The sequence below is a fragment of the Gopherus flavomarginatus genome, chromosome 14, assembly GCF_025201925.1.
Source record: "Gopherus flavomarginatus isolate rGopFla2 chromosome 14, rGopFla2.mat.asm, whole genome shotgun sequence".
NCBI classification, from domain to species: domain Eukaryota; kingdom Metazoa; phylum Chordata; order Testudines; family Testudinidae; genus Gopherus; species Gopherus flavomarginatus.
In genome coordinates, this window is record NC_066630.1 from 37,921,338 (window position 1) to 37,984,581 (window position 63,244).

Consider the following 63,244-nt stretch of genomic DNA (forward strand, 5'->3'; position numbering starts at 1 on the left):
GGGTTTTGCATGAAGGTAGTGTTTTTCTTAATGTAATTCAAACAGCTCCTACACAGCCCCCTGAACCAATCTGACTAAACTAGCTATTGCTCTTGCTGAACCAACATGGGAGCTTTGGCAGTGTTCCTGAATCTGGACTCTAACAAAGACCCAGATCTTCCAAGGTAGTTAGGGACCAAAATGCCTTTGAGGGTCTTTGTGCTACTGCATCTGCGGTCATGCTGCCTGGGGATGGTTTATTTCCTATAAGTCTCCATGGTAGAGGAACACTGTCCAAATCTGTTTTCATATTCAGAAATGTTTCTTATCCGCGTACTATCAAAAACAGTGCAGAGAATTAAACAACCCTGATTTTTCACACTGCTTGGACAGTGAAAGCAGAGTGATCACTTTCACTTTGCTTCTAATCATTTTCACTTTCAGTTTCCAATGCAACATCCCAGTGCTGCTGGATTTGCATTTCCACCACTGCAGCTTGGGGAACATTTAAAATATTCCTGTGGAAAAAATCGTCATGCACACATTCCTGCTAGATCCCTAATAAATCCCTTCTCACACCCCACTTCACTTTTATAATATGGAAACATCTAATATCCCAGTGCCATAGACAGACACAGCAGTAGAGCTGATTGAAATTCAGAACCTCTGCTTGTGGGAAATGTTGACATTTCACAATTAGTTTTTTTCAGAATTGGAATTCCTGAAAAATAGAAATTCTGGAAAACAAATTCACTTTGACATTTTTCCCACTGGAACTTTGGTCTAAATCAATCCAATTTCACAAAAATGGCAATTTCTGACAGAAGATTCTGTTGATAAAAATTTCCCAAGCAGTTTTATGAGGGAATAATTTTAAGCATGTGTGCAGACCCATTGACTTCAACGGCTCTATTCCTGTGGAAAAGCTAAGCATGGAAGTGTTTGCAGGAGTGAGGTCTAAATTTTGGACCCCAAATCAATTGATAGTGTTCCTGTAATTCACAAATCTTTTATTTTTAATGATGCAGCATGGATGAAATGGGGCGGGGGGAAGAGAACCTCACAGAAAATTTTTTAATGAAAAGGATTAGTTACGGGGTAACTGCTGTGCCAAGTACATATTTTGGCTTGACAGTAGCTAATACCTGACTGCCACTTTCCCGAGGGAAACAGCTGGTCTGTTTTCAATATACTGGGTTATAAATAATTTGCCCAATTTCATTTTATTTTTAAAATCAAAACTTTTTTTGAATTCCACCAGAGAAAAGAGCTCTTTAAAGCGTGATCGTGCTCTGAAAGGTGACTGGAAAAATGGCACTCTCTCACTCAGATCTGCTCTCTTTCTGTAGTAAGAGTCGTGCCTGCTAACTTTGGCCCCCATCATGCAAACATTCACATAAGTAACCTTACTCACCCCAGGAGTCCCGTTCCAATCAATCAGACTACTCACACCAGCAGAAGTGATTGCAGGATTGGAGACTAAAACACATTTTTTGCTGCTTTTTATACCTTTTAACCCTCCAGAGCAATGCAACTAAGACAGCATGAGCTGGATTCAATTCCTCCATGTGCATCAACAACAGAACTGTTTACTAAGTTCCAATCAGTTACATCTGAAGGCAATGGGACCACACAGGTGTCACTGAGGACGTAATTTAGCCTGCCAAACCTTTATTACTGGCGATGATGCATAAGAAAGATCACAGCTTGACTCTCAAAGCCCAGGCTGAGTTTGAGCAGCTGGCAGAAGACACCTTCCCCCATCTAATTACTTATAATTAAGCAGATTTGCTCCAGAATCACTGGAAAAAAAATGCTAAATGAGGAGCCCCAAAATGCCATTTTTACAATAATTTTTCTGAGTAGACCCATATCTGCAGTTATTAGAGTTTGTCTTAAACAATCATGCATCTATTTCACATCTTTTTAAACTGATTTTTTTAAAGCAACCCAGCAAGATCCCTTTGTTGTCAGTTTCAGCTTGGAGTGGCATTTTTAAGCACAAAAAAAATTAAGCTCCCAAAATAATTAAGACAGGTGTCTTTATCAAGACCAACTAGATACCAGGGCAAGATCTAAATGAATTAAGGCCTTGATCCTGCAACAACTTACACACATGCTTAACTTTATACACCTGAGTAGTTCCATTGCCTTCAATAACAATTCACAGGGCCTGATCCAAAACCCATTGAAGTCAATGGGAGTATGTCCATTAGTTTCAATTGCCTTTGGATCTAGCCTGCAGTCCTTAAAGTTAAGCACATACATAAATCTTTGCAGGAGCAGGGCCCTAAGTGGCTATTTCATCCTCAGTCACAGTCTCTTACTGTCACGTCTCTCACAAACCAAACCCGCACCCACCCTCCCCCACAAGCAACTAAAAACACACCAGAAGTAATAACACATTATTTAAAAATTAGAACTATATTTAGTCAATTGGTTAGAGTACAAACACTTTATACAACACAGTTAAATAAATGACTCCATAAATCCAATCTGTTAACACATGAGATGAGGGCAAATATACAGCTGCCATTCCTGAATAGCCCAGCCCCTCATTCATCCACTGTGCAGATGCTGTCCAGACACTCATCTTACTGCTAGCTGTTTTGCACAAGCAATATACATGGAAACATTTTGTGTTTTCAAACCATTTGTCCTAGTTTCTCAGTGAATTCTAAAGAAAAATCAAGGCAATTTCAACTTTTATCCAAGGCATCTCCATTCTCTCTCCTCCTCCCAAGAGACGTGTAATGCAGGAAATGATGCTAAAAACAGGCATAAAAAACACAGTCACCTAACGAAATGCTCATATGTGTCAATATCGAAGGCTGGAATTTGTAAAGAAGCCTAAGGTAGGAAGATAGATCTCCAGCACTCATGGAATTGCAATGGGATTTAGGCACCTAACTCCTTTCAGCGCCTTTGAAAATCCCAGCCCAGTATTGCGCTGGAGAAAAAACTGTTTTAACCTGTGTCCCAGTTTGGCTCCCATCTGAGGAGGAGTAAACCCCTAATCTCCATTTGTATAAACCTGGCCCCTGATCCTGCAGGCTGACCTGGACCCTGTGTCTGTGTGGAGCCCCACTGAAGTCAGTGGGGAGCCCAGATCAGCACGGGCGTCTGCCCAATGGGCAGGATCAGGACCTTGCAGCACTCCCTGTGACCCCTGAAAATGGCAGATGTTTCTGAGTCCATCCGATCACCAGAGAAGCTGTTGGTATATTACACTCTCCATTTGATTTCCAATGTGTGTTTTGGCAACTGTGCACTAGTTTCTACTATGCTTTTTTCATATTAAATACACTAGGAAGAGGCCTCCATCCTGGCAGAATTCTGTGGCTCTGAGATAGTAAATGAAAGTCCATCTCCAAAAATAAATCCTCCTCCAAATAATTTGTTTTTTTTTCTACAGAGTACCCTGGAAATCAGATGACTTTCAAAGTGATGAGACCTTCAGGAACCCTCCAAAATATTGGCATAAGACATGTCAAATCTAGGTGCCCCTCTGAAATCCAACAGTGCTGGACATGTTTATGGAAAGGAATTATACAGATAATAAATCCTTCCTCTCAATAAATTATTCATCTATTGCTTATCCTAATCATACACACACTTCACAGGACCTTGTAAATGTCACGTGAGTGAGGGCATGACCCAAAGCCCATTCAATTCAATGGGAGTATTTCCACTGACTTTGATGGCTGGGGATCAAGCCCTGGCTGTGGAGGTCCACAAGAAGCAATCGTAACAGAGCTTTTTCAGAATAACCCGAGTCCTCTTTTCCCCATAAAGAGACATTACATGCTTATTGTTCAAGGACTAGCAACCCCTATACAAAACATAGCCGTGGGCATTATCTTGACCAGCCCTTATGCCATCTTTGAAGAGCAAGGAAACAATCTGTATTTAACTACAGGCCAGACAAGCTCAACGTCTTGTTGTCAAAAGGGAGCCAGAAGATTTTCCGTTTGCTATTTAATCCTACTCAAGTCGTGTGTTTTGCTATAGTGCCTCACGTGGCTCTTGGCTCACAACTGGGCTTCACGCACGTTTTTACTTCCTGCCCACCTTTTGAGGTGGTATGGACAGGAGACAATATCTTTAATCTTTGTCCTAGGCAACAGAAAAGCTTAATCTACTCACACAGAGCCTCTATTGCCTCTACAGGGAATAGAACATACCCAAGACTAAACTAACCGGAGAACAAATCTTTGTCTAGAAGAGGTACTGGAATCTATGCTGATATAAATGCAGGGATGGCGAAGATAGCAAGATACTTGTTTGCTTGAGCTAAAAATCACCGTGCAACTCACGCAGAGCAGAAATGCCATATGTGGTTTTGAGAGTGGTCATCATCGCTCAATGAAGAGTGGATAGCATGAACCACCATTATTCCTAATGGAGTTATCTGCACAAGCCAACCAAAGCAAGACCAAAGCTTCTCAGCCACTGAGTCTACAAAAGCCTTAGAAAGGGAGAGAGAGAAACAAGCCTGTTTCTAGGCAGCATCGTATTCCCTTTGTTCTCTAGTTCGAACGCCAGCTGGGATGGAAACAGAAGGTGTTAAGTAAGCCTTCTGCTCATGTCTCACCTGAAGTTACAATTACGAGAGGGACAACAGTTATTTGCCCAGCAAATCGCCAGGACGTTATAACTGGTTACGGGTGAAAAAGTAGAAGCAGGAGCAGATTAACTCCAAAATCCTGTTTTCATGCCACCATCCTTAGCAATAATGAAGGGAAAAATATATGCAGGTGGATGAGACTCCATAATATACCAAACCATAATGAGATCATGGATTTAAGGGGCCAAAGCAGCAGAACAAATCTTTGCCTAGAGGATGATGGTACCGGAATCTCACAGCACATTTCTCAGGGGACTTTTTAACAGAGTGTGGCTCAGACTTTTAGGTCTGATGCTTTTAAAGCCAGTAAAACAGCTAGTGTGATAGATGCAGCAGACTTTCATAGTTCAACATTTCAGTGATTTCAACTTGAAAATTAGATTTCTCTTTTTAAAAAAAAAGTATGTTTACATGGTGACAGGAATTATTTTGAAAAAATGTAAACATTCCCCCCTCCCTGCACATAGTTCATATGCTGAGAACTTTCCAAGCTTGTTGGAATTGTATCCCAGTGGCAAGAGATGACAAACCAGCAAGTTACCATTTAAATGATATAGAGCTTTGACTAATTATGAGGTCTTTGGTTTTGCCAGTTTAATGGCCTGGGGATGCTTGCGAGAACTCTTCCTGGGTGAAGGTGACCACTGCAAAATGCTGCGGTGGTCAACAGGATTTTGAGTTCTACACTTTGTGTTAACTTTGGGGAAGGGAACTAAGAAAAAGGAAAACATCGCCGGGCCAGATTTTGACTGCGTCACCTCAGCTGAGTATCACCTGAACTCCATGAATGGTCCCACTGACTTCGGTGAAGTTAAATACTATTCACCGGGAGAAAAGGGACCAGAAGCTAGGCCCAGATCTACAAAGGTCTTTAGGCACCTAACTCCCATTGATTTCACTGGCAGCTCTTTGAAGATAAGGTAGAACCGCATGACCACACAGGAGAAAGAATGGATAAGGGCCCATCCAATGAGCAGGCCAAGAAAAGAACTTTGGCAGAAAGGAACGTCTACAACATGATGGCAGGAGCAGCTGTTGAACAGACGGCTCCTTACAGATGGGAAAGTTGGACACAGAAAGACCAAGGATGGAGGTTCGGAAACTGTCGCAGTTGCTGAATCCTGACTTGCAGACACTCACTAAGCGGAGCCTGGGACAAAGCAGAGGAGGTGCGTCTGTCGCTGGACAAGAGCTCAAGAAGTTAAAGGGGAACTGTCAAGTAGTCCAAGTTCCAAAATTTGACCTACCTTAAAGACCAGTACTGGCCAGAAGGAAGTTCTCTCTTTTTCTGCAGAATTCTTTCCTTTTGAATCCACTTTGTTGCTGAATTATTATTTTTTTTAGGTTACTTCCTAGTTTCACCAAACCCAGGCAAAAAGATAGATCACCACAGTGCTGCTCCTGCAGCAGCAACCTATCAGGACAGGTCTAGCCCTGTGCGGACACTGACAAGGCCAGGAAGTGGGGAGGAGGGAAGTCACATTTGCCTGTGCAGGATTCGAAAAGACGAGTGAGAGGGTGAGGAAAAGGCTCAGCATTTTGACAAATGGCAAACAATGATCAGTAGGCAAAGAGCGGTTTATTTCTGGAGCTTCTCTGAGGATGTTACAAATAAGGGAGTGTAAAAAGAAAATTAAAACGAAAAAAGTAGTCAACAGTGCCCCTTTAAAAACAGGCGATTGAGGATGTATCAAGCAGGGGGCAGGGCGCACATGGTGGAAAGGCCGAGCAGAGGGAGACCGTTGGGAGAAAGGTGAGTGATGAAATGGAGGCTGGGATGCAGAAGGAAGCCACTGTCCTATGCAAATTGGTCTATTGTAACTGAAAATAGACCTCTTTCTATGCGGCTTCTGTAGCACTCTGTATGGATGGCACATCCAGTTCCTTTCCTTGGTGAAACTGTTTCTCAGGGTCAGGCCATTTTAAGAAGGTGATGTTAAGCATAAAGGGAGGCCTAGGTTGGATTTAACCAGGATGGGAGTCAGGTTACCGTAGTGACCAGGCTGTCCCATCTACACTACAAGGACTACAGTGCTGGGGTACCCAGTTACAACACAGCAGGGCCATGGCACGTTTGTGCTGTGCCTGTGCAGATGGGACCCTGTTCTAACAGGTGTGACTGACACGAGCTACAGCCTGATCGGGCCAACGGTTTAGTGCTAGGTACACAGGCAAGTCTGAAGCACAGACTGATTGCCTCTGGGGAAGGCTTACTGAAGACATCCCCAGGGACCCTTCCCCATCAGCTCCTCGGCCCTGAAAAACCAAGCAGGGCTAGCATGTATTCCTGTGAACACAACTAGGAGGCTGGTAAGCGGGGAGTGGCAGAGGCCACAACACATTAAAGGCATAGAGCCCATTTTAAGATTCCACCTGCATATTTTTTCCCCTTAAGCAAATCCCTCAGCTGCACTGCCCAGCACTGCCCTAGATACATAGACCCACACATGGAAACAGAAGATAAATACAGAGTTTATATACACACGCACACATACATAGCACCACTTCTATAAGGCTTAGAAGATACTAAACGTACATTACAGGGAGGTGCTTGTTATAAAGAGGTATTTATAATGAGCTTCCAAAGAGCCAGGAGACACAACATACAGCAGATAGCCTTATATCAGAGGTAGCCTTACAACAGACAGCTTCAGTACCAAGGCGCTGGATAAAAACTATGCAAGGGGAGCTGGAGGCAGAGAGGAGGGCCGGAGAAAAGAAATGACAAAGTCCTGCTGGGATTTTAAAAAGTAGTTTCAAGCGTCTGGGTTTGTTAATTTCAAGCTTGAGCTCATTGGCTCGGAAATGCTGTCTGCCCAGTGCAGAGAGACAGCTGGGATAAACACTTGACGACTGAGCAGGTGACGAGTTGGCTGCCGTGACAGAGATCTCTTCCTTAACCGAGGGTGTTAGGAAACGCAAGTGGCACCACTACTGCTAGCAGGAAGGCGGTTTGATATGAGCGGGGTTAGAGGGATGGACGAAGCAGGGAGAAAGCCCTGGTTTACTCCACCAGCCGGTTCGATTCACTACCCAGATGGAGGTGCAGCTCAAGGCAGTGGCCGAGGAGGAAGTCAGAAGCACTCCAGGGAGCAGTCACTGAAGAGGAAGCATTGTTAGCACTGCTGGTTCTGCCTGGGGGTACTTGCAGAGTGGGGGGGCAGAAATGAGGGCTCAGTGGTCCCCACAGAGAACTGTGAGGGTAAGGAGTCTACTGTGTTTAGGATTAATGAGAATGCCCCAGCCCTCCTGAGCAGGGGAGAGGCTCAGAGGACTGAAGTCACCCATTATGTGTGTCCATGGCAGGGGTGTTGGTGCAGACACAGGGGCTCTCTCATCTTTTTAAATCCAGCTGAGATCTCCAGGCAGCCAGACCCTGAACTAGAGTTGTAAAGGCCTCCCTTGATTAGAACATCTCTTGAGAAACCTCACCCTGTACCATGTCCTTCTCAGCTGGGGTAGGGAAGGAGAAAGTGTTTGTGCCTTTCCTGGCTCTGCCATTCATTCAGAGACAGGGGGAAAGGGGGGGCAAATGGGATACTAGCTAAAAGTGGCAGCCAGTCTCACCCTCTGCTGTGGGGCACACACCACATGGGGGACCAAGCATCTAGTGTTTATCCAGGCCTCCGAAGGAGCTTAACACTGAGGGAAAGATGGCAGGCCCAGGGTGGAGTTTTCCTATCGATTTCCAAGCTCCTGTCCTCCAGTAGCCCGGCTGTTTAAGCCTGCCCAGTAGTTGGAGGCAGCAGGCTCTAGCCTACCATCGTACAACAGATTCACACTCTTCCCCCCACAGAAAACAAGTGAACAGTAGGAGACAGCACCAGGAAGGGCTCCAACCAACCTCAGCCCCCTCCACTGCAGGGGGGCACTCCCCATGGCTCCTTCCATACTGAATACTCTCCATACATTTCTTTTAAAACTTTTATTCAATAATATAGAATTCCTTTAATTATAATATAGAACTGTCCATCATGCCGTATTCCTCCCCCCCCCGCTGCCCCCTCCCTGCCGCATCAAATCTGGAGCCAGCTAGTTAATATGTTATGCTGGGGTTCGGGGGGGGGCAAAGGTCAGCATGGGGGGGGCAACATTAGCCAACAACCGTTTTGCATACCCTTCACATTTTCCATGCTTTCTGGGTCAGGAAGAGGTCAACAGGAAGTCAAAGGCAGAGGAACCTTTTACATTCAGAAGTAAGGTTTGTGTTTATAAACTGGTGAGTGCCATGGAGCCGGTGCGGTCTCTGGTCTCATCCCCTGCCACCGCAACGCCGTCTGGCCGCCAGCTCTGTACACACGCTGATAAGACGTTTGATTTGGTTCTTGTTCTGCTTATGGAAAATTGGGAGGAACAGCATCGGACCTAGGGAGAGATGGGAGGAGGGAAGTGAGCATCAGACGCGAACCGCAGTTGATGCCAATGTGTTGCCAGAATTTTTTCCTTCTTCAGCACCTAGTAGATTGAACGCAGGGCCAAGGAGACAGAAGCAGGTTCTAATCCTTCCCCCACAACTTACTCCCTACATAGGCTTGAGCATATCATGGAACCTATGTCCCTCAGTTTCCCTATCTGTAAAGCAGGATAATACTGACCCAATTCCCAAGGCTGGCATGAGTCTTACGTGGTGCTTTGAAGATGTCAGCATTGTAGGAGAGCTAAGTTACTATTGCGTGGAATAGCAGGTGAATCAAAATCTGTTTTTTCCACCTTGCCTCCCATACTTATGGTTCGCAATGCCCCCCTGGGATAACATTCTTATTGGGGGCCAGTAGGAGTCTCTCTGTGCCCCCAACACGTTATCTCACTCCCACTGAAATGCCTGCATCACCCCAAGCCTCTCCATGCACTAGTTCCAACATGCTCCCAGGCCCTGCCGCTCTTGAGAGATTCTGAACTGCAGCCCATCACAAGGTGCTGTAGCACTGGGCCGGGTTGGTAGGTAGGAAATTTTCACTGTACGTTTGCGAGCTCACCCGTCTCACTACCATATCTGTGCCAGATTCCTGAGCAAAGAAGAAAGGGTGTGGTCAGGGATCTCCCTTGCCCCCTTTCTTTCTGAAGACAAAGCGTTTTTCACCACCATAAGGAAAAGTAGATGTGAAATATTACTAAACAGGGGCAAGTGGCATTTCCGGCTCTGGGCACCTAACATGCAAACAGGCTCACAGAGAGAACGGGATCAAGGTAGAGCTGTGTACACACACGTACTACTCACTGTACAGTACAGCAGCAAGGAATGGTAGATTGCAAGGTTATTCCATAATAACCATTTCAATCAGTTTTCTCATTTCCTTTTGGGCTGAAGCTTCTCACATTTTGTCTCAACACCAGCTTTGGGATGGGGAAGGTGGTGGGACTGGGCTGAATTTTCAGGGTGACTGGAGCAAGCCACTCAACCGTTCTATACCTCACGGTTCCCCTTCTTCCTAATTGACTTTGGGATTGGAAAGCATTGCTGAGACTCCAGAGGAAAGGTCCTGCCAGAGGAGAGGACAAGGTGTGTGCTGCATGTCAGTATGGCTGTGTCAGGGAAGAATGCGTGGAGGTCTCCACACCTATCAATAGGAGGTCTGAAGTAGGGTCTTATGACCCTGGACCTCTCCCCCCAGAGCCTTCCAGCCCTTTTCCCTCTTCAGACTAAAAAAAGGCTCCGGGTGAAGATTCTATATCCATCCCCTATTAGTTACCAATGTAAAACTAAGGAGATGGGCAATGCAGATGCTTCCCACTGCAGTACCAATAGCTTGTCCTCACTGCTACAAGAAATGTAAACCCCTTCCTTTCCCAAACGTGCACATCGACACTCACTTAGCATTGGTTTAACGGGTTGGAATTTAATGCTAAATACAAAAAAACTGGAGTTAATGCAGCACTGAGGCTAAGAAGCCAACCAATCAGAAGTCAGGAAATTTCCAATGTTAAAGTCCTACCCAAACCCTAACTTGACCTCATTGCCATCCATTGTTTTACGGGGATAGATCAGAGGTTCCCCTTTCAGAGATACCTGTCTCATGCGCGCCCCACTCTTTCTAAGCAAGGGGGGAGGGGATGATGGGTACCTAAGGAGGCACTCACCATGTGGCTGTTGAGGAAGCCACTTGCTGCATGCATGGTCTAGCAGCCTTAGCTGCCGGGACACTGCTCCCTGCCAGCCTCGCTCCCCCACTGCGCAGGGAAAGTGAACAGGGTAATGCTAAGGGGCTGGGGGCAGCAGGGAAGCAGAAAGCTGCACCAAGTGAGTACTGGCCCCTGCCAGATAGAGACCCTTGCTGACCCCAGCCCTTCAAGTGCAGCCACGTCTGCTTCCCATGCAGAAGCTCTGTCCAGCGGGGAAGTGGATGGTACTCTACTCTGAGGCCACGCTGAGGGGCCAGTGTCAGCAGGGGGATCAGCCTGGCAGGGGGCCAGTACTCCCAGGGTGCAGCCATCAGCTCCCTGCTCAGAGTCCACATCAACCTCCCCAGAAGAGGAGGGTAACTGCCAGTAGGTGGGTGCTGCAGCTGTGCAATGGGGGAGCGAGACTGGCAGGGAGCTTGTTTCTGGCAGCTGAGATGTCTGCACACAGCCCCATCTGCTTCTCCCCGCCGGACAGAGCCCACTCCCGGCCCTTTAGCCTGGCCCCCCATCAGCTCCTCGTGTGTCCACCCCACCATGATAAACCTCAATGTGCCCCACAATTTGAAAGCTTCTGGTATAGATCATAGATTCTCAGACTTGGGGTTGTGAACACATCAGGCAATTGCAACTGCTCTGCTCATTTCATGTCTAACAAGGGGATGGGTCCCAGACAGGCAGGAGAGGGAGTGGCGAGGCGGTGGGAGGGATACACCAGCCCGGAGTGAACACGGCCGAGAACCACTAGTACAGGTTCAAACAAACAGTCCATTAGAGGGTGATAATTAACAAGGAACCTCCACTTTTGAGATTTTCCAACTTTCAAGGGTTTGAATCCTCAATTTGGCCACCGGACTTTTCAAGGAGTGGGACATATTGGGTTTTCTGGAAGGAGCGCTCTGGAAAACAACCCTGGTTTGACGTTTCAGTGGTGAGGGTATGTCTGTAGTTAAATAAAACCACAGCTGGCAGAGCTCTGGCTCAGGGCTATAAAACTGCAGTGTCAATAATCAGGCTGGAACCTGGGCTCTGAGACCCTCTCCCAGCCTGAACACCGAGTCAGCCGACATGGGCCAGCCGCGAGTGGGTTTTTTTTGTTTTTTGTTTTTTTTACACTGCAGACGTACCCTGAGAGTCTGGCAAGCACAAAAGTTTACTCCCTGGGCATGAGCGACTCCCTTTGAACTCAACAGCAGCTAAAGTGATTTTGTGGAGACTTTCACAGAACTTCACCTTTGGGCTGAGACCAAGCATGAAACGTATCAGGCCAAAAGGAGCTGGTGAGAGGAGGTTAAAGAGCCAGTTCTGATAAAAAGGGAAATTGGAACAGAAATTAGAACTCAACCCTAACTACAGGATGCAAAGCCTTCAGCTGCTCTTCATTTCTGCACAGTCCCATAGACTAGAAGACAACAGAAGTTCATACGTATAGATATTTATTGGTTTCAGTGAATTATACAAATGGATTTGACCTGCTATCAATGTCAATATAACTTTATTGGGATATGGAATGTAAACAGATGTTTCAAATAGAAACATTCTAACCTTATAAAAAAAATTAAATATTTGACAATGCCGGAGAAGGAAATTCTGTGTTTAGGTGCTGGTGGCAAAACACGATCTCCGGTTTCTAGGTTTAGGAGGTTTCTAGAACTGCTGGATGAAATTACACACAGAACAAATAGAGGTGGCAACTGTGAGTTGTGGGGCTATAAAGCTACCAAGGTATCGGATGAAAAGCCACAAGAGAACCACCCTGCCCCCCAACAGAATCTGAGTCCCAGAATTCAGCATTTGGCTGATTGTTAACACACTACATGGACCCAAGCTCTGCCTCAGTAGCTATAGTCACCCCAATAGCGCCACTCCGTCCCTGTTCCAACCACACCTCTTGCTTCCTGATCCTCCACCTTTGCTGTTCTCACTCCTGCATCCCCAAGCTCTCCTACTGCATTTCCTCACATCTTCATTCAATGTTGCTGGCATGAAACACTCCAGATTCACACTCTGGAATTGTACTTCACCTGGCACGAGTTATCATGTGTGAGCCATGAAATAAGTTACATTGTTGTATCTCTCTTATTACAGACAGTCTTGCAGGATCAGCTTTCCTGAGGTCTGTGGGAAAGTATTTTGCCTGCTACAGAAAAAACCTTCTGCCTCTACATTCAGGACTTTCCATAACAGGTCTATCACATTTTCTGAATGCACCTGCAGGGGTGTTCACCTTTCTCTTAGCAACTTAGAAGGTGGCTGTTGGTTTTAAATGATCCAAACCAATCCTGAGACACACTTTTCCTCCACAACAGAATCCAAAATGAATGGGCCAAACTGGGACCTGGAGTGAGCAGGTGGGACCTCCCAGACCTCAGAGCTGCATCTGCTTATTCCCAGTCTGAATTTGGCCCCAAGCGTCCACAGTTCCAAAGGGCTTACTTATACAGATGCATGCTATGATCCACTGGTGGAACGGCAAGTTTGCTCCACCAGTGTGGTAGGAAAAGGCTAGATTGGGAAGGAAGAGCAGGCGCCATGGAAACGTGAACAAGAAGCAGTAGCCGTGAGCCCTGGGTATCTTGCAAACCATTTGTCCAGGGCTTTGGTACCACAGGTTGAGTTACATTATCCACAACCACCAGAGAGGAACAGAGGTGTTAGTCCCCCACAGGTTAGATTTCTGCTGAGTATAAATGGGGGAGGGGTCTTGGTTAGTCCCTTTACTGCGTGACTGAAGGTTTTGTTTTTATTTGTAAACACCTTGAGTTACCCGTTGTTTTCCAGTCTTCATCGTGCTGCTGTCAGGCCACTGGAGAGCACAGCATTTTCTGAGCTGGGCTGGGACTGCTCCTTCACCACTGGGTCTGCAAGAGACACAAGGATCAGCCAGGGATGGGAAGCAGCATTACAACGCGCAATATCAAAGCGTCACTTTCATGAAAGCTTAGGTTCTTCCAAGGAACCCCCCCTCAAGCAGCGCAAGCTTCCATTAGACTTTGGAGAACCTGGAGTTCCAGCCATCAATGTGACAGCATAGGGGGGTACTGAATGGAAGACCCACCTCCCACCTGATCAACAAACCCTTCTTTCCTTTTCCAGCCCAACCACGTGACTCTGACCTCAGGTCTTGCTCCCCCCAGGACTCACAGAAATATGGGTGCTCCATAGCCTCTTTGGCAGTCAGTCTCTGTTGATGGTCATATCGCAGAAGTTTGTCCAGAAGGTCCAGGACTTCAGGACTGACCAGGTGTCTGTTCTCACTATGGATGAAGTTCTCCCAGCGTTTTCGCGAGTGCCTGTAGCAGAGGGATGTCTTTCATTGTACAGACCAATCTCTGAATGGCACAGCAGCTATCATCAGACCCTAGGAGGGTTCACCTACCACACCCAATATGTGAATTTAAAGGGCAGTGTTGGGTTGGAGCTAATTAGAGCTACCTACCAACCCCCTCCACATGCAGAATCCAGCATTTCACTAGTGACACCCAACAAGGGCAGTGCCACTCAAGCTTTTTCCTTCACAACCCAGCGTACTTGGCTTTTGGCAGCGCTGGGCTTCAGGGATAGTTCAGTGGTTTGAGCATTGGCCTGCTAAACCCAGGGTTGAGAGTTCAACCCTTGAGGGGGCCACTTAGGGATATGGGGCAAAAAGTGGTTGGATGATTTAATTGGGGGTTGTTCCTGCTTTGAGCCAGGTGTTGGACTAGATGACCTCCTAAGGTCCCTTCCAACCTTGATATTCTATGATATCCCAATGAGAGGGAGAGAACCGCACAGTAAGGCTAATTTAGACGTGCTCTCTTTATGAGCAGCTTTACAGACGTCCATTGCTGTCAAGGGTTCCATTCAATAAAGAACAGACATGATTTCCAAACATGGGTGATAGCTAGGTTCTGTAGCCTGCAACGTGCAGGAGATCAGACTAGATCACGACAGCCCCTTCTGGCCTTAGTCCATGAGATACAAGGATTTCAAAAGCAGGCTCAGAATGGCGAGAATGTCTCTAGTTTGAAGCCAGCCTTGCAAATTTCTACTTGCCATCACAAGAGGTGGATAATTTTACTTTGACAGACCAGTAACAGATCATCATCAAGACTTTCAAAGCAATGCAGTGAATTTTACTGGAAGAGATGTGATTAAATCCCTTGCTCTGTTTAGAAAATATCAACCCATGTTTCTCATTGTCGTCATGGGAACGGGTGTCCAAGTAGATCCTGGGTCTGGGCTGGCAAATTTGTGTGACAATTTTGCAAACTGAGAGCATGAAGGCAAAGCAAGTTCTGGGATCAAAGGAAAGCACAGATCGCCATATGTGGTGTTAAGAAGGAATTTTCCCCCAGATCAGATTGTGAGTGGCCTGGGGGATTTTTCGCCTTCCTCTGCAGCATGTGTTTGGGGGTCACCTGTCAGGATTTCCCCATCATTGCAGGGGCCTCAGACACTGGTGCACAACAGTCTCATTTTCTGCCTGCTCATCTCCAGCGGGCTGTAATCCTTTGGCCTAATTTTGGTTGTTGGGGTTAGCAACCGGATGCTAGGTGGTGGTGGTGTTGGTCTGTGATATGCAGGAGGTCAGACTAGGATGATCTGATGGTCCTTTCTGGCCTTAAACTCTATGACTGATTCGTAGAGGGGACAATTCCCACCATCTGTGTTAGGTTCCCCCCAACCCATTTCAGGGCTTGTCTACATCACAAAGTTGCAGCGCTGGTGAGGGGGTTACAGCGCTGCAACTTAGGAGGTGTACACATCTGCAGGGCATCACCAGCGCTGCAACTCCCTGTTTGCAGCACTGGCCGTACTCCCGTTTTGTCTCGAGTGTAGAGGATCCAGCGCTGGTAATCAAGTGTAGACACTTACCAGCGCTTTTCTTGACCTCCGTGGAATAAGCAGGTAACCCAGCATACCTGAGGAAGCCTCTCTGGTAATCAAGCAGGTCTCCTTCCCCGCGGTTTGCTCCAGTGTTCTCCGAATCCCCCCCCAAGCGGGTCTCCTTCCCCGCAGTTTGCAGGGGGGTTCGGGGAACGCGAGAGCAAACCGCGGGGAAGCAGGTCTCCTTCCCCGGTTTGCTCTCGCGTTCCCCGAACCCCCGTGCAAGCAGGTCTCCTTCCCCAGTTTGCTCTCGCGTTCCCCGAACCCCCGTGCAAGCAGGTCTCCTTCCCCGGTTTGCTCTCGCGTTCCCCGAACCCCCGTGCAAGCAGGTCTCCTTCCCCGGTTTGCTCTCGCGTTCCCCGAACCCCCAAGCAAGCAGGTCTCCTTCCCCGCGGTTTGCAGGGGGGTTCGGGGAACACTGGAGCAAACCGGGGAAGGAGACCTGCTTCCCCACGGTTTGCTCTCGCTTTCCCCGAACCCCCCTTGAAGCCGCCCAACAGCGCTGCAGTGTGGCCACATCTAACACCACTTGCAGCGCTGGTTGCTGTAAGTGTGGCCACTCTGCAGCGCTGGCCTTATACAGCTGTACTAAATACAGCTGTAACAACCAGCGCTGCAAAATTGTAGATGTAGACATACTCTCAGTCATTTTACTGGCATCACAAGGAATAAGAGATGTACCCCCTAACATGGGGAGAAAAATAAACCTAGACGAGCTCTTGGAACCCAGGAGAGGCAGAGAACCAAATCTACCATGAAAATCCAGTGACTAGTTCAGTGCATAGACAGCCAGAGGATAAAAAGAACCCGTAAGTTACATCAATAGCTAGATAAGAGGCAGACAAATGACACTGCAGTCCAGGAGACCTAAAGCATCACTTGTGCTTTGGAGTCACTCTTGGGATGAATGTTTAAGGAAAAGAAACCAAAAGTCACGTTTTGCTTCTTGCCTCCCCTACTTACTGTCCCAGGATATCATTGAAGTGTGGATCCAGTTCTATGTGGTACTTCTTCAGATACCCATACAGTTCATCTGTGCCCAGAACCTTAGCAATGCGAACCAGCTGCAACAAAAGACAGATTTACAGAAGCAACAAGAGAAGGGCAGGTCACTGACTTAAGAGAATGTCCTGCCATCACTGTACTGGCTGGCTGGATAGAAGGGCTGCTGCATCCATGTTAACCACAAACAAGAGTGGGAAGTTAGTCAGTTAGCACCTGGGCAGCCAGAGATTAGGAGCTCAGCACTGGGGAAATCCTGCGGTCCAAGGAAAGCTCCCTTGCAAACTTGTTTCTCCAGCACCACAACAATTTGTGCCATATATCATCGGGCCTTCCAGAAGGCACATGCTTTCTATTGTGCAAGTCCTGACACCTCAGTTCAACCAAATGCATAACAATGCTTTGCCAATCAGATGGTCCCAGCCCAGGAACCTCACCCCCATCCCAAGGAAAGACGCAAACAAGAATTCCCCCTTTCAGAGTCACAGCATCTTCTCACCTGGTCATAGTTGTCCTGGCCATGGAAGAAGGGTTCCTTTCGGAAGATCATGCTGGCCAGCATGCAGCCTAAACTCCACATATCTAAGCTATAGTCATACATCTGAGGAGAGGAGAAGGAACAATCAAATGGAGAAAGGCCACACTTACCTTAGGCCCAAGCCCCAAAAGACCCCTAGTCAAAGGAGGCTCTCAGCTTTCCAATTTAATGGCAAAGCTGCTCTAACCTGGTAACCCTCAGAGGGCAAATGGACAAACCCAAAGTGGCCTGAGTGCAATGACAAGCAACGCACTAAGTAGCGATTTGGATGCAAACTCTTACTTGGTAGTCCACAAGGAGCTCTGGTCCTTTGAAGTACCTCGAGGCCACGCGGACATTGTATTCCTGAGCTGGATGGTAGAACTCTGCCAAACCCCAGTCTATGAGCCGCAACTAAACGTGCAATAAAAAGAAACACACAGAGTAGGAGCAAACAGGTTTAGTTGCCAAATACAAACAAGTCAGGTGAAGCCAAGTCTGCCAAAGCCTTTTTCAATGGTTTGGTGAAAGCAAAGCCCTTTGTGCAGCGATGCAGTATCGTCTGGACTCTGCTCATGCTGTCACCTCACTCTATTATCTGCAGTGCTCTGTAGCATTACCATGGCTCAGAGAATTCTCTGCCTTGCAACCCTAATCAAATAATCTATTGCTGGGTGACTCATGTGCTACTAACGCCACCAGTCAAATAAAAAGACAGTTAATGGGATGCCAGGGAAAAAGCAGGAACCAGCCGCATTAAACAAAAATCAAAAGCACAGCTGGGCGTGAAGGCAGCATCAATGCTAACAGGTGGGAAGAGCTACGAGAGAGTCACTGGCTACAGCAGAGGGGATGAGCTGTCCTTTCAGGTGAGAAATGCAGACTGCACCATACTTGCATCGACCTGCAGATGGCGTAATAATTGCCAGGGAGACTGTCAACCCCTGAGCTGTCGGCATCAGCTGGGAGATAGCTACTGCTGATTCACAGGGAGGGAACTGTGGCTCAGAAGCTCAGGAGAAATGTGCATGTGGGAGGACCCTAAGGCATCATTTGAACTGGGCAGAGGGAGGGACAGACCCTGAGATACCACTGTCCCTTTAGTATATGCAGCATTAACCCCAAATGGGAAAGGGGAAAATCAGCAGTTCACTGCCACATGCACATGAAGTTAAGATGGCACTCCAGTGCTGAACATCAGGTTTCTGACACAATGGGCAAGTACCCACTAAGGTATTTTATCCCACGGATTGACCAATGTCCATAAAAATGACAGAGGACACATGGAAAAAGAGGCCACAGTATTGCACATGGCAGGCCAGTGCAGATAAGCCACAGGCTTTCACCTAGGAGATCAAGCTAGTCCAGTGACTGCAGGTGAAAGGAGGTTATCCACTAACTTCATCCACTTAGAAAAGTCATCTGAAACCTACAACAGCTTCAGAATTCAGAGGAGGACGCAGCACTCATGCCAGTGGACTGAAGTTACTCGAGGGCTCTGAAAATGCTGTGGTCTCACATAATACCACACACAGACAAGCCAGGGCTGGAGCAACAGCCTCTACTCTGAGCCTCTTGGCTTTTGGGGATTTAACTGCGGGAAGGATCTTATACTTCATAGATTTAAAAACAAACCAAAAGCTAGAGAACTGGTAGATTCCACCCACCAGTATCATCTGTCCCCTAAGAAAGCAAAACTCTGTACTGAGACTATAACTTCACTGGATCCAATGACAGGAGAAGCTTATGTTCCCAATGTATAAAATCCATGTACTCTTCAGACAAGATAGGATGTCACAACCGAACAATCATAACAATCACACTGTCCACCAGAGGAACTTCTGCCCCTCTGTCCTCCCACTTGTGCCCACTGCCCTCCCTCTATTTCTCTTATTCCCCTGCCCCAAGCTTTCCAGGCGGTAGCAGTAACCCTTCTCTTCTAGCAAAGGTTGGAAACCACTTCCCAAATAAGCAGAGGAATTGGAGTAATTAGAAGCAATCCCCTCCCCATCCTGGCCAAGTCAGAGCACTTTGCTTCTGTAGAGCTCAGAGAAAAAGCAGCAGCAGCAAAGTATGCTAGCTCAGATAGACAATCCCCAATACATGTAGAGTACAAGTGATCTCACTCAGGGAAGAGAGAGTCGTTGGGAGTGGGAATAAGAAAGCAGCAGCCTAGACTAAGGACATTGTGGTGGCAAAGTTTCAAGCTGCCCTGAAATCTCGATAACTTTGTGCCCACTGCAGCAGTACCTTTTTCTGTTGGTGGTCTATCATGACGTTGTGGGGTTTGACGTCCCTGTGCATGATCCCCATGCTGTGACAGTAATCCAGGGCCTGGCAGACAGACAATATACATTCATGTTAGACAAACCAGTAAACACAGACAGAAGTCCAAGATGCAGCACATGGTTCTCCAGCCAATACAGTAGGTGTGCCCGAATGAAGAGAGTATAGAACCTGAAGGACTACGAACAACCAGGACCCTTGTTTCGCTCACTATCCTGGTTGTGGCAGAAGTGGCATGTTGCTAGTAGAGAACAAGAGGACTATGCAGCTGCCATTCTACACTTGGTTCACTTGTCGTACAAGGCTCCGACTCCTGGATCTGTGCTCCCAGCATGTACTTTAGAGCTCAAGAGCCAGTGAGATAGATGTCCCATCAGTAGATGGGTCCACAACCACAAGTGACTGTCCGTCATTTCCGCTGTCGCTGATGGCAGGAGAGGAACTCCCCAGGAATGCAATGATTTCTACCATTTGCTCAATCTTTTAGGGCCTCTGAGGATGGCTTTTCTTCTGAGGCTCCAGAATTTGCTTGGATTTACCAATAATTTCTAAACAAAGATCTCACGTGTGCAAGGCGCATAATGACTTGAACACTATGGGAGGAATGACGATGTGGTTCAAAACACAAGGCATAAAAAACAAGCAGAGAGTGCACAGACCTGAGTTCTATTCTCAGCTTAAGGACCTTGGACTAGCTTTGTCTCTGTGCAGTTGTTCTCCGTGTATTAAGTGAGGAGTATGCAGCTTCTCTACCTCTAAGGGAAGGCGGAGCTAAACCTATCAAGGTTTGTCAAGTGTTTGGAGATCCTCACATGGAAGACACTAAAAGAGGACGATGCATTCTCTACCTTTACTGTGTTTGTGAAGCTGAATTCCTTATGCAGTTTGTCTAACCTGCCTTGTTCCTCTCCCTCATTTCTATAAAAACAGAAGCAGTCTGGAGCTTCATAGCATGCCTTGAATTCAGTCAGAAGAGGACTTCCCTCCCAGACAGACACAATCATTCCCTGAAAGGACTGGGAACATGGATGGGTAACCACAGCTTGGGTTGGCTAGGAGATCTATCCCAAGTGGTCCTCTTAAGTCACTGACTCCTGGAGTGGACACTCCAGGGCTCAGACAGCCTTCTCTGACACTTCCAGACCTGAAGCCAGCCCAGAAGACCTGGAAATGGCAGTTTTAATAATCCATTTGCCCTGCTGGGAGCCAAGACAGACAACAGCCGTTGCCTTGGCAGAGATTCAACAGGATAGTGCCCAGAGCACGGCTTTGAGAACTGAAGTGTTCCGCTAGCTCCTTCAGACTGAAGCTTGAGATCCCATAGAGACAGTTCAGCAGATCTCAAAACCTGCCACATGATGGTACACAAGCCTCTCGAGAGAAGGGGTGGGGCAGTTTAATGAAACCAGAGAGCGTAAGGGCACATACTGCTCACTTGAAGATGTCATTCGTCTCTTTTCTTCCCTCTCTGTCATTTGGAAGAAGACTCAGCCAAACAAGTGCCTTACTGTAAGTTTCTAGGTCTGGTCTCAAAGAGCCTTAGTCACCCTAACAGAGGCAAGTCAAATACCAGCAGAACCATGAGGGTCTAAAGCCTCAGTCCCACTGACAGAAAAAAAACTTCCGGGGCTTTGAAAGATTTCAAAGCATTTAACCAGCCAGCTTGTTTCTGACCCACAGGCTCATTCAAGGGAAGGAAGATTTGAAGCCACCTACCTCCCACTCAACTCCCTAATTGCCCTGGTGACTCTGGACAGTTGGGGCTACCAAATCGAGTTCTGTAAAAGCTCAGGAAAATGCCCTCTTGGGCATGCACTCAGGTTCTGTGATATCTAGACAATACAGGGTTGGTGATCCACCCCCTCTGGCTTTGCAAAATGCCAGCCATGCCTACCTCACCTTGGCTACTCCCTTCACCCCACCCACTTCCAGTGCTGGTCCCTGGTGCGTTACTCCCCACTTACCTACACAGTCACTACAGACAGGGAACTCCTTTCTGGAAAAAGACCAGATACCGACAGTATAAGAGACAACTAAAGAATGTGGGAAGTTCAGAACTGAACTGGGGCTCGTCTCTTCTCCACGGGGGCTGGTTAGTTTGATCTTCTCATGCCAACCCTCTCAAATGGGCTCTGTTATGTGACAACAATTCTGCATCAACTACCAGAGAGGAAACAAGCCGAAGGGTCAATTTGCCAGCGGGCTGCTCCAGGAATTCTGCCATTGCCTCAGAGACATTCATTCCCCCAGCCCAGACTCTTTATGACCATCACTCACCTTGAGCAGCTCATACATATAAAACCGAATATCAAAGTCTGTCAGGATCTGGTACAGTTGCTGAAACAGATTGTGGAGAGAAAGAGAAGGGAAAATAAATATTCAGCTCTTGATTGTTTTCGTCTAAAACTGCACCTCTTAGTTCCTAACCTCCACTTCCTCAAGTACTGAAGCCACTCTGCATCCTTTTCTACCGCCAGAAGCCAAGGCCTGAACTGAAAGGGAATGCCAGGGATCCGTGTAGGGTTACTTTGGCTAACAGGATATGGACATGGAGACGTGGGCACAGATTCCGCAGTGGGGAATGTTGGCGTCCTAAAGACCCATCATTGCCCCTTTGCTTCCCCTAGACTGGATGATTGCCTACAACATCGGAAAGCAGACAGATACGCTTAGGAAAATATTAGCTTTCCCATTTCGGCTGCATCTCAAGACTATCTACCCTAATCAAGAAGGCCAGAGTGACAGCTGCTGCAAAGGGACAGAGAGGGTAACATGGAAGGGAAAGCAGTCCAGAGACTCCATCACAAGGTGGGAAAGAGATCACAGTATTGAGTTCCTTACTGGCAGTGTAAGTGATCTACGCAATCTCACTCTCTCCTATTGGGATTACTAATCACTGCCACTGTAAAGCAGCAGGGGAAGCATTTAAGACCCAGGGTGCACTTTAAGGCACAACTCATCGGTAATACCATTAATATCTTTGTCACCCAGTCACACCCAGCGTGAGCCACCCCTTGGGTCATGATTGGCACAGATTTAGCATTTCACTTTATATCCATCATTGGCATCTCCTCATCCCGACCCTGTTCCACTGCTCCTACCCCATGGGGAGAGTTCTTCCCAAGAGGCCCAGCATGGTGCTAGGAAGCAGCAGCTATGCTAAGCATGACATGCACATTGAGTTTTATAGAAAACAGCAGGATTTAACCTTTTTCTCTTTTTAACAAACAAGCATCTCCTCAAAGCCCAGTCAAATTGTTTGATTTCATTAACTTCAAAGCTAGCTGCTGGCTCAGGGCACTGCCTGGTAGTTTCAAGAAAACCCCACAGTGGCGATTTGAAATTCACATTCCAAGAAACTAGAGCTGATCCTGAATTCTCTTCAACTCTGGAGCTGTGTCCGGTTAAAGGCTGAAGAGGGATGTAAACAAGTCACCGCCTATGCCCAAGGCACCCTCAGCAACACACCTGAGCAGCCCAGCCTTCACCATCCCTGCTCCAATAAGCTGCCTATTCATCCAGCAGCGTACAAAGAACATTTACAAGCACAGGAACTGTTCAGTGCCTCTTGGGGTGCAAACTCACTTCTGTTTTCATGAGCAAGGGTGATCCTAACATCCAAATGCAACTCACTGAAGCAGGCACAAGTCAGCAAGGAGGAGACAAAAAGATACAGCAATAAGCTACAACAGGCTGTCTGTTGGCTACTGGGACTCACCGGAGAACCTTCTGCTCTCCTCCAGCACACCAGCAGCCTCCTTATGCGTGCCCTGGAGCAGATTATTGCTAGTGGAGCACAGCTCTTTCATCTGAAAATTTCTTTAGTTTTCAAACAAGCCATTTTGAAAAGTTTGGGGGTTTATGAAATTAGTCTTTCCATGAAAGGCAGACCATAATCATCTTCACGAACATAGAACCTTTCCTCTGTAGATTTGAGACAGCTGGGACAGATTATTCTTCCCATTTTACAGATGGAAAATTAGAGACTAAGGCCCAGATCCTCAAAAATATTTTGGCAACTAACTCCCATTGGTTTTGATGGGAGCGAGGTACCTAAAAGACCTTTGGGGCTAAGCGACTTGTCAAAGTAGCACAGAGAAACGATGTCAGATCAGGGGATAGAATAGAGATGGGCAAACTTTTTGGCCTGAGGGCCACATCGGGGTTCCAAAACTGTGCGGAGGGCCAAGTAGGAAGGCTGTGCCTCCCCAAAGAGCCCGTCCCCACCCACTATCTTCCCCCCTCAGAATTCCCAACCCATCCAATCCATCCTGTTCCTTGTCCCCTGATCCCCCCTTCCCCAGGATCCCCCACCCCTAAGCACCCCCCCAGGACCCCATCCTCTATCCAACACCCCCGCTCCCTGTCCCCTGACTGCCCCAACCCCTAATCACACCCCTGACAGGCTCCCCGGGACGCTCTGCCCCTTATCCAACTCCCCAGCTTCCCACCCCCTTACCATGCCGCTCAGAGCGCCAGGACTGGTGGCTGCACCGCCCGGCCGGAGCCAGCTGCACCTTCCGGCCAGCTGCACCGCCGCGCTGCTCAGCAGGAGCTCACAGCCCCGCTGCTAGCACAGCAAGCTGAGCCTGGAGGGGACAGCAGGGGAGGGGCCAGGGGCTAGCCTCCCAAGCCAGGAGCTCAAGCGCCGGGCAGGACAGTCCAGTGGGCCAGATGTGGCCTATGGGCCGTAGTTTGCCCACCTCTGGGATAAACCAAAGTGCTCTCATTCCTTAGTCCCATGTCAGGCTGCCTTCCCGCAAGAGCCTGACAAAGACATTCTAACTATTATCCCCTCCCAGACCTCTTCCCATACCACTCCCCTGAAGCTAGGCTGCCTTTTCACCTGAAGTTGGTTGCCCAACAGCCTCTTTAGACACACTTCCTCGTATAAATGGAAAATGAAATACAGAACAGCTCCCTATGTTTTTACAAGAGAAAGTCAGAGAAGTTGCTGGAGGTGCTCACGCTACTGCTGAATGGATGGCTTGGCACAAGGGTGGAATGGGGCATTTTAACACTCTTCCTGAGCATTCCTCTCTGTAGCTGCCTTGTACCATTTTACGCCCACTGATTGTTTCTACCACCCTTTTAACCTGCTACGCCAGAGCCAAGGTCTCCACAGCAAGGTGCACCAACAAGAACATAGCTTCGGGAATCTCAGCCCATGGAGAGAGAAATAAAATGAACATCCTCCCAGCAGGGTTCCAAGCCTTCTTTCTTTAAGCTATTTATAGAGCACTGGTAGCTCCCTTCATCACCAAGCTCTCTCCAGAGTTCCGTTCTCACGCTCCGTTCTCAGTGTGGTTTTAGTTTGGAGGGTGACAAACATCACTGTGTATCTTGATGATTTCAGTTAACATCTGCTCGGTTAACTGCCAGCCCATCAAACTGAACCTGGGCTCTGCTCTGCCAGTCAAACTGGTCCCTTTTCTCCTCGTGCACTAGCACCAGCAACAAAGGCTCCACAGGCCAATCAGGCCTTCAGAGGCACCTGTAAAGCGCTCAAGGGCTTGCAGTGGGTTTGTACAGATGGAACTGATTGTCATTGAACAATTCTATTGATGCCCAAGAAGGAACCAGCAGGGCTGAGAGGAGTTAACCAGTAAACACCTTTTCTCACTACAGTAAGCTAGTCTCCCTGCCTACGCAGGGGGCAGAGATTTCTGGAATAAGGCACTGTTCTTTTTATGACTTTTCAACATAGGACTGCATTTAAGGGGTGCTGCTTGGAGGTGTAAAGCATTCAAATGAGATCACTTGAAAACAATTTACCTGTTGGCTGCTGGTGTTTATAGCTAAGCTAAGAAACAGTTTTATTTCATGCCTTTATATCCCATGTACGTGTTGCAAGTGTAGTGGGAGTCTATATTTATTCTCAATATGCAGAAGTTTGGGTGGGAAGGTGCAGGGAAGCTGTCACTCAAGAGGTGAAAAATAAAACTAAAGGGAATCCCAGGACATAGGACTCCTAGCAGCCTGTCTGCATCACCCAATACACAGAGAAAGAGGAGGGACCAGCTATCCCATCCTCATAGTCTATGATCATCTCCATCCTGGGTAGAGATGTAATCCCTGCTGCTCCAAAAGGGATCTGGCTAAAGCTCCTTCACTTTCTTCTACTCTGCCCCATACAGCCTGGCTCTCCCTTCCTGATCTGCTGTGCACCTCTGCCATTTCTTCCTCTCAAACATCTCTTCTAAACAGCCTGTCAACTCTACTCCTGCCTTTCAAAGTGGGATCTACTAAAAATAAGATAGCACAACTTGCGCAGTGCTGCTCTTCGAGGCAAGAGCCATTATCTTGCAGACCTATGAAGTACCACACATTACTGGGACTATGCAAATATGCATCATTTGAAGGTTGTTGGGGGAGAACGGAGGAGTTTGGGAGCATGGAGGCATGTCAGCTGTTTTATCTTCCAGTTGGAAAAAAAGACAATGGGCACTTTGTGCCTCTACCTAATGACCATTTGCCTGACTTTCATTTTGTTTGAAGTCACAATTTAAGGCAATCATTTGCGGGTAGCTTGTATCTCAAAGATAACCATAAGTATGAACAAAATTTAAGAGAAATGTTGGTCACTCATTAAGACGCAAGTAGAGACATTCTGTTTCACATGAGAAAATAATTTAAGTATGATTTTTCAAACTCCGGCTCATCAAGCCCATAGGGATACAATGAAGCAGTTTAAGATTATAATTTGACCAATGTAGAAGATAAGGTTTTCATCTACTTAAGATATTTCTAGGGCCGCCTATCACCACAGAATCCAAATATTATCATTTTAAAATGTTTAAATTCCTTTGATTCTAAAGTTTGAGACTCTCTAAATCTGTGAACTCCAGCAGCTTTTCTTTAGGTAGAACCTATAATGTTTTAGGCTCCACTTGCAAAGACAGACCATAAGGCAGCTGAGGGAGTCCAAGCAGTACTATTCGCAGGGTTATGCAAATACCACTGGCAATGCTTGTGCTCCAAAGAAAGTGACAATAACCAAGTAGCGTAACAAGCAATTAACATTAAGCAAAAATGTCATTTCATTGAAAGCACAAGGGAAAGCATTTGCCAGAAAAGAAGCTCAATAAGGACATTTTCTGGCTTCAAAGAGGATATTACAAAAGAGAGAGAGAGAGAAAGATAAAAATGTAATACTGTAAGGTATTTGGCAGTGGCCCATCATAGTCAAAACAGTCACTTGGAACCAGCTTGAGAACCCTCCACTCATGCTCTGACAATTTTTTCCTGACACACACACACACACACACACACACAAGGTTGCCACACTGCCATTAGGTGTACAAGTAATTACAGCGATCACAAGTTCAAGCATTTAGCATATGGACCAACAGCACCAAAATGAGTATGAGGACAATTCCCCATCACTCCAATTAGAAACATGGAGCATTGAAAGGAAGAAGGAAAAAACTGAAACAAGTTGGAAAGCTTCCAGTTTAAGTCTCCAAACATCTTATTAACAGGGTTCAAGGAGAGACAGCGAGAACTGGCATGAGGATTCTTGGACCGGTTGTCACTCAGCCCTCCAAGCACTTCACTCCTGTCTTAGTAGAGAGAAAGAGAATTTGGGGCTTTATTTTAAAAGGAGAAATCCTCTTGTGTGTTTCCGCACATGCATTGGCTACATAGGCACTCAGTCATCTGTGCATGTAAATACATGAACTTGCAAACTCAAAAAATGCAGGTCCTAAACAAGGACACTGAGGTTTAGGCTACAAATCTACTACTCTCTCTTTGCCAGGCTGAATGTCTCATGATGTAGACAAGATTTTCATATTTTCAGTTTGAAGCCAAGTTTTCCAGGTCTCTCTCATAACAATCAGAAGTCAGACAGTAAAATAAAGAATCTTTAAAATTTGAACTCATATTTGTATCTTGATGTTCCTCAAGATTCAGGCTTTTATATTTACTTTTTAATTATTCATTTTAAAACAATTTAATTTCTTCTGATGCAATGGCCACAACTCAGCAATGGAACTTCTGACGTCCTGTTCAGATACAAATGACATGGGTAACAATGCACAACTTAGCTTGCAATCACTGGGGAAAATAAAGCAAGCAACTATTCCTGTTCTTGGTGGGAATGACAGTTCGCTAGGAATGTGGCACACGATCCATACCAAACCATCAGGAGAGACCATTTAACTTCCCTGCTACTGTATCCACTGACCATAATACCCAGATATCTTTATGTTTGGAACAGTATTTAGGAGACAGCATTATCTGGTAAGAACTGGGTAGGTTTTCATAGAATATAGAATTGGAAGGGACCTCAAGAGGTCATCCAGTCCAGTGCCCTGCACTCAAGGCAGGACAAAATATTATCTAGACCATCCCTGATGGGTGTTTGTCTTGTGTTGTTAAATGTAATATCTCCCCCTCACCATGCTATACCAGCTAGGGAAGCGAGAATCAAATCACCGACTTGGAAATATGCCCTGCTTTGGATTTTTATGTAGAGACATTATTAGGCACATGTGGCTTTTCGGGATAGCAAGAAGGGATCTTTGTTAGAAACAATTTGATTTGCTACTCCAGGGCTTGGCTTTATCTCATGCTGTTTGTTAAAAAGTGTAAATGAAGTGTAACAAGTACTGTAAAAGATTTTCAGCCATCAACCAAAATGGCTATGTCCTGGGGGCCAAATGCCTTGAGGCAGCATGCTTGCTGTGTACAGAAGTCCATAGTTCAGAACAGTACACACTGTTTGCACAATCCAGCTGATTCAAATTCAAGTAATTTTAATTAGCCCAGAAAGGCTGCTGCATAACACTGCCCTTGTTGCCATTGACTCTAATGGGGCAATGCTCACTCCCCCTCAAACACTCGCAGGAAAGATTCTCTTGCATGTTACTATATTCTGGTCTCCCTGCTAAATCCCTACACGGCGTAAACAACGTCCAAAACGCTGCAGCCATATTAACTACCTGCACTGGTTGTGGTCGGCACATTACAGTAGCACTTGACTCACTACACCGACTCCCATGTGATGGAAGCCATGCATGCAATCTTGAACCGCAAGGCTTAGAGGACTTGCAGGTCTTTCACATGGCCAGCATACTGCTTCCTTATTCCTTCCAGCATGTTTTCAGTGACTGCGGCCAAAGTTGCTAGTAGCCCCATCTTGAGGGAAAGGGTTCCCAAGGCTGGGTCTGAACCTTCTTGGGAAGCCATAGCTTTGCAATGCTATGGGTGGAACACAGGGAACTCTTATTCTCTAGGCTCCGAACTGAGGGGGTTTCTTCTTTTTACCTCCTCTCCTTTTCCCCATATTCTAGCAACTCTACCTCTGAGAAGCCTCGAATTTGAGCTCTTTTGGGACCATCCTGGAGTGCAGAGAAATTCATCAGAGAGCAAAGGGATGCAATGTAATAATCTTGGGACCAAAGGTGTCGAAGCACCTAAAGATACATAGAGGTGCCTAGGTGCTTAATTCCCATTAATTTAAATGAGAGCTCATTAGGTGCCTATCTGTATCTTTAGGCACCTACATACCTTTAAAAATCTGTCCCTTGCTGATCGGGGAGTGAAGGATCACGTTCTGCACCTCTCCGTAATAGCAAGTTGTACTGGCAACAGCCCAGTGACATTCCTTGTACATTTCTGGAGTACTTTGAGGCCTAAATCCTAAGAAGCGAGCATCTCCTAACAGTTCGCACATTCAGTCAAGTTATTCGACATCACAGGACAGTATTTTCCTACATATGGAGTAAGAAAACGGCTCGGAGACACTGGGGTGCTACCTAACGGCTGTTAGAATTAATTATGAATGACTCATTAGAAGGCCATCTCGCAGAGTTAATAACTTATGATACAAACGTACCTGGAGCAAGGAGGGATCACCACACCCACTTCAGAAAGTTACTAACTACACAACTCTTTTGCAGATTAGCTCATTTCCCCCAGCCAGAAACTGTCACAGTAGCAAATATGCTCACTGATGGACCAACTTAGAGAGGTTCACCAGAGGAAAAAGAAATATTCCACTCAGCTCCCCAACTAACACAAAGGCAGAGAATATAGAGCAGTCTGTAAAAAAGCTTTACGTCTCCTCCAACACAGGTCATGTCAGACCTTGGCTATGATCTTTCCAAGTGAGAACACTCACTCTCAGACTTTAAGCCACGACTCTATACACCAGCTCCGCGGGATTTCTATGCAAATCAATGCCACCATCTCCATCAACAGCCCTGCCATAAATAGAGTATGACAGCAGAGGGATTAACTTGGATTTAAAATACAGCACAGCAGCAGTTGCTATGTTGAGAGAGGGTAACTAGGAAATGCAATAAACTCTCCCATTTTCCTGTATCCTTGGAACTCACACCTTAAAGTCACAAGGAGGGACAGCTGGGCAGCTTACAGTTTTATTTCTCAGAGCCGTACTCAATCTGTGTTGGCTGAAGTTACAAAGGAAGGTGGTGCATAGACAAAATCCATTATTTCCCCCACTGTTGTCAACAGCAACTTGGCTTTTCAAAGGGCCTCCAGTCAACCTGGTGTATGGCAATTTTAGAGGATCTTGAGTCCTCCCACCTCCCCCACTTTGGTACAAAGACAAAGACAGACTCACCTTAAAATCTGTATTATTGATGTACTCAAACACCAAAGCTGGGGTCTTTGACTGCAAGAGAGAAAGGTGAATGGTTTAGCCATCTTCCTGCAAGAGCAGTAACTTCTGCCCTTTCTGAGCCCCGTAATTCTGACTGACAAAAAACACACTTGCATTCACTTTCCTGCCCCAAGCTTTTGCCCACTATTGTGCCCCACACAAGAGGGTAGGAACACAATCCCCGCTCTGCTACCAAAGCATGCTGGAACAAATCATGCTTATTACCTACACAGCAAGCATCAGCTAGGCATTTCCCACCATGTTTTTCCCCCCTCCAGCTGGTTGATCACAGATAGCATAAGATGTTAGTGCACAGCAAGGTGAAATTTACCAGCTCAGCTGTGAGGCGATAAATGAAATTGTATCATTCTCTTGCTAATACTTAGAACTTGTTAATCATTTTCTCTTGTAGTTGTCAATAAACTAAAAGGTCATGTGACCCAGCCCAACAACCCCTTCCCTTATCATCCCCCAACCAACAAATAAATCGTTCTGAGCAAACGTAGCACCTAAATACCAAACCAGACCAAACAAGAGAAATATTATCTAGGAAGGAAGGAAGAGGAAATAAGCAATAAGCTGTTAGGTACGAAGACAACAAGATGTAACCAAGTGGGAGGATGAGCACCTGCTATCAACTCACCTGGACAAATCTTACCATTGTTTAAGGCACAAGTGGCCATGATGTAGAGATGGGTGTGTGGGTGGGTGGTCAGAAAGCTTTCCCCCCCACCAATCAATTCAAGAGGCATCATTAGATACAGAAAGGGAATCGAGGATTTTGGGGTACAGGGAAGACTACCGAGTCATCCAAACCAAAGTATTCTCAAAAGAACCTAAAAACCCAAAACTACATCCTCCTTCACGGAATAGCAAACAGCAAGATGAAAACTAAGGTGACAAGATAACCAGCAACAAATAGGAGTTTTGCACTTGAAACACGTATTCCCATCAATTACCCTACAGACTACAGCTCAAGACAAGCCCAGCACACAAGATACCTCAGGACATACTGATACCTACCACTGGATCCTTGACAGTGTCAATCAGCTTAATGATGTTGGTGCCACCTCGCAGATTCTCCAGAATCTTAACCTCTCGTTTTATTTTCTTTTTCTTCACTGGCTTAAATACACAAAAGTGATTAGAAGTGAGACCCGTTCATAAGATACCACCAGTTATCCAGTGATTTACACTCAACTACTTCCTGCCTCTTGGGGGAGGGCGAATGAGAACACCCCTAGTGGCAGTTTTCAGAAAAGGTCGACACAGGCAGACCTGCGCCTCAAACAGTGAATTTGCTCTTGTCAGGATGGGTGACTTTCCGTTACATGCAATGGCAGAGCACTTTACAGACAAAACCAGCCACCTGTACTGTGGTGGTTATCAAGTTTAAAAGCACTTGAAAACGACACAACACAGAAAAGGTTACAGTTAGTTGTTATGCATTATTGCATTTATTATCATATGACAAATATGGCAGATGTTAAAGTAAACGCAGGCTGTGGTACAACACACGATTTTTCGTTCCATTGATGTGCAGTTCTTATCTTGAGTCATTCTTCAGTTACTTAATTTGCTGAAATTCCAGTTATCAACCTTTATGAAGCCGGTTAGACATAAGCGTATAATTACACACCATTTAGTCCTTCAACTACCCCAAAGAGTGTGAACACTCAGTAAAACTGCACCTGTTGACAAGTTATTGCTTTCATACACACTTCAAAATATCCTTACAATTTTTTTTTCAGAACTGTTGTAAACTTGTCTTCAAAACATACACACTCCAAAAAAAACTTTTTTTGGGAGCAAACTTTACAAAGGAGGGTTCTTATCAAATAAAAAGGTTTTTTTTTCCCACCCAGACTGATCGACTGCCCATTTCAATAACTCAGCATAAGAGGAGTTACAGTTGTTGACTCTATTCCTGCCCCCTGCTTGGAGAAAAAAGCAGCACAGCAAGTAAAATTTTAAGACAATGGCTATAAACAATGGTTCATGGGCCAGGAGTGATCTGCAGATGGAGCCATGGAGAACCACAGCAAGGTACTAAGAAGAGATTTCAGTTCATGAAAAGCACTCTCTCCTATTCACATATTGCTCCCTCCCAAAAAAAATGGCTTGTAGAATGAGAAACTTTAGAGATCCACCACTGTAACATCGAGTTGAAAAACTTTCCTTTTTCATTTTGGCTGCCTCCTGAAGCACTGAAAGTTAAAGATCCCTGGGAGGCTTTTAAAGTCTAAGCGCTTTCAATTTGAAAACAAAAAAGACACTAAAACCCCTTACTCACAGGTATGAGCACTAACCCCTGTGTCAGATCCTGCCTATAATAGAAAACATATCAAACACAAACCAATGAATTCTCAGTAAACAGACTGCTCAAAAAGCAAGAAAGCCAAAGGAAAAAACTGAAGTTTCAGTTAACAGACTCTCATTAAACATGTTATATTTAAAATCTAAATCAAGAAAACATTAAAGTAGGACTGTTAAGCACCCAAAAATCAGGAAAAAAGTTAAGTTGCACATACCACCTTAACTCTACCCCCTTGTGAATACACACTACTATACAGTTAATCACGATCTCAAATTCTCTCTCAAATTAAGTCATTCTAGGCTTTTGGAAAGATAAAATTCCATACAGTAACTAGCCAAATAATGTTCTCATTGCGTGACTGTGTTCTGAACACCTTAGGAGGATCTGGCCAGGTTTGCAAGATGCATATTGAACGAGGCAAGGGCTTCTATGTAGCCCTTTCATAGATTCAAGGACTGGAAGGGACCTCGAGAGGTCATCAAGTCCAGTCCCCTGCTCTCATGGCAGGACCAAATAAATACTGTCTAGACCATCTGACAGACATTTATCTAACCTACTCTTAACTATCTCCAGAGATGGAGATTCCACAACCTCCCTAGGCAATTTATTCCAACGTTTAACCACCCTGACAGTTCGGAACTTTTCCCTAATGTCCAACCTAAATCTCCCTTGCTGCAGTTTAAGCCCATTGCTTCTTGTTCTATCATTGGAGGCTAAGGTGAACAAGTTTTCTCCCTCCTCCTGATGACACCCTTTTAGATACCTGAAAACTGCTGTCATGTCCCCTCTCAGTCTTCTCTTTTCCAAACTAAACAAACCCAATTCTTTCAGTCTTCCTTCATAGGTCATGTTCTCAAGACCTTTAATCATTCCTGTTGCTCTTCTCTGGACTCTCTCCAATTTCTCCACATCTTTCTTGAAATGCAGTGCCCAGAACTGGACACAATACTCCAGTTGAGGCCTAACCAGCACAGAGTAGAGCGGAAGAATTACTTCTCATGTCTTGCTCACAACACACCTGTTATTGCGTCCTAGAATCACATTTGCTTCTTTTGCAACAGCATCACACTGTTGACTCATATTTAGCTTGTGATCCACTATAACCCCTAGATCCCTTTCTGCCGTACTCCTTCCTAGACAGTCTCTTCCCATTCTGTATGTGTGAAACTGATTGTTCCTTCCTAAGTGGAGCACTTTGCATTTGTCTTTGTTAAACTTCATCCTGTTTACTTCAGACCATTTCTCCAATTTGTCCAGATCATTTTGAATTATGACCCCATCCTCCAAAGCAGCTGCAATCCCTCCCAGTTTGGTATCACCTGCAAACTTAATAAGCGTACTTTCTATGCCAATATCTAAGTCATTGATGAAGATATTGAACAGAGCCAGTCCCAAAACAGACCCCTGCGGAACCCCACTTGTTATATCCTTCCAGCAGGATTGGGAACCATTAATAACTACTAAGTACGGTTATCCAGCCAGTTATGCACTCACCTTATCGCATCCCCATCTAAATTGTATTTGCTTAGTTTATCGATGAGAATATCATGCAAAACTGTATCAAATGCCTTACTAAAGTCTAGGCAGACCACATCCACCGCTTCTCCCTTTCATTCAGTGTGAACCCGCAGCAAATTTTGCAGTATGTAATTAAATTTTAGATACAGATGTGCTGCACAGCCTACCTTCTAAGCATTAAAATATCATCCCATCTTTACTGCATGTACACAAAGAAAGAGAGTCGGATCTCAAGTCAGTCAAATCAAAACAAACCCCATTTTCACCAGAATTCTCCAAAGCCACTACCCCTCAATAAGGGCTATTTCTCTGCCAGATTATGTTTTGTTTTTGCTCTCCAACCATTTTAGCTTTAGAGCTGTTCTGAAAGCATTACAACTGTATTTATTTATATAATGGAGCAAGTATCTCCTCTCTCATATGCTGTCAAACACGGCTGAACCATTTTGACTCAAACTTTCCAAAACAGGTCATCTTCCAACAGACACCACGGTTAGAAATTTTCAGTTCAAAAAGGTGAAAGCTGCAGAAAGTTAAGAACTACTGAAAACATGAGTTTACTATGGAAACAATTAAGCAAACCCTCACAGAAAACAGTTACTGAGGCTCCCATAACACATGAATTGCAGCACAAAATATAATGCAACCGTATAAAATTGCACCGTGCCCATCAGTTACAAGAGTCAATCAGTGCCGTGGACTGTCAACACTCTCCAGTGTCCAATGGAGAGATGACAATGGAAGGTAAGAGTCACACAGGTAACAATGACAGAACTGGAACATCTGCAGCAGCAGGGGAAGGGAGCAGTCGCCTGTGTGTGTCATGGACCCAGCACTGTAATCAGTGAGAGAGGGTTGTTTGTTTTTTAAGCCACCAGGAAGCGGTTTCATTACGGGACTGTAATTCTGTCCATAACAGAATGGCTACGTAAACCTTCTAGCTTTGTTCCTGTGGTTTGATCATCATCTGAAGGCCAAGATGGAATTAAAGGGACATAAAACCAGTTACTGTATTTGTCCATCTGTACTCAGGTACATGCACACCCTGTGCTGCTAGTAATTGAAAGAACTAACTAGGTTGCCACTCCATCCTCATCACAAGCCCATTAAGCCTGGCCACGAACAAAGTCTCAGAACTATGCACGAGCTGCTCCATTACATACACTTCAATATCTAGGCCCAGCCAGGAAGCTGAAGAGGCATCCTTAACTTGTCAAAAGGATAAAAATGATCTCATTTGCAGTGCGTTTGCAGTTGTGTTGGTCCCACGGTATGAGAGACACAATGTGGGTGAGGTAATAGCTTTGATTGGACCAACTTCTGCTGATGAGAGAGGGGAGCTTTCGAGCTACCCAGAGCTCTCCTTCAGCTCAAAAGCTTGTGTCTCACACTAACAGAAGTTGGGCCAAAAAAAGATATTATTTCACCCCCCCGTCTCACTCTCAAAGTGACGTCAGACAGTTAACGTCTGTATTTCACTTCCTAGTCTAACAGAGTGGAGGTGTAAAACCCACTTTCCCCTTACACTGTATTAACTCCGAGATCCTTAGCACCAGTGTAGGCAGAGGTACTGTGGTTCTTCCATCCTGAACCTTTTAAGATTCTTCATTATAGCAGCAATGACCACTCTAGTTAATGATGAAGAAAGGTTTCTATTCTAACCCACTTCTCAATCACTCATACACGTCCCAACATTTTGCCTTTTGTCACGAAAATCTCCGGGCTTGGTCTCTGGCTGAAAGGGGTTTTTCTTCTTTTCAAAATGTGAGCAAACACTGTTCAGCCACTTTTCAGGTCAGAGAGAGTGACTAAAACCCTGTAGCTGAAGTGCCAGCAGGTAGATGTTGAAATCTGACAGGGTTATCGTTGTCATTAAAAATAAATCGTTTGGAGAGCTCTAGCGATAACTGGTTTCAACTTGATTGAGTTAGGACCCTTTCAAAACTACATGCAATGCGTATACAGTGCATTTGTACTGCTAAGCTCATTAAGCGTGTAGCTAAGGCCAGACAGTAGACACAGCTAACTCAGCCCTGCACTTTACAAGGTGTGCATGGACAGAGGCAAGGGCTCCACAAAGCCCTGCAAACCTTAGCACAGTGGCTCGCAAACTTTTGTACTGATGACCCCTTTCACACAGCAAGCCTCTGAGTGCAACCCCCTCATATAAATTTAAAACACTTTTTTATATATTTAACACTATTATAAATGCTGGAGGCAAAGCGGAGTTTGGGGTGGAGGTTGACAACTCGTGATCCCCCATGTAATAACCTCACAACCCCGAGGGGTCCCGACCCCCAGTTTGAGAACCCTCGCCTTAGCAGGTCTCTCCTCCACACAGACAGGAGCTTCTACAGCTGCTGACCTGTTAAGAAGCACAGGAGGGAAACCCTGCTCTTGTGCTCCTTGGCAATGCCATAGCTGGGGTATAAGCCTGCCCCACTTAGCAGTATTTAAGGTTAGACGGGAGAAGGCTCTCTGCTTGATACCTTATCAAATGATTGGCACAGGGCATTCTGGCAGTATTTAGCTAAACTGTCAGGATTATGGCATTTGTGTCTATCATTTCTTCTTCAAAAAAAAGTCCTGGGAAGTTCCACTAAGTACTACATTAGGGGAATCAAAGGGTTGCACAGTTAATGTCCAAAGGTCAGGAGCTGCCAGCCTGAAGGTCACATGTAACTTTCCTTCAACCCCCTTGTACATATGCATTATGCTCACGCTCTCATATACATCATACAGGTTTCTCCTACAACCTTAAATATCTGTATACTCTCTTTTACTACTATGGTACTAGCCTCATAATGCCAAACAAAGCTCATTTCAGCCCGTTGGCTGAAGAGTACACAAACCGCACAAAATATTGGATGTTCCCTTGTATATGCAGAAGGGCAACTCACTTTACAGCTAAGGCTGGGCTACACTTCCAAGTTTAATAGTATATCTGTTCTAGGTAGAGATGTGATTTTCCACCCCCCCCCCCCCCATTCTCTTTCTTTCTAACTGAAATAGCTATACTGATAAAGGCCCTAGTTATACCAGTATTAAGGTGCCTAAGGGTACGTCTATACTACCCACTGAATCAGCAGGTAGTAATTGATCTATCGAGGATCAATTTATCGCATCTGGACGCGAAAAATCGATCCGCAAATCGACGCCCGTACTCCACCTCGGCAAGAGGAGTAAGCTGTGTCAACAGGGGTGCCGCGGCAGTCGACTCGCTGCCATGAGGACGCCCAGGTAAGTCGAACTAAGACACTTCGCGTAGTTGAAGTCGCGTATCTTAGATCGATTCCCCACCCCACCCCCCCAAGCGTAGACCAGCCCTTAGACTGTGATGTTATTCTTCCTCTTGTACAGGAATACCTATTACCAGTATAAAGCATCTTTATACCAATGTAAGCATGTCCATGCCGGATGTTGTGTTTGTACTACTTTAATGACATCAGTATAGTTAATGCAGCATAACCTTCTAATGTAAATAGGGCCTCACTTTTGTAGATAACTGCCTCCTCTCCCAAACTGCATCTACACAGAGAGGCATTAAGGACTGAAAACAAAATGTGCAGTGTATGTCTGCTGATCACATTTTATATACCTTAGAGCAGGGGTAGGCAACCTATGGCACACGTGCCAAAGGCAGCACGTGAGCTGATTTTCAGTGGCACACTGCCTGGGTCCTGGCCACTGGTCCGGGGGCCTCTGCAATTTAATTTTAAATGAAGCTTCTTAAACATTTTAAAAACCTTGTTTACTTCACATACAACAATAGTTCAGTTATATATCACAGACTTATAGAAAGAGACCTAAAAACGTTAAAATGTGTGACTGGCACGCAAAACCTTAAATTAGAGTGAATAAATGAAGACTCGGCACAGCACTTCTGAAAGGTTGCCGACCCCTGCCTTAGAGACAAGAACAACGAGGAGTCCTTGTGGCACCTTAGAGACATTTTTTTTTTAGTCTCTAAGGTGCCACAAGGACTCCTTGTTGTTTTTGCCAATGCAGACTAACACGACTACCACTCTGAAACCTTAGAGACAACCTTAGGAAGCTAGAATATGACAAAGACAGTGTAAATACATGAGAATGAAAAATACATATGCTGCAGCCTGTGTAACTAGAGTTGTAGAGAATACTGTTTAGGAGAAATATCCTGGGCATGCAATTCAAACCTCATTCTAATACAGATTTGCGACTGCACGCAACTTTAATCACTCAAGGCAGGAAGTGACAATGTTAATCAGGCAAACTAATATTTCCAACCTTTAAAAAAAAAAAAAAAAGGAATATTCTTTGTTCACCAAATCCTATCGGCAGATGCTGTAATGATTCCAAAGAATCAGTATGCAAATCTTGGTGTGCTGAGTCCAATCTCAGAAGAACTTGCCTAGCACCCATATGACAATGTTTAATAGGTAGATTATACTAAAGGCCTGTTTATAGCTAGCAATTGTTACCAAGGGGGTTATTATAACCAACCTACTAAGCACAACATTGATTGCTCAACAGGGAAACTGGCTTCAGAACAGTTGAATTTATTTTGTCATTAGCAAATGTTAGCTGGAAAACCAGGTAATACAGATTAAAAGCAGTTGTGAAAATGACTATTTGTTTTAACAATAACTTATGCCTTCACTGTCTTGCAAAATATCCTTTAAAAGGAAACTTTAACTTCTTTGTAAAGTCCCAAGAGCAGCACGGGGGGGAGAAAAAGCATTTGAAAATCCTAAATTGTTTTTGCCTTTATAATTCTCCTCTCCCACCCTCCAAAGTTCCATACCAGTAGCATTCATCCTTTCCGCTGGAGGATGGATGGACAGGGCTCCAGCCAGGATACTTCAAGACTGCAGCACTTGAGATATTCAGGACCCAAACCTGGATCCTCCTTGCTGGACCAGCCTAACAGAACTTATTTACCAAGGTTCTGCCCACTGCGAGTGTGAACAGACTGATTACACACCCACTTTGCAAATGCCCAGCTATGAAGACTCTCCTAGTTCTGAACTAACCAATTGATCATGTTGTGTGATAAACCAGCAGCTGCTTGGTGCAACTGAGTGACATCTTTGTTTTATCACTTTAAATCGAGTACACAATTTTAATCAACCACAACACCATTCAAAAAAAACAGAATAAGCTTTAAACCGCACAAGGCTAACAGCCTAGATTGCTCCCCCCACCTGGGTATCTCGTAGTTTCTCTGGGTATTTTAGCTACACATCAGTGATCTGTTTAAACGAATGTTGTGGAATATGCAATAGGCAGATGACTTGGGCCAAGAGAAAGGAGGCGCATCTTCACAGCACAACTGAAAGAGTCGAGGGGAAGGCACTGAACTTTGGTGTGAGCTCAGTTTTTAGGATGGAGATGGTGACTGAGTTAAAAGCTGCAGCCATGAGGAACCAATGACATATCTGATCCTACTCCAGGCTCTCTTCTTCACACCAATATGAAAGTCATTTAAGTATCTTAAAGTTAGTTTCTTCAAAAAGGCTTATAAAGACTCTAGCCTTCAAATAAAATCATATAGTGGTTCTCAGAGAATCTAATAAAACAAGATGGAAAAGGAGGTTTTCACCCTACTGAGAGGATATTACAACCCATAAAGATGATAAAATATATGACTGTACAGTAGTCTGTAGTGCCCACTCATCAAAACCGCTGCTTAGAAGTAGCTTTGGATAAGCCCCTCCCCCCAGGAACTCTGATGAGGGGGCCAGGGGGGAGGAAATGGACCAAACTGTTACACTGCAATTAGGTGTACGAGCTAATGCAGCAGCTCCAGGGCTGAAAGCACCAAAATGAGCGAGAGAACAATTCCATTCTCGCTAGAAACACAAGCCCTTACACTTCACCACTCGATCCCTCTGCTTTTTATTACAGCCCTTCCCAATCCTTAATGTGGATGCTGCCTATTCAGACTGTAAATGCCTCAGGGGAGGAACCTTTTCCCTTGTGTGCCTGTAAACACGTAGCAAACTGAACAAAATACACAAATCTAGAGAGAACAGAAGTGGGGAAAAATCCTACATAGAGCTGGATATAGAGATGCCTTGGGTAGACACCAGTATTGGAGATAACGGGCACAAGAGAGAACTCAAACTCATAGGCTGTGAACATCAGCAAGGAAGCGGCACTATAGGTGTGCACTGACAACTATAATGGTCCCAAGTATTCCCATCTTCTTTCACTCATTTGTAACTTTCTCAAGGTTTTATCTTTGGGGCTGCAATTTGCAATGCTTATTCTTACCTTCAGAAAAGGGTGCGGGGGGGAGGGGGAAGGTCTCCCTGCGATTTTAGCCAAAACAGATGAGCCATTTTCAGGCACAGAGGAATTTGGGGGGGGGGGGGGGGAAGGTGTCATTTTCTCCCCCCTTAAGAAAACATGATTGCAGCCAAGTTGTGTTGTTTTTTAAAATAGCTTTAACACCTCAGCAGAAGGTGATGGAAAACTGAAACTTGGTATGTGTACAGCACCTAAACTGTAGATGGGCCTTTCCCTGGTCCAGTGAAAATCCAGTTTGACTGGGCTTGAGTTTTTGTTTTAAACAACATAAGATTTGGACATCTGCACTCGATTATCTTAGATAACTGATAGTCCACTGATAACGTGTATGCACATTACATAAAACTTAATGGGGCCTGTCACTGAATAGATGATGCCCTGATATTCCTTTGGCTGTGCAGCAGAATTTCAAGGCTCAATCCTTGGTCCAGCTGCGCAGTTCTTGGGCTAGGATCTGAGTGGGAGGCAACAGTGGAAACATGCCATCTTTGCACGTCTCTTGATCCTCAGACTGGTTTGGCCCTTTGCATAAAATTAGAGCATCCTGAGGCTGTTCTAACTTCAATTGCTAATGCCCCCCACCAAGAGGCAGTTACACCAGATGGGGATCACTGGAGCACAGTGGCACCCTGACCATACTCCCCTAAGCTGAAGGACATGCCTTACACACACCCTAAGATGGCAGAGAGCTAGGTACCTCACCCAAAGAATACTCCATACTAGGAAAATCCTCAGTAGCCTGGTTCATAGGTGGTGCCTGCTTAGGGCGGCCTTACAGATTCTTTGCACCACTGAAGAGTGCAAAGGCCAAGCAAATGAACCTCACTTTTAACAGCCGATTGCTGTGGAATGTGATCTCTGAAAGTGCATGAGAGACAAGGTAAGGGTTCCTGCCTCACTGACTCTACTTATGTGCACCACCGAGCCTTTAATTGTTGTCTAGCTACAGTGGGATGTGGAGGAACTCACTTTCACCGTTTGCTTAAAAAAAAAACCCAGCCACACACTTAGGACGTTTCATACAAAAACATTACATTAAAAAGAGCATTAAGGTTGGCAAGTGAAGCATTCAAAAGTCAGGAAGTGACAAAGTTAAGGTTACCTGCACAGATGCATTATGACATGCTCCAGGTGAATGAGGCAAGGTTTTGTAGTGAAATGGTATATGGTCCAGAGGATCTTGCCTTATTCACGACACAGTTGTATGGTGTGTCTTGAAGTAAAGCTGGAGCTCACAGCATCCTGCCCTCATTCACCAGAAAAGTTGTTTGGCATGTAGCAAATGAGGCAACAGGCTATGGGAGAAGAATAGTTAAGGCACAGGACTGGGACTTAGGAAATCTAGGCTGTATTCTTGCCTCTTTCACAGACTTTCTGTGCGACTTCTGACAAGTCTCTCCCTCCACACCCTATCCCCTCTGTGGCTCAGTTTTGCATTTGAGAAACCATGATAAACTTCCTGATATCACAGGGGTGAGGTCAGGAACTCAGACATTATGGTGATGAGAGCCACAGAAAAGCCTGTAAAACACATCCTTTATTCAGTGCAGTGTACAGCAGATAAGACATGGGTTATATTCAACAGTGAGGGTAAAAATATTGAACACCTGTCTAGTTCACTAAGTACTGTATCAACTTGCACACTGAATGAGGCATGGGTCCTGCAGAAAAACACTAGGTGATTATGTCATTAGCGAGTACAGCAGTACATACAAACAGCTCTGCACTTCAGGAAATGTTACAAAAAATTAAGATGTTAAATAGGTTTATCCATCAGCAAGTGATTTTTTTTTAGGCCACACGCGCAACTTGTTAAATTCTGGTTTAATTTTTCCTTTCACAGACTAGAGGCTGAATTCAGAGGGCCAGAAAGATGCATCCTATTTACTAAAACTCAAGAATACACCAATAGGCTTAATTAGTACAGATGTAGTGACAGGAATCTAAGTAATCCATGCAGATCAGATAGTGACATTATCTACACGAGCTATGATTTCGCATCACACACAAGGTGGCAATGTGAAAGTTGCCTTTTACTGATCCAGTTTCCACTCTGAAGAAAGCTCATCTTTATCTTCCTGTACTTTCTGCTTTCACGATGTGACTCCAGGAATGCAGTTTACACACTGAAGTGAACAATGTCAGCCTGAGGCCTAAGGGCAGCACAACACACTGACAGTTCAATCTCACTGCCAGGCCCAGTAGACATTAGGTGCGTTGCGGCAGCAGCACACTCAGACCCTGGGGAGAGGGAACGCCTTGCCCTGCTCAAATGACCTCTCCAACTCACTCACAAGTGATGCTGACAGGCTCCCAAAATGGACATGGATCCAGTCTACAACAGGAAGAAGATATCATCCCACTGCAGGTCCTTTGGGCAGGAAGGGGGAGGGAGAGAGACAGGAAGGTTTCAGAAGACCCTTTCCTGGCAACAGTGGCTCACTGGCACCTATTTGCATACGGTGATACGTGGGTTCTCCTGGCACTGGATCAGCCATCTGAGATCCACCACCAAAGCTATAGGGTGGATTTGCCAGATTGGTGATGAATAGAAGCCTATGGTTTCCTGTGCTTAGTTAAGTATTTCTTCTTATTTCTAAGAGATACCTCTCCATATAACAATTATACACTGGCTACCTTTTAACGCTCTCTCTTTAAATGCTGACTTTTCTGCCCCCAGAGTGACAAACAAATTCTTAGACCATGGCAGCAGCACCCAAAAGAGGGACAGGTCTGAACACTAAACCAAAAAAATTCAGTTACAACATGCAAGCCTCATTTCTATATATGAATATGTCCAACCAGCAAAGTGTTTTGTGTGGGGACTCTCACTGAAGATTCATATCACTTTGATACCTTAATTCTGAACCCTAGTTAAGCTATTGAGATAGTTTACTTCTCAGAAGCAGCTGGGAAGTCACACCCTACCCAGCAACTGTTGCCAGGCAGAACATAATCCATGGCAGAACAAGTTGAGCACGGAGAAGAGGCAGAGGAATCAGAGGCCCTGGATGAGCAGACCACCTGGTCCTGAAGGAGAAAGGAATGGAGCAGAGCCAATGCTAGCTGGCCTGGGCTACCAAGGGGATTTTGTCAGAGCAAACTTTGTCAGACCTAGTAGCCAGTTCACAGGCTGATAGATACATGCTGCTCTGCTGAAAAGGGCCAGTTAGCTACCAGCCACAGCGGTTGAGGGGCCACTTCCTAAGTACAGCCAGCCTACCCCAACTGTAAAACTGAGGACTGATGCATGTCTGAGCTCTCAGCATTTCTAGCACTGGAAGCAGGCTTCTGTACACTAGGGGGAAAAAGCAAGAAGACGATGGTGGACAAGGACCACAGCTGACAACCACTGTGAAGCCAAAGCATTCTCTTAATTCACCAATCTCTTATTTCTCTCCCCTTTAAATATCCTTCCTTAATCAGCTGAATGGTCTGCTGCTAAATAATGCAGTTATCACTCCTTTCATAGGCTGAGCAGGCTGCTTCCAGTGCTCGCAGGCAGCAGTGATACCAGAAACTGAGCTCCCACATGCCAGTATGGGGCACTTGGCTGTCCCAAACCATTAGGATTTTAATAGCTACTTCTGTAGTTGTGTCTTTAACATGAAACTATCATGGGGATGTTACCATATCAGAACATACCATGCCGTGAGCGACAGTAAACAAGTTTCCTCCTTTGCCTTGATTTTCAATTATGTTTATTCCTAACATTAAATATCCAGGAATTTGCCATCCAAGATACTTTCTAGAGTACCAAGTCCAAGATTTAGTTTGCTTTCCCAAAATCTAGACAGCCTGGCTCTCTCACAGTTAAATGCTAATCATTTAAAGGTTAATGGAAGGATTCCCCCTGAAGGCTTCACATTACTGTTGACAGGACAGTTTGCAAGCCATTTTAGACAAACATTGCCAGATATTATTTACCAAGTTCAGACAGCACATCCAGTCCCATTCAAACATCAGGACATACAGCATTCCTGTCACAGTTGCAATCTGACAAGCAACCCATGACTCCTACTACCCAGGGTTGGAGAGGAGAAAGAGATCAAAACATCACTACAGGACAAGTTGAAAATGTGTTTCCAGAGATGTAATCCAGCACCCCAACATCAGAGAGGGCAGGGCTGAAACCCAGATTTATCAGACACTGAATAAGACCTAAGGCCTCCCCATGCCCCCAATAAACCCAGCAAGATGTCCCCTTCCCTACACGTTTCCAGCTTGAAAAAGACTAAAAATCATTAACTGGACACTCACCTTGAGGATTTTCACAACCACTCTCTCGTTGTTGGTAATATTTATGGCCTCAAAGACTTCACTGTATTTTCCCCTGCCGAGTTTCCGAACCAGTTGGTAATCGTCCTGATTACTGTGGACAGCAAAAAGGAAAATAACTGACAGGCTACTGGGCTGGAATTCTCCTTCCTCCCTGCCCGATTAGCCCTTCACATCCAAAGCACTTGGAAACAGCTTTGTGCATTAGTGATCTGCTTTCTGATGAGGGGGCAGGCTTGAAACAGCTACATTCTCTCTAGTTTGAGAGAGAAACTAGTCTCTCTAGGTTGAGAAAAGCTTTTAATCAAATAGCTGAGTTTGCAGCACAGGTGCACACAACCATCACCTCTCTGTGCCACAACCCCACAGAGAAGAGGGGAGGGGAGGGGGCACTGTGACACTCCCTCCACAGCCTTTAATATCCTTCTCAGGGAGGAAGACACACACTGGCAGCTCTGAGATCTCCACCCACCCCTGGACATCTGCTCTCACGGGGAGTCTACTACAAGGTTGTTTCTGGGGTGGGCTTCGCTGGCAGGTTCACAGAGCCATTATGAGGGGCAGTGCCAACTTCCCTAATGCATTTCCTTGGGGCTCACTCGGTACCACACTCCACCACCCCACGGCGAGATCTGAGCCATTTCCCACCTGACGAGCTAGTCATGGAGGAGGGAGCAACTCCCATCCATCCACCCCTGGCCCTGCATCTGGCAGAGGGGTGAAAGCTCAACATACTGGGCTCCCCTTTGCCCCAGCTCTGCAGTGTGGGTGGCAGCAGCGGGTTCTCCCTGAGATAGGATTTGGGGAGCGAGCCCTGAATCATGAGAAGGATCTCCAGCCTGCCCCCCTCAGTCACCAGATCCCCAGAGCCCCCGCCCGCCATCTCACCCCGGGCCCCCACCCAGCGTCTCAGCCCAACCCCCTCACTCCAGTCCCCTGCGCCTCAGTCCCCCTGCGCCTCAGCCGGCTCCAACCCGCCCCAGCCCAGCCCCTCTCCCGGCTCCAACCCGCCCCAGCCCCCATCAGCCCGGCCCAGCCCCTCCCCCGGCTCCAACCCGCCCCAGCCCCCCTCGGCCCGGCCCAGCCCCTCCCCCGGCTCCAACCCGCCCCAGCCCCCCTCGGCCCGGCCCAGCCCCTCCCCCGGCTCCAACCCGCCCCAGCCCCCCTCGGCCCGGCCCAGCTCCAACCCGCCCGCTGCCCGGCTCGGGGCGGGGGCCGCTTTACCCCCAGCTCGGGACGTGCGCCTCGTAGTCCCAGTACTCGCGGCTCCTCAGGCTGTTCACCTCGGCGTAGACCCGGGCCCTGCTGCCGGCGGCCGGGCCGGGCATGGCGGGGGCGAGCGGCGGGGGCGGCTGCAGGAGGCGGCGGCGGAGGGGGCCGGCGGGGCTGCCGAGGCGGGGCACGGAGCGCAGGAGGGCGGCGGCGGGGGGCAGCAGAGCCAGGCCGGCCCAGGGGGGAGCGGGGCGGGGGGGGCCGGTCCCGGCCCGGCGGGGGGAGGGGAGGGGGCGGGGCTGGCGGGCCGGGCTCCGGGGGCCGCGCGGTCTCTGCCCGAGGCCCGATCCCCAGCGGCGGCGGCAGCCTGAGCCGGCCCCGAGCGCAGCGCAGCGAACCCGGAAAAGGGGCTGATCCGGCGGCCGCGGCCCAGCCAGCAAGAGAGTCCGCGGCGGAGACCGGCTGGGCGGGCGCGCGGGGACAGCGACCCCTGCGGCTGGGGGGACTCACCGCAGCCGCTCGCGTTCTATTACTCCCATGCGCCCCACCTACCCCTAGAGCCCTCTAACCCCGCCCACCCCAGAGCCCTCTAACCCCGCCCCATGAGCCCCCACACACCCTTAGAGCCCCACCCCAGAGGCCTCTAACCCCACCCACCCCTAGATAGATATAACCATGCCCCTAAATCCTAAATGAAGCCCCTAAATCCCCATGAACCCCAGTCTCCCCAGCTATCCCTAAAGCCCTATAATCCCTTTTACCCCCAACCTCCTCTCCTACTCATAGGGACCTGTAACCCTTCTCCAAACCCAAATGGTATAATCCCTTTTATCCCCAGACCCTATAAATCTCTCACATCCCTGCTACCCATAGAGCCCTACAATCCACAATCTTCACTGTCCTGCGATTCCCCAAAGACCTACCAACCCCAGTTTCCACCACTAGCTTTCAAACACTAAAGCCTTATAACCCCTCACCTCCCTTCCTAATCCCCCTAGTCCTACAGTCCCCTATGCTATTGCCCCAGACTCTGAGCCTTACTGAGCCTCCACTCCGTTCCAGCTCCATAACCCTGAAATACATATCCCTAGAACCCCCTACAAGCCAAAGGTCCCAGAGCCCTGCAACTCCCCATCCAACCAGGCCCCACCCCACATCTCAGAGCCTAAAAACTCCTTCCCAGTTCTTCAGTCCCCCCAAAGTCTCCATCACACATCCTCCATCACCTACTCCTCCATCTCCATTGAACCTTACTGCTGCTTCTACATCATCACCTCCTGCATATCTCACCACCATTTCAAGCTAAACACCGTGGCACCTCTCACACCATCCCCAACATGCAGTGATGGCTAAAAGACACAATGGAGCTCAAAATAAAGGGAACCATTTTACACCTAGCCTGACCTGGTCTCCTTTGAATCCTTTCTAAAGTAGTTTAGAAGGGCACCCACCCACTCTTTTCTCTTAGATTACTGCAGTTATTACAGGAAATCCAGGTAATAAATAGGGTTCAGTTGGTATTGTAAGCCAAAAAATTATGATCCCCTGATTCCCCTATGATGTCTCTCAAAGAAGAGGAAATTAAGTTGGCTAATTAATACGTAGTAGTAAATGTTCTCTCTCTGGAACATACACAACACGAAAGCTTATGCTCAAATAAATTTGTTAGTCTCTAAGGTGCCACAAGTACTCCTGCTGTTTTTGAAACACAATATCAGTAACTACTACCTAACTCGTGGCTACTGCCCCCAAATCCCTCTTTGCAGTAAATCAAACACAGAGTTAAGATTGACCGGCAGCGTCATATCCTTCCAGAACATCTAATGCACCTACACTTAAACCTCTGAAAACTAGGAAATGCAGCACTGAGGTTTGCTATCTGAGATCAATCCCAAGTGAGTGATACAGACTTTAAAGTCAGAAGGGACCATTATGATGATCTTGTCCAACCTCCTGCACAACTCAGGCCACAGAATCTCACCCACCCACTCCTATAACAAACCCCTAACCTACGTCTGAGCCACTGAAGTCCTCAAATCATGATTTAAAGGCTTCAAGATGCAGAGAATCGTCCAGCAAGTGACCCATGCACCATGCTGCAGAGGAAGGCGAAAACACACAGGCTTTCCAATAACCCTGGGTCCGATTGAGAACCTTTTACTCCCACTGGTGAGTAATTACTCACACAGTCCCAAGGACTTCACTGGGACTGTTTGAAAGAGTAAGTGCTCACCAAAGTCAACAAGGGCTCCACAATCTGACATCCTACACCCACATCTCTAATTCTGGCTGTTCTGCAGGCTCTTCTTGGTAAGGTCTAATTTTTGCCTAAGTATCTTGTGAAAGTAGGAGGCCTTGCCCTTAACTGATGTAGTTTTCTCAAAGTCATGGGTTTCTATTCTATGACTTGTTTTCCTTAGTCTCCAGTGCAACACATTCCACTTCTCCCTGGAACTTATACGTAAAATGTTGCTTTATGCTTAATCCAATTTCTTAGACCTTTAAATGAGTCACTGAACTCTGCGTGAAAGAAGCATTTGTTTTATGTAAGACCTTGAGTCATTCACTCCAGGGAGCCTATACCATGCACTCTTGGTTTCAGAATGGGTAGACCCATTATTCTAGTGCCTAGAGCAAATCGGCTTTGAATTCTCTCTCTTTTTTTATTCTCCTTATCTTGACCCAAGAGTTATAAGTTGCCACCATTACTGGGCTATTTCTAGAGCTGCTCAGAAAATGGTGTTTTCTGTGAATAGTTTTGAAAGACATTTTTTAATGGTTTTCCATTTGTGAGGAAAAAATTTAAATTTTTGAATTTTTTTTTTTAAGTTTTCAGTTTTACATTGAACACCAGGAACTTTCTAACACAACAATCTTGTTTTTTCCTGTGAAAATTTTCATTTAGAAAAAAAGGCAATTAAAAAGAAAAAAGATTTCAATGGAAAATTTTCATTCAACTCTAGTTATTTCTCATTTGACCTGGGAGCTCTTGTTTACTCATATATACGACATCAGATAACATATTGATTAACGCCATCTCAGTCTGTAGGGTGACCAGATGTCTTGATTTAATAGGGATAGTCCTGATATTTGGGGCTTTTTCTTATATAGACTCCTATTACCCCCAACCCCCTGCCCCAATTTTTCACATTTGCTCTCTGGTCAGCCTGGCCAGTGAAATGTCTAGCTAAATACACCTGTCTCTTATATTGGCTAGTACCAGCTGCTCTTGGGGAAGGAGCAAGAACCACATAGTGGACAACTATGGAACAATTTGCTCATAAGGGAAAATTCTCCCTAACTCTCCTCAGTTAATGTTTGGCTTTTGCCCTGCAGCATAACAGTTTATACTTCTTTTAAAAATTATCCTAACATATCTATACATGTTCTCATTATCCATATAAATGGTTCTTTTTTAAATCTTAAACTCTTGAGTTCTATGATGTCCTGTGGTGATGAGTTCTGCTGGTTAAATAAGGGTACATCTATACTACCCGCCGAATCAGTGGGTAGTGTTCGATGTATCGGGGATTGATTTATGGTATCTCGTCTGGATGCGATAAACTGATTTCTGAATCGACACCCGTACTCCACCTCAGCAGGAGGAGTAAGCAGAGTTGACGGGGGAGCCACGGTAGTCGACTCACCGCTGTGAGGATGGCCAGGTAAGTCAAACTAAGATACTTTGACAGTTGCATACCTTAGTTCGAACCCCTCCGCTGGTGTATCTCAGGCCTAAGGTAAAAAATATTTCTTTGTCTAGACCCACCATTCATTGGTTTGTCTACTTTATCTTGTCCCCTTACCATTCTTCTTCTCTCTGAACTAAGACTGACTGTGGATGTTCCCCTTGATTTTTATTTCTTTGACAAATTTGAGTTGCCTTCTCCTCCTTTCCCATCCATAGCCCTTTGCTCTCCAAGGGCTTCACTTCCATAGCTGCTCCATCTGGTGTTTCTGGCTTCTCTGTTTCCCTTTGATCTCCAAGTGCCCCCTCTGTTGCAGGGAGGGGGAAGCTGGTGCAGGAGTGGCTTTATGCTGAGAGCTCCCCCACCCTAGAAGAGAATTCTCTGCTGGTCAGTTAGATCTTTAGTAGGGCATAGGAGGTGGATCAGAAATAAAAATCTGGCCTGTTCTTTGAAGGTTTGCAGATGACTAGCACTAATCATTGTGTGACAAAGCCCTTGCCCTCACTTAGGCAATGCTCCCACTGAAGTCAGTGAGAGCGAAAAGTGCTAAGTGTCCCATTCCCCATCATCAGGAGTTTTGCCTGAGCCAGGCTGTCAGCACTTGGCTCTGTGACTTTCATGTGCCTGTTTGTTTCCCCCATTCTTGGTGACTCATGCCAGGGCGCTGTTAAATCCAGCCTTCCTCCCTCCCCTCATTCTTGGAACGAACATGCGAACGATGTCAAGAGCTTCTGAAAGGTTAAACTGTTGGTTATTTGGCAGCTTTTCCAGCCTCCAGCAGCTGGGTGTGGAGAGAGGCTGACTGAGCTGAAGTTTTATCCATTGATGAGGCTAATTTGCAGACACTGAAAACCAGCCCTTCTAAATACAGCCACTGTTTGCTGGAAGCTTCCCTGCTAAGACATCATGATTCTCATCTCAGCCCTCATGAGGAAGCCCTTTCCTAGAATTCCTCTGATGGAAGGAAGCGGTAGGGTGACCAGATGTCCCAATCTTAGAGGGACAGTCCCGATTTTTGGGTCTTTTTCTTACATAGGCTCCTATTACCCCCCCACTCCAACTTTTCACATTTGCTGTCTGGTCCCCCTAGAAGTGATGTTGGGGCTGGGAGCTGGCTTTCAGTGACAGGCCTCTGTCATCTGGGTTTAGGCCCTGGAGCCCCTCTCAACTGCTAGACACAGAGGAGAGACAGTAAAAATCAAAGGAAAGGTGCAGAAATGCCGCAGAAGCAGTGGATAGAAGGAGTGGGGAGTACAGGCAGTGCTGCTTGTTCCCTCCTTCCCAGGAAGGTCCCTCAGGGTGTGTCTACACTGCAGCTGGGAACCAGCCTCCCAACCTCAGGAGAGGGACTCCCTCTAGCAGAGCTTGAGCGAATGCACTAAAGATAGCAGTGTGGATGTGGCAGCTCCGGATCGCAAGCCCTGGGGGTTGAGTGGAGCTGCAGCCTGACATGCAATGTCCACACAGCTATTTTGAGCACTCTACTTGAGCCCAGCTAGCAGGGGTCTAGCTCCCTGGGCTGGGATGCTGCGTCCCTGCTGCAGTGTAGACATACTTTAGGCCAACAGGGCTCTGAGGAGGGGTATGTTGGAGGGTGAAGATGTGGAGCACTGCAGACAGTTTATGTGGCGGGCTTCCTAGATTAACCCAGATGAGTGAAAGCAGCAGGGGTTGTGGCCACGAGGAGCAGCATTAGCTCCAGCTCTGTGCTGTCCTTTCCCAGGGAAGGGCGAATACACTGCATGTGTGGCCAATGGCAGCACTGCTTCTCTGGGAGCTGTGAGGGACCAGGTTCTTGAATCCAGAACAGAGGGGCAAGCAGCCCATCAGTGGGACTGGAGCAAACCCATCTTTCTTTCCCCTGGAAGGGGCATGTCCATCAGGATCTCCGTCTAGTAGGCTTGCGAACTTGCTTGGATGGATTTAGGGTGACCAGACAGCAAGTGTGAAAAATCGGGATGGGGATGGGGGGTAATAGGAGCTTATATAAGAAAAAGGCCCCAAAACGGGGACATCTGGTCACCCTAGATGTATTCCTGGAGGTTTCATCACATGACATAATCTTTAATTGAAGCTAGATCTTTAGTTCCTGGAGACTCCAGGACAATCCTGGAGGGTCAGTAACCCTTCTAGGGAATCTCCTGCAGTGTCCTGGGATCTATGTCCAATCCTACCTTTGGGCTTCGTCACAAGAGGGGACAATATGGACTGGACAAAGGGAAATGGAAAGAAATGGAACAGAAAATAAAAGGGATATGGGGAGGAGGAGCTGGCAAATGGGGAAAGAAGACATACGGGGAGAGAATCAGCTTGTTTGGGCATTTCTGTGCTTCCCTAGTGCATCTGTTTTTCAGCATTCGCAAATGCTAATTGGTACAAACTCCACCACGCTGATGCTTTCCATGGGAACTTCTGTCCTCTTTGCCTTTGGCTGGGCCTGGAGATTATGTTTAGGAGTTTTACAAGTACCAAAGGATGGCGCCCTTCATTCTCTACTCAGAAACTATGGCTCTATTTTCATCTGAAGAAGAAAACAGAACTCACTTGTGCTTTGCTTCAACCAGCCCCCAATGGCCAACCAAACCAGTGAAACAATGGTCAAGCCAGTGTAGGTGCCATTTGGGACCTGTTACCTAAGGGCTTGGAGAGAGAACCTCTGGCTGTGTAAGGCTGTTATCATTTAGAGAGTCAAACTCACTGCTGATACAACTCCATTGATGCCAGTCATAGAATCATAGGGTTGGAAGGGACCTCAGGAGGTCATCTAGTCTAACCCCCTGCTCAAAGCAGGACCAATCCCCAGATTTTTACCCCAGTTCCCCAAATGGCCTTCTCAAGGATTGAACTCATAATTCTGGGTTTAGCAGGCCAATGCTCAAACCACTGAGCCATCCCTCCCCCAGTGAAATTGAGCCTGCTTGTGCCAGGAACTGCCAATAGTGTAGGGTCTGCTGAGAAAGGAGAGTCAGCCAGAGAACAGATGAAAGAGTAAGTGTCCATCTCTAGCTTCAGAGAGGAGCTGGGGAAAGGAATCAGTATCAGTCACAGCACAGCAATGGCTTTTCTTTAACCCACCAGCCTCTGGTTCCCAATTAACAGGGCTTTAGGAAGTGTGGGACCCAATTTGAACATTTTCGGCGGGGCCCCGGCAGAGATGACTAAAAAAAAAAACATGTAAAAAAAATCCTCTCATTCATTAGGAACCAGTTCCCTATAAAAAGTTCTGATTTAAGGGATGTGCCACAGTATGTATTTTTTGTACAAATAAGGTTCCCATATGTCCGTATTTTTAAAAATTCCTCCCGGATGGTGATTTAAGAACCAAAAAGCCTGACATGTCTGGGAAAATACAGATGTATGTTAACCCTACCTAAAGTTATTTTTTAAAAAGATGGGCCTGAACTAGAAATGAGCTCCACTTCACGTGTGGGTCCCTGCCACTCTCTGGGGGCGTGCTAGGGTGACCAGATGTCCTGATTTTATAGGGACAGTCCCGATTTTTGGGTCTTTTTCTTATATAGGATCCTATTACGCCCCACCCCCGTTCCAATTTTTCACATTTGCTGTCTGGTCACCGTAGGGTGTGCACATGTGTGGGTCCCAGCTGCTCCCTGCCCCCCTCATTGAAGCAGGTGTGCAGGGTTACTGCCCTGGGAACTGCAGGGCACCAGTGGACATGAGGCCGGCTGGAGGCAGGGCAGGGACTGACTAGAGGTAGGGTCTGGGTGCAGGCAGGGCAAGGGGTGCAGGGCTGACTGGAGACAGGGGGTGTGGGGTGGGCTGGTTGGCTTCAGGCAGGGCCACAGGGAGGTGCGGCAGGGGTTTGCAGGGCTGGAGACAGAGAAGTGCGGGACTGGCTGGAGACAGGGCAGGGGGTGCAGGGCTGGTGCGGACAGGACAGGGGGTTCAGAGCTGGTGTGGGAAGGGCAGGGGATGCGGCAGGGGCTGGCTGCGGGCAGGGGGTGCGGGGCTGGTGCAGGTAGGGCAGAAGTTGCGGGTCTAGCTGGAGACAGGGGCTGGCTGTGGGGCTGGTGTGAGCAGGAGGTGCAGCAGGTGCTGGCTGCGCGCAGGGGGGTGCAGGGCAGGGGGTACAGCCCACCCTGTAGGGTAAGTGCTCCCTCCTCCTCCCTTGCCCAATGGGGTAGCATCAGCAGCACGGAGCTCGGGGGCTATTTATAGGGCCCGGGGCTCCCCTGCCTCTACCGTCCCGGCCCTTGAAATAGCCAGGGGAGCCCTGGGAAGTGGTGGAGCTCCAGCAGCTATTTAAAGGGCCGGGGCAGTAGAAGCAAGGGGAGTCCCGGACTTTTTAATTAGCCCCCAGAGCCCCACAGCCCTACCCCAGAGCTCCAACAGTGGGGCTCTGGTGGCAATTTAAATAGCCTGGGGCTCCAGTCCCCTGCTGGGAGCCCCAGGCCCTTTAAATTGCCCCCTGGGGAAGCCAGGCCACCCCAGTACAGCGCACCGGTGGGGCGTGGGCATGGGTCCCTCTTAGACGCGAGGCCCGATTCTGGAGAATTGGTTGAATTGGCCTAAAGCCGGCCCTGCCAACTAACACACTGTTCTTTTACTGGTAGGTATTTTGGAGCAATGATACGGTATTGTTAGTTACCTGGTATTACAGTGCTTTTGTTCCTGAATAGCCCTGACGCAAACTTAGACTCACCTGCTTACTATTACTGCTACTCTGTCACTGAACACCTGGGACGCATTCAGCCCTGCATAAAGGGACACAACTCTATTGACCTCGAAAGAGCTGTGCCTGTTTATACCAGCATTGCATTTGACCCATGCTGATGCAGAGGAATCAATTCTATTTCTCTTCAGTTTGGTGTTTTACACCATGCCCATCAATGAGTCACACTGGTCAGATTTAAAGCTTTGTGCACCTCAAGAAGGAAAGGTGCAATAGTGGCTTTAAGTCAACTTTACTGCCTGCCAATCCTGGGTCTGTCCAAGCACCAATTCAGACCCTACTGGAAATTAGAGCAGCCACGGGGCTGCTCTATTTAATGCTGGCTACCCATAACACCCATAGGGCCTTTCCGGCAATCAGCTCATAGGGGCTCTCTGGCCCAACCCTATTTCCCTGGAGACATCCCATATAATGGGAGCCACAAGGAGGGTGGTGTAGGAGCCTTTACAGTGGCTTTATGCTACCCAAGAATTTAGAGCTGCTTTGCACTGCTGGAGGGCCAAAAAGCAGCCACAATGAAGCCGAGGATCTGGCCCATACAGTACATCAAGTCCTGGAGTGCATTCCCTTACAGAGAAAATAGCATGGAAAAGCATGCAGTGGGCCTGATTCTCTTCTCACACTGTTGTAAGTCCGGAAGAACTCTAGTGAAGTCAGATGAGCTGGATAGCGTGAACCTGATGTGAGATCAGAATCAGGCCCATGGAGACTTCTGGGATGAGAGCCGAGGCAACGTCGGAAATATTTCAAAAAAATAAAAGAGGCAAACAGATGGAATCTACCGTGCACCAGATGGCAAAATCCTGTAAAGTTTCCGCTTCTTGAAATTGCCTAGAGAACCAAATGAAACTTTATAACAACAGACATCAGGGCCTACTTCGCCCTGATGTGGGACACAGCACTGAAGGGAAATGTCAGAGCTATGTACCACTTAAAGAGGCCTTCACAAAGGAAATGAAAAGTTGTCCAAGCCCTTGGAAATTCAGGATGAGACAATCAGGTGCTGTGTACCGTGGAATAAGAATCTGAGGGATACAGAAATGCATTATCTTTGCTTTTGATTAGAGAAAGGGATTCAGTGATTCCTACCAGGGTCAATTAGATTTCATGACAGTGTATGAAAAGGGTTGATTCATACCACCATATGGTGTAAAATAGCTCTGTGATATTGGCATTCTGAAGTCTTGTTCTTAGTATAGTACAGTAATAAGGCTAAAGCAACAATACCATATAGTTGAACAGTGCATATGACACAGGCAATTCTAGCTAGTGATGAACCCAAATCAAAATCCAGATCCAAACACCCTCAGTCCTTGAGAAGGTTTGGATCCAGGTCCAGACCCAACTTCCCCAAATTCAGTTACATTCCTGCTTCTGACCAACACCAGAGCACGCCGATAATATTCCAAACAGTCATATTAGCAGACTGACACAGACTTGTATGTTGCAGCACCATCAAGTTAACATTAGAGAACTCACAATACCCCATGAACGTAAACAAATTATGCAGGTAAGTGTGTCTAGCTGCTATGGCTGCATGTGCAGATCAGGCAATTGTACATACAAATGACTAATTATGGTAACTTGCGTGAACAACCACCTTACCCGTATGTGCAGAGTAACCAAGCAAACATGTTAGGCATGAAATTACAAACCTTATTTAAAAATGAGGCTAAAACTGTCCAGCTTTTGGCTACTCTGCTATTTGGAAGTATGTACTTGTACCTATTAGTACAATACCAAGGGATTTTGAGGGACTCACAGAAATATAGGGCCAGCTCCTCAGCTGGTGTAAATCATCTAGGGTAACCAGATGTCCCGATTTTATAGGGACAGTTCCAATTGTTGGGTCTTTTTCTTATATAGGCTCCTATGACCCCCCCCCCACCCTCTGTCCCGATTTTTCACATTTGCTGTCTGGTCACTCTAAAATCAGCATAGCTCCGTTGCATACACTAACGTAAATTCCTGGGGCTGGATAAGACTCCTTGCCAAATCTTCCTTCAATACCAGTCTGACTTTCTCCTTTGAACATGCTCTGTTACTTTTTACTGAGTACCAAACTGGACCTTTTGCTTAGCTTGATGTTTGATCATCACCTCTCCATACCCCCAGTTTGTTCCCCCTGAAAGGTGGATACTTTAACGTCTAAGAATTGACTTACTGTATGTTCTAGTTCTTGATCATTTGGAGGCCCATATTGCACATGGTAACCTCAAGAAGGATCCTGAAGTAATTTTTAGTTAGCTAATGGTACAGGTCAATGTATATATTAGTTATTAAGGTTGCCTGACACTTCTCATTATAAGACCCTGTTTTGAGCTGTTTATAACTTTGCCAAACTTTAACCTTTTGGGCTAAAATTTTTCATACTGGGTTCTGTCTCAGGCTGATTGTTTTTGGTAAGTTCCAGCCAAAATGGTTCAGCCCCTTCTGAGAACAAGGCTAGGGAAAAAATAATTTTTTTGCCATTTAAAAAGTTTGGATTAACTTTTATTTTAAACATGCTAGCATCCCCTTCAGAACATTAAGGTTGCAAAGCACCCAAAGGTTAGGAAATGCCAACCTTGTTTCAGCCCCCTGGACATACATGATCACATACTATTTTTCCACAGGACCTCTGCCTGATGCAATGCACAGGATGGACTTGCCTTGGGGATGAATCAGGGTTGTGTAGTGAAGGAGGCTGTTGTCTGTAGGACCGCTGCCTCATTTGGTACAGAAGTTGGAAGGTGTGTAGTAAATGAGGCAGGGGATTGCAGGAAGAGAAAGGATGGTATCAGGTTAAGGCAGTTGAACGCTGCCCTGGATTCTGTCCCTGCCTCTGCCACAGAGTTCCTATGTGGTGCTGGGCAAGTCACTTAAACCAGACTTTTCACTAGTGGTCGCTAATTGGGTGTTCCATATTTACTGGATATCCAGCTCGAGACTCTGAGGTCTGATTTGGCAAAGTACTGAGCATTCACAGTTATGACTGAAAATCAATGGGAGCTGCACTTTGAATGTGGAAGTGCTATATAATGCTAAGTAATCTGCAAAATCAAGTCCTAGGTGGCTCAAACTGGGCACTCAAAATCAATGGATACTTCTGACCTTAATCTCTGTGTGTGTCAGTTCATCATCTGTACAATGGGATTAACACCACCCTCTCACCTCACAGGGGTTCTGTGAAGATCAATTCATTAATATTTCTGGAATACTCAGATGCTATAGCAATGCACATGATAGAAAAGACCATGAAGAAATGAATAATTCTGTCTGCATAGTTTGAATGGTGTGCAGGCAATAAGCCATAGGGCCACACATTGAACAATGAGGATAAAACAAAATATAGAATAGCTGCTCAATAATTAAGCACTGTCCATCTTGTGCACTGAACGAGGTTGGGTTCCTATTGAAAAAATAGTATGTGATCATTAATTAAAGACAGGAGGGACAAATTAAGGTTGCGCAGGCATCTTAATTGTGGCATTTCCTAATTTCTGAGAGGTTGATTTTTGCAACCTTAATGTACTTTTAAATTAATTGTTCTGTATGTCCACACACACACACACACACACACACACACACACACACACACACACACACACACACACACACACAAAACCTTTTTATAAAAAGCATATCTTAGAAAGCTTTGTTACGTTCATAGCCGGTCTCTAAGTGATATAGGACCACAAGTAGGTGGCCATCTTGCTGGAATGGTAATGAGGCCACAGAGCTTGTTTCTTTGCTGAAGGATCAGATCCAATTATTCCCAAGAACTGTTTCGTACATGGGTTTTGACATACTCTGGCCATTCTGTGAATATGCAGTATCCTTGCTCGGCTCCTCTGCAAACATGATGTGATCATAATTGTGACACAATAAATCAAGTTTTAGAACAGACCAGAAATAGGAAGAATGTTGCCACTGTCCTGATCCCACAGTAGTTATATAAATAGGTTAACACCACGTATCCCAGCTCCGGTAGGGCTGGATGAATTTGTCACTGTGCTACATGCGAAGGACAGAGATGTCTATTTACACTGACTTTGCAAACACATTGTTGGTGCTGCCACTGCCCTCCTACTCAACATAACTGCGCAAAAGGGCCTTGCACCTGCTTACCCCAAGTTTGAATTTGATTCAGTGATATCACAGTGGTGAGACACAGGCCCAGATCTTCAAAGGTAGCTAGGCGCCTAAATCATTGGGAGCTAGGCACCTAAATGCCTTTGAGGATCTGGGCCTTAGAGCCTACTTCTGCACACAGTTATTCTTATGCACAAACCCATTGCTCCTGGCAGTAGACATACACACAGGAGGAACTGTTTGCAGAACTGGGCCTTGACAATTTACCTTAATTTTACTACTGGATGCAACGGTATCATAATAAACATCAGCTCCATAGTCTGAAACAAAGACATCCAAGGTCCACACGTCAGTACACCTGCAGTTGTGTGCCAACAGACTGCAATTGCCCTCACAAAGTGGAATTCAGGTATAAAGTGTGTCTTTGTCCCCTTCTAGTGGGTGGGCCACAGAAAGAGGTTTATGAGGTTGATGTAGTAAGATGAGGCCCTGAAACATAAACCCTTATCAGAGGCCCAGTATAAGGCCTGAGGCCTGAACTAAAGTAATGGTCAAGACTTTGCTAACATAAAGCAAAGTGAAGCTGTGAGCCAGAGGCAGGCCCTGCTCACAGGAGCTGGCAAGGAAAGGGCTGATGCTGCAAAGAGAGACATACCTAAAAGGTACTGGACACCAGATAGCAGAACATTTGCATACTTGTACACTCCACACAGATAACAAGGAACAAGCTGACCCATCCCAGTGACAGGGCCAAAAAGGTAATATGATGGATGGAGTTGTTTTGTTCGAACCAACATGTACAAGGTGAGAGGTGGCACCTTACTATGTAGAGGGGTTATACCTTGCTACATAGAAGGGTTGCACCTCAATATGTCAGGAGTGATGTGTAACTTGTTTGTACCTCTGTATAAGAATGCACCCCTGAATGGATGTCTTTCTCCGGCCTAGGGGGAAGTGGAAAGTCCCGCCACTGACTGAGCTGGTCCATTGTCAGGGAGCACATAAGTACTAGCTAGTAGCACCTTAGCAGCACCTTGGACTTCTGTGCCGGGGAGCTGGACACTGTGTTTCTCTTCGACAATAAACCTGGCCGCTGTGCCTTCGTACCTTACTAGAGTCTGTGGTCATTGTGAGTTCTCTCGGGGTCTGCTGGGTCAGCTATCTGCACAGAGCTGGGGCAGCACACAGAGGGAACACACGTGCATCCGATTGATATGAACATTGACTAGAACAGAGCACCACACCAGGAGCATCTGACGACAATTGCTATTGCCTCCAAGTTAATGAACCTGACCCCTCAGCTCAGGCAGCTACATCAGATCTGCAGCTATCCCACCTGCAGTGTTACAAAGGCACTGATCAAATCAGAGGTTTTGGACGATGCTGATAAGTTAAAGGAAAACATTTAATATGGGAACTTCTGGAAGTATCAAACGCATGAGCAAATGTGACCCTAAAGGAAATAGTACCCCAAGATCTGCATTAAACTTCACTTACAAGATGATTAAACACAGTGTTCATTCTAAGAAGCCACAGCTGGGTATTTGCAAGTGAACTTGGAGTCTCTGTTCACTGAAAATCTGGCCTTCAAAGTTGCCTCTACCCCTGTTGAACACTGCACTGTGAATCTGGCTGCTGCTTTCCACTGCAAGGGTGGGATCATCTCCCCAACCTATGTGCAATAGGGGCCTTTCATATCCAAATCCCCCCATTCCAATGTGGAGGAGACAGAAGGTGTGTTCCAGCACCATCCCCCATCTTACAGAAGATACTTTGTTGGAGAAGGGGCTGGAGATTCATTGGGGCAGGGCTGAGATATTGCCATCTTCCCAGCTCTAGCCACAAACAGGTTCCCAAAAAATGGCCACACTATCTGGGACCTTATTGTCTCTTCCACAGAGCCTTCTTAGTGGTGGGACCCACAGTCCAGGGAATCTCTGGTAGTGGGACTCCAATGGAACCATACTGCCAGGGGGCAGAATGTGTTTGGGAGGGGAGGGGCAATGGAGGCTGGAACAGCAGGGGAGGCTCAGAGCTTCTGCATTGATGGATCTGCAAAGATTCGGGGAGGTGACAGGTCCCACATTTCAGCACTTGGGAGTGGGATGAAAACAGAGAGCAATGGAAAGATCAGGGAGGGGCTCTGCAAGGGGGGAGATTTCCTCCCTCAGAGACTTGTGGGGGTGGAGCCAGGTGGGACATGATGTGATGGTCCCAGTGGTACAGGGCTCATTTAGTGCTTTGGGATCTTTCAGAAGGAAAGACACTTAGGAAATGTAACATTGTCAATTTAAATTTGGCTCCACATGCTGTAAAACCAAGCTCTGCTCCAATCTACACCCAGCAAAGACGTTTCCACTTATTCGTTTTTTAAAATGCCCATGAAAATGGTCGCTTTAAACACATCAACATTCCCTTGCTGTGTCTGAAACCCAAAGACTAAGAATCTGAGTGAAAGCGACTGAAATGAAAAGTGAAACTGTCTTCACCGGTTTTCCTTATTCAAGCATTTGCAAAAACAAACGAAGCATTAGTAGTGACAAATACACTGGACTTTTCAAATCTTCACTTTTTAATGTTTTCTTAGGAACAAAGATACACCTAGATATCCTGGCTCCCAGCCCAGTACCCTATCCCCTAGATGACACTGCCTTTCAAATGCTCATTGCTGCCTGAGAAGATTTTGGCGGCCTTGAGCAAATCCTATGGGACTGAGATTTCTCACTCCCCAAACCCTACTGTGATTTTATCTGTATTACAATACTGGATGATGTTGTCACAGTTCCAGGCAACTACACCTGTCTTTCTCCTCAGTGGCTCAGCAAGGGCACCACTCTTGGCTTTCAACTCCTCAGCTGTTGCCTCTCTTGAGTTGAGACCTCATCTCTCTCCCTTCTGACAGGGTAGGACAGTTCCTCGCCTTCCCAGCACGGATAACTGCCCTGGCACACCTTCATGCTTTCCTTTCAGAGATGGATAAGACATAAGTTAATACAGATCCATGTACACAAGCTGACTTTGTTCTTAAAGTATGAAGCATTACAAAGAACACAGATTACAAACAACAAAGGAATCCACATGCATGCTTCTAGGCACACCAGAGTTCATCCTCTCCCATGGACTTTAGCAAATGCAGTCTTTTCACCCCTCACGTGGTGGGTCAGCTCAAAACAAGCACTCTGGTAACATGCTCCGTTCCCTTTGGATATAGATCTGGGGTCTTTGAACTGGAGTTTCCAGAAGGGGGTTAACATACAAAGGGTCTCTCTCCCCAGGGCATGTAAAGGTGGGTTTTGGAGGGAGAGATTTTACATTCCCCTGCACACCTAGTGTTCCAAAAAGACCTTTCAGCTTCCTCAGACCCTCCAGAGATGCACTAATTAGCCTGTTGGGGAGAGCTAGGGGCAGCAGGGCTCTGGGGGGCACAGGGAGAAGCAGGGCTCTGGGGTCAGGGGGCAGCAGGGCTCGGGGGGGCACAGGGAGAAGCAGGGCTTGGGAGTCGGGGGCAGCAGGGCTCGGGGGGGCACAGGGAGAAGCAGGGCTCTGGGGTCAGGGGGCAGCAGGGCTCGGGGGGCACAGGGAGAAGCAGGGGTAGGGGTTGGGGGCAGCAGGGCTCGGGGGGGCACAGGGAGAAGCAGGGGTAGGGGTTGAGGCAGCAGGACTCGGGGGGCACAGGGAGAAGTAGGGGTTGGGGGCAGCAGGGCTCGGGGGGGCAACAGGGAGAAGCAGGACTCTGGGGTCAGGGGGCAGCAGGGCTCGGGGGGGCACAGGGAGAAGCAGGGGTAGGGGTTGGGGGCAGCAGGGCTCGGGGGACACAGGGAGAAGCAGGGGTAGGGGTTGGGGGCAGCAGGGCTCGGGGGGGCACAAGGAGAAGCAGGGGTAGGGGTTGGGGGCAGCAGGGCTCAGGGGGGCACAGGGAGAAGCAGGGGTAGGGGTTGGGGGCAGCAGGGCTCGGGGGGGCACAGGGAGAAGCAGGGGTAGGGGTTGGGGGCAGCAGGACTCGGGGGGCACAGGGAGAAGTAGGGGTTGGGGGCAGCAGGGCTCGGGGGGGCACAAGGAGAAGCAGGACTCTGGGGTCAGGGGGCAGCAGGGCTCGGGGGGGCACAGGGAGAAGCAGGACTCTGGGGTCAGGGGGCAGCAGGGCTCGGGGGACACAGGGAGAAGCAGGGGTTGGGGGCAGCAGGGCTCAGGGGGGCACAAGGAGAAGCAGGGGTAGGGGTCGGGGGCAGCAGGGCTCGGGGGGGCACAGGGAGAAGCAGGACTCTGGGGTCAGGGGGCAGCAGGGCTCGGGGGGCACAGGGAGAAGCAGGGGTAGGGGTCAGGGGGCAGCAGGGCTCAGGGGGGCATAGGGAGAAGCAGGGGTAGGGGTCAGGGGGCAGCAGGGCTCGGGGGGCACAGGGAGAAGCAGGGGTAGGGGTCAGGGGGCAGCAGGGCTCGGGGGGCATAGGGAGAAGCAGGGGTAGGGGTCAGGGGGCAGCAGGGCTCGGGGGGCACAGGGAGAAGCAGGACTCTGGGGTCAGGGGGCAGCAGGGCTCGGGGGGCACAGGGAGAAGCAGGGGTAGGGGTCGGGGGCAGCAGGGCTCGGGGGGCACAGGGAGAAGCAGGGGTAGGGGTCAGGGGGCAGCAGGGCTCGGGGGGCATAGGGAGAAGCAGGGGTAGGGGTCAGGGGGCAGCAGGGCTCGGGGGGACACAGGGAGAAGCAGGGTTCTGGGGTCAGGGGGCAGCAGGGCTCGGGGGGCACAGGGAGAAGCAGGGTTCTGGGGTCAGGGGGCAGCAGGGCTCGGGGGGGCACAGGGAGAAGCAGGGGTAGGGGTCAGGGGGCAGCAGGGCTCGGGGGGAATAGGGAGAAGCAGGACTCTGGGGTCAGGGGGCAGCAGGGCTCAGGGGGGGCACAGGGAGAAGCAGGGTTCTGGGGTCAGGGGGCAGCAGGGCTCGGGGGGCACAGGGAGAAGCAGGACTCTGGGGTCAGGGGGCAGCAGGGCTCGGGGGGGGCACAGGGAGAAGCAGGACTCTGGGGTCAGGGGGCAGCAGGGCTCGGGGGGCACAGGGAGAAGCAGGGCTCTGGGGTCAGGGGGCAGCAGGGCTCGGGGGGCACAGGGAGAAGCAGGGGTAGGGGTCAGGGGGCAGCAGGGCTCGGGGGGCACA

At 47.1% G+C, this 63,244-nt stretch overlaps 1 protein-coding gene across 3 annotated transcripts; it reads right to left on the reverse strand.

The window, feature by feature from the left end:
- Positions 1-2,384: 2,384 nt before the first annotated feature.
- Positions 2,385-45,789, reverse strand: CSNK2A2 (casein kinase 2 alpha 2). Of its 3 annotated transcripts, XM_050922995.1 has the most exons (14): positions 45,656-45,789; positions 44,414-44,525; positions 31,051-31,152; positions 29,989-30,039; positions 21,675-21,734; positions 19,362-19,445; positions 17,415-17,525; positions 17,094-17,195; positions 16,556-16,656; positions 13,868-14,016; positions 13,491-13,584; positions 8,724-8,971; positions 5,854-6,093; positions 2,385-2,747 (listed from the first exon to the last, which is right to left on the reverse strand). In XM_050922995.1, exons 1-11 carry the CDS (start codon positions 45,757-45,759, stop codon positions 13,508-13,510), a joined length of 1,053 nt encoding a protein of 350 aa, XP_050778952.1. In that variant the 5' UTR covers positions 45,760-45,789; the 3' UTR covers positions 2,385-2,747; positions 5,854-6,093; positions 8,724-8,971; positions 13,491-13,507. The 3 variants fall into 3 exon arrangements, with proteins under 3 accessions (XP_050778952.1, XP_050778951.1, XP_050778950.1); XM_050922994.1 differs by lacking the exon at positions 5,854-6,093; XM_050922993.1 differs by having other exon boundaries at positions 5,854-8,971.
- Positions 45,790-63,244: the final 17,455 nt, after the last annotated feature.

What these genes read in the sequence shown, in the direction of transcription:
- CSNK2A2 (XM_050922994.1), bottom strand. Translation starts at nt 45,759, where the DNA reads ATGCCCGGCCCGGCCGCCGGCAGCAGGGCCCGGGTCTACGCCGAGGTG. An exon ending in ACACTGTCAAGGATCCAGTG is followed by an intron (nt 30,040 to 31,050) that starts GTAGGTATCAGT and finishes TCTCTCTTGCAG; the next exon opens with TCAAAGACCCCAGCTTTGGT. An exon ending in ATATGTATGAGCTGCTCAAG is followed by an intron (nt 19,446 to 21,674) that starts GTGAGTGATGGT and finishes TCTGTCTGCCAG; the next exon opens with GCCCTGGATTACTGTCACAG.